The 72,089-nt window shown below is 45.8% G+C and overlaps 1 protein-coding gene across 1 annotated transcript; it reads right to left on the bottom strand.

The window, feature by feature from the left end:
• Positions 1-11,946: 11,946 nt before the first annotated feature.
• Positions 11,947-27,282, bottom strand: CIMIP1 (ciliary microtubule inner protein 1). Its single transcript, XM_077335701.1, has 4 exons — positions 27,114-27,282; positions 22,289-22,370; positions 19,475-19,573; positions 11,947-12,281 (listed from the first exon to the last, which is right to left on the bottom strand). The coding sequence occupies exons 1-4, from the start codon at positions 27,158-27,160 to the stop codon at positions 12,126-12,128; spliced, it is 384 nt and encodes a 127-aa protein (XP_077191816.1). The 5' UTR covers positions 27,161-27,282; the 3' UTR covers positions 11,947-12,125.
• Between the last annotated feature and the right edge of the window lie 44,807 nt (positions 27,283-72,089).

The raw sequence follows: 72,089 nt of genomic DNA, 5'->3' as shown, positions 1-72,089 counted from the left end.
GGTAAAGGTATCCCCTGTGCAAGCACCAAATCATGTCTGACCCTTGGGGTGACACCCTCTAGCGTTTTCATGGCAGACTCAATACGGGGTGGTTTGCCAGTGCCTTCCCCAGTCATTACCGTTTACCCCCAGCAAGCTGGGTACTCATTTTACCGACCTCGGAAGGATGGAAGGCTGAGTCAACCTTGAGCCGGCTGCTGGGCTTGAACTTCCAGCCTCATGGGCAAAGCTTTCAGACGGCTGCCTTACCACTCTGCGCCACAAGAGGCTCCACTTTGTCTACTTACAGGAAATTCTTATCATAGAGTTCCTGGGGGTTCCTAGAGGTACCTGGAAGTGACAAATGGGAGCTCTAGGAATTGCTGGAAACTCTATAGTAATCTCTTGGGGGGGGGGCTTGGCAACCCTACATAAACACAAGGCTTTGTGCATCCAAGCCCTAGGCGAGAGTGTTTTTTCTGCTTTGTCATTGCTCCCTAGACACCAGAGAAGGAGCATTTCTCATCTATGTTTGCAATGGCATAGTAAAGAGACCTTGTACAAGCCTTGCATGAAATAAAATCGCACATGACTACGTTCAGATAATCGCTAATAATCAATTCTGGAGAGATGTGGGGGGATTGGGGGAGGAAAGGAGATTTAGGAATTGCACAATTTAGGAGCGATCCCTTCTGGCCATCCTTTGCCTGCCTGAGGGCCTCTCTTTCAGCCTGAGAGCAATGGGAGAATAATGGCTGTCTAATTTCTTCAGACAGAAGCGTTCCACTTTCTGACCTTATTTATTTCCAAGCCAGCTTTTCTCGAGCTGCAAATGCACCGACGGTGTCTGACTAGTGCCAGCGAGGGAGGCACAGAGATTCGGCTGGCACAGTTGAATTCCTCCCGCTCCCCGGCGAGGAGCTGAGAGCATTAGCTGTCTCTCACTTTGGCGAGGGAAGGGGAGGGGGGTGTTTGCAGACACAGGGAAGCAGAAGGCATGGTCGGGTTTAGGTCAGGCAGAGGTGGGAGGCTGCCCGGCTCTCCCTGCTAGGCAGATGAGTTGGTTGTCAGACAGCATCCCGGAGTCATGGGGGAAGGGAGGGTACGGAAGGGGGCTCCGTGTAGGGGGCAGTCGCCAAGTCTGGAAAAATGGTGCCGGCAGACAATGACCTTTCAGGGAAGCAGAGGGAAATCTTTGCTGCTTATTTTCTCCTCACCAGGGAAAGTCTGAATGAGAAACCCCCTTTCAAAACAAAAACAAACAAAAAAAAGTCAAGTACGCCCTGAACAACCACATAAACGCACCCAAATGTTAGGGTTTCTGGGTCTTCTCTCTGGCCAATGGCCAGGTAGACAGGCAAGGAGAGACTTTCCAGACTCAAAAGAGGAGTTGTTTTTTATACCCCATTTTTCACTGCCCAAAGGATTCTCAAAGCAGCTTACAAATCGCCTTCCCTTCCTCTCTCCGCAACAGACACCCTGTGAGGGAGGTGAGGCAGAGAGAGCCCTGATATTACTGAAGAAGAAGAAGAGTTGGTTCTTAGATGCTAGTAATCAGCACTGAGAGAAGGCCTCAGCCTGTATGCCCCCTTGTTGGCTGTCTGAAGGAGCTGGTTGGCCACTGTGTGAGACAGGATGCTGGACTATTTAGGCCACTGATCTGATCCAGCAGGGCTGTTCTCATGTTTTTATGTTCCTAACCAGTTTAGTCTACAGGTTTAGCGGGTTTTAACTTACTGACAGTATCACTATTGAGGTGTATGAGGGGGACCTGAAGCAGAAAATGTCAGGTATCACTTTGGCCACTTCTTAATTGCCACAAATTTAGCCAGAAATGTAGGAGGCAGTTATTGGACTTGACAAAGCAGATCATAACAGGCATCACAGTTGAACATGCAAAAAAAAAAAAAAAGAAGAAGAAGAAAGAAGAACAGAACAGCTTTGGAGAAGAGGCAATAAAAAAGAAACAATACAATTAAATGGTTTTGTGAAGATCAGAAACTGCCAAACTGGCTTGGGTTTTTAATCCTATCGATGTGAGCTGCCCTGAGAACCCTGGAGAGGGGTGGCATGTGTCAAACTTAATAAATAAATCTAAGGGACCACCTCTCCTAGTACGTTCCCCAACTCAAACTTGCTAGTAATACATGGCCCCAAAGAGGTCCACCTGTCCTCAACCAGAGTCAGGGTCTTTTTGGCCTTGGCTCCAGCCTGGTGGAAAGAGCTGCCAGTTGAAATCCGGAGCCTGACTTAGCTGCCAAAGTTATTCAGGGCCGGTAAAACGGCACTCTTCCACCAGGGCCTAGTCTGCACACAATAGATAATGCACTTTCAATGCACTTTAGAAGTAGACTTTCCTGTTCTGCACAGGAAAATTCACCTGCCAAAGCACACTGAAAGTGCTATATCCTATGTGTGCAGAATGGGCCCAGGCCTATGGTCGAAGCCCTGAATCATGCGGGCCTCCTTCCTCTCATCTCCTATGCTTTACATGTCTATCAGGCTGTCTTAAAGACATCTTCCTGCTCTCGACCTGCTCTCGACCTACCTGGCCAATGGCCAGGTAGACAGGCAAGGAGAGACTTTCCAGACTCAAAAGAGGAGTTGTTTTTTATACCCCATTTTTCACTGCCCAATTTTTCACTTCCTCTCTCCGCAACAGACACCCTGTGAGGGAGGTGTGGCTGAGAGAGCCCTGAGATTACTGAAGAAGAATTGGTTCTTATATGCCGCTTTTCTCTACCCGGAGGAGTCTCAAAGCAGCTTACAAATCGCCTTCCCTTCCTCTCTCCACAACAGACACCCTGTGAGGGAGGTGAGGCTGAGAGAGCCCTGAGATTACTGAAGAAGAATTGGTTCTTATATGCCGCTTTTCTCTACCTGGAGGAGTCTCAAAGCAGCTTACAAATCGCCTTCCCTTCCTCTCTCCACAACAGACACCCTGTGAGGGAGGTGGAGTTCTGACACAACTGCCCTGTGGGAACAGCTCTGACAGGACAAGGTCACCCAGCTGGCTGCATGTGGAGGAGCAGGGAATCAAACCTGGCTCTCCAGATTAGAGGCGGCTGTTCTTAGCCGCTACACCACATTGGCTGTCCAAGCTAGGAAACCACTGGAGATTTGGGGAAGGAGACAAGGGAGGACAGGGACCTGGCAGGTCTAATGCCGTAGAGTCTACCCTCCGAAGCATCCGTTTTCTCCAGGGGAACTAATTTCCGTAGTCTGGAGATGAACTGTAATTCCACAAGGTCTCAAGGCCCCAGCTGGAGGCTGACATTGCTACTGAGAGCGTACATAAAACTTGCACGCATCCTGGCAGTTTCCCTGGTGCTTGGAAACATGCCGGCTCAGAGTACTGTGAAGGGGAGTATTTGCAATTTGCATCCTCGATCTCTGGCAGGAGGCAGCTAAGCAAACGCAGAGAGCTCAAGCCAGCAAGTTCAGCCATATTTACTGAGGCGGGCAAGCCCTCCCCGCTTCAACTTGGCCCTCAGACAATCTGACCCTGGGGAAATTCCTTCCTGCCCCGCATTTCTCAACCTGTTACGCGGCAGCCGTGAGACTGAAAAGCTGCATAATCTATCTTGTCTGATGCAGAGGCAAATGCCAGTCCTCAGTGGCCAGCCGGCAGCCGGAACGGCAAAGCAAGCTCCCCTGCTTATGACCCAGATAATTCCTTTCCCTTTCACAGAGTTTTTATCTTACTGCTGTAAGCAGAACTCGGTCCTTACTGTTCCCTTTGTTACCATGGAAAGCTTTCTAGTTTTGTTTACCGTCTATAATATAGTTCTCCCCTTGTGACCCCCCCCCCTCCTCCTCCACCTCTTGCAGTGCAGTTTCTGGGGGAAACGAAAAAAAGGAAGAGTCCAAAGCAGAGCAGTTTCTAAGCTCAGCAGAGTGTCAAATCTCCAACATGGAGGAGTTTAAGAAAGGAAGGGACTGAGAGGGGGGGGACAACCAAGCACTCAAATGCAGGGAGAAATCACATGCAGGGGATGGTTCTAGTGGGCAGCCTTGGTCTGGAGCAGCTGAACAAAGTTTGAGTCCGGTGTTCCCTTGGGTAAAAGTCATACCTTGAATAAGGGATTGGTCGTTAAGCAGAGAATAGCTACTATAGGTAACAGTTGTGAATTTCCTGCATTCTGAAGGGGGTTGGACTAGATGACCTTGGAAGTCCCTTCCAACTCTATGACTACGATTCTGCTGCTGGAAAAGGCAATGTCTGGTGTACAAAGAAGAAGAGAAGGGGGCAACGAGGAGACAATTAGATAAGATAGTGAGGTCAGCTCCTTCTCTCCTGCCATTCTTTGTAAGTCTCCTGAGCCTTCGGGGAGGGCGGTATATAAATCTAATAACTAAATAAATAAATAAATTGCTACTCTTAGGGCAATTTTCCCCTTCTTCTTGGAAGTGCCATGCTCAGTCTTGCCTAGAGATGTAGTTAGGAACTTCTCTCCGTGTCTCCCGTTTCCTATCAAGGTGGAATAACAAAGGGAGAACCTGATAGAGCTGTCCTGACCAAGCAGAGCTCTCTCAGCCCCACTCATCTCACTGGTATCTGTTGTGCGGGGAGGAAAGGAAGGTTGAGAGGGGACATGATAATCCTCTTTAAATATTTGAAAGGTTGTCACTTGGAGGAGGGCAGGATGCTGTTTCTGTTGGCTGCAGGGGAGAGGACACACAGTAATGGGTTTAAACTACAAGTACAACGATATAGGCCAGAGATCAGGAAAAATTTTGCACAGTCAGAGTAGTTCAGCAGTGGAATAGGCTGCCTAAGGAGGTGGTGAGCGTCCCCTCACTGGCAGTCTTCAAGCAAAGGTTGGATACACACTTTTCTTGGATGCTTTAGGATGCTTAGGGCTGATCCTGCGTGGAGCAGGGGGTTGGACTAGATGGCCTGTGTGGCCCCTTCCAACTCTATGATTCTGTGATTCTGCAATTGTAAGCTGCTTTGAATCATCTTCTGGTGGAGAAAAGCGAGGTGTAAAAACCAACTCTTCTGCTTCTTCTTCATTCCTAAAGGTGATGCATGAAAATGGGGAGAGAGAGACAGAGAGTTCCAGGCAGTGAAGCTGATGAAGTTGAAGAACTCCCAAAAGCCTTTGCAGAAACAGAAACATTTCTCCAATTAGGGACTTAGCAAGTAACTGCCAGATTTTGGTAAGAGCCTCTACTGAAGAATGGGCTCTCTAGAACCTGGACTTTGTTTTTAATATTGAAAAGATTTTCTCACCAATTAAAAGTCGCAAACCAGAGGATTTTCTCTCAGTAGGACTCTTTTAATGTTTATAGAACCCAGGGAGGAGATGAAATCAGCTGGAGGGCTATTGGTCTGATTGCATTAATGGTGCTGCAGCACTATATTAGAGCAGTTTCTAGGCTGAATAAGGATGCTAGAATAATTGCAGGGCAGCCTTAGGGACAGCTGCACCCTTCTAAACGCAGTGACTTCCTTGGGCTTAGATGGGTGTAACCCTGTTTGGGATGCCACTCGGGTTGACAGCTCCAGGTTGGGAAATACCTGGGGTCATTCCGCACAGCGCTAATGTTGCTGAAGTCTAACTGTTGTGTAACGCTATTTTTAAAACATTTTAACGTCGTACACAATCCGCAACACTCCTGAAGCACTCACGCAAAAATCGCTTCAATGTACCGCTTTTCGGGGAATCATAAAAAGTGGGTTCCCCCTAAAAAAAACCCGCTTGACTCATGAGAACAACCTGCAACCACATCTGAAAAAGACATGTGCGTCCTTCACTTCCACCCCCAAGCTTCCAGGAGACGGGGAAACATTATTTTTTTCTTCAAGCCGCTGATAGCAACGAACACAGGAGCACGTGGCTTCTTTAACCGAAGTTCCTGGACAACTAATGCAGCAGTGCCAAGTAGAAAGCACCCTTATTCAGATGTATTAAAACTTTCCAAGTGCCGTCACCAACAGTCATTGCTCAAAAAAAAAAAAAAAGATTATTTTAATGAAAAAATGAGCTGCATTTTTACAGTTCTTGTGGTTCATGGGCAAACCATGTAAAGGTAAAGGTGTGCAGGCACCGGGTCATGTCTGACCCTTGGGGTGACGCCCTCTAGCGTTTTCATGGCAGACTCAATACGGGGTGGTTTGCCAGTGCCTTCCACAGTCATTACCGTTTACCTCCCCAGCAAGCTGGGTACTCATTTTACCGACCTTGGAAGGATGGAAATCAACCTTGAGCCGGCTGCTGGGATTGAACTCCCAACCTCATGGGCAGACAGCTTCAGACAGCATGTCACTGCCTTACCACTCTGTGCCACAAGAGGCTCCTACAAACCATGTACCAAACCACAAACTGATAGGAACTGGGAGGTTGGTTCATCATCGGAATCAGTTTGTACCAGTTTGTGTTCTCTGCTTTCTGCTCCCTGCTACTTTTTGCAGGGAGCAGAAAGCAGGGGGTTATATGGCTCAGAGCCATTTAAATCCCTGCTTTCTGTTCTTCATGAACCATTCAGAAACTGCCTTAAAATTCATGGAGGTTTGTGGCAGCTCTTCAGTTTGTGAATCACGAACTGGTCCACTTCCATCATGAATTTTCGTTCATGAGCTGGCTTGTGCTCATCCCTACTAGATCTCACCTGTCAGATCTCACCTGTTCTGTGGTTTGTGGCACCAAGTGAGTCTGAAGAAGAGGAGCATTCCAGAGGTGAGGTGCTGAATTCTGCCTCCCCCAGGCTCTGCCCCCAAATTTCTAGGAATTCAACATCTTGGAGTTGGCAGTCCCATTTGAAAAGGATGTGTAATTTCCGGAATACCTACTTTGATAAATGGAGCCATTCCTGAAGATAGTTCTGAAACTTTAATGGTGTATATTTTCCAAGAACTTTCTCAGTAGCTCCACTTTAGTTACAGAACTCCCTGATCTGTGGGATTTGCCCTTGTTCATTTCTGTATGTGTGGTTGTTTATGCGCAGTTGAGAGATGCTTTGCAAATGACTGGATTTAAAAAAATAACTGACACATGTACAAAATCCATGCATGTGTCAACAAAATTAAAACAACGGCTTCTGCTTCTAAGTTCTGAACAGAGTCTGCTTTATCCCTAAGGTATACATCAGATTTACTTATTTGGTGGTGACCTTGGCAACAGTATGGCATTTTAAAGGACCCGTGACATTTATGTACCCAGTTGGATTCCAATAAGGAGGTTAATTTCCATAGATTAAATGCCAGGTTTCATACAGTGTTGGAGTGATTTAAGACCTTGATGTTGCCTGTTTGCCATTCATTGGCTAGCCCTTTTTATGACTAATTTGTAATTGCATCTGAGGCTTTTTGTTTTGTTTTTTAAAAAATAACTCAGGAAGGTCATGTTAAAAGTGCTGCTTAGCGATCAGAGACATCTATTGGGACAAATTCCCCACTCCCCCCCACAAACACTCAAAACGAATAACAAAAATGAAATGAAAGAGAATCCCCACCTGGATGTTTTATTTTAAAGTTACCATTCACAAAATTCCACCGTAGCTTAAGGCAGCCTTTCTCAACTTTTTCACCACTGAGAAACCCCTGAAACATTCTTCAGGCTTTGAGAAACTCCAGAAGGCCTATTATGCATGGCCGCTGAAACGGCAGCATGGAGAACTCGGAGGAGGAAGAAGCGAAGCAAACTGGTTATGCACGGGACACAACGCAACGGCGGCAAAACCCAGAGTATCCAATTATGCACAGGGCTACTCCGGAGCCGCTTCTGGTTGCGCCCTGGTCCCGGGAAGCTCCACTTTCTTCTGCATCTTGCTAACGTGGCTTTTTCGGCGGCATACTTTGACTCTGTGCCTGGTTGTCGCCTGCAGCGTGCATGATTGGTGATTTTAGCCGCAGCCATTCCACCCCGAATGTGGACCTTCCACTCCGTGCATAATGGGCCGAAGTGGCACGATTATGAAGAATAAGGTAGGGAAGCAGAGCTCTGTATATTCCGCCTCACCTTCCCACCCCTCCAGGCCCATCATTGGCCATTGTGGGGGGAGGGGGTAGGTTGACATGACTGATAAATGCTTAACAAATTTTAAAAGTATATAAAAATTAATTCACTCCTCCCCATCCATTTGGGACCCCTTCCAGGGCTGTCAGGAAACCCTAGGGTTTCACAAAACCCTGGTTGAGAAAGCCTGGCTTAAGGTTACTTTAGGCAGGGGTCCCCAATCTTTTCATGTCTGTGGGGACATTTTGGAATTCTGACAAAGGGTCGTGGGCACAATCACAATATGACTGCTTCAGAAGGTGGGGCTAACCACAAAATTTCTCTTCCTCCCTCCCAGTGGGGTCCAAAGAAGCCTCAATATAGGTTGTGCATGTAAAGTGCCATCCAGTTGCAGCCTATATATGGCAACTTCTGAGGTTTTCAAGGCAAGTGATTATACTGAGATGGGTTGCCACTGTCTTCCATTGCAGAGCCTTCCTTGGTGGTCTACCAGCCAGGTTCCAGCTCTGTTTACAGATCTGATGAGATCAGGCTACATTATACCATTCCACATCCTGAAATGTAAGTTACACCAGCCTTTCACAACTTGGCCAAGGGACCAAGCCCTATGAAGATAGATTGAGGGACTTGGGAATGTTCAGCCTGGAGAAAAGGAGGTTGAGAGGGGACATGATAGCCCTCTTTAAGTATTTGAAAGGTTGTCACTTGGAGGAGGGCAGGATGCTGTTTCTGTTGGCTGCAGAGGAGAGGACACGCAGTAATGGGTTTAAACTTCAAGTACAACGATATAGGCTAGATATCAGGAAAAAAATTTTCACAGTCAGAGTAGTTCAGCAGTGGAATAGGCTGCCTAAGGAGGTGGTGAGCTCCCCTTCACTGGCAGTCTTCAAGCAAAGGTTGGATACACACTTTTCTTGGATGCTTTAGGATGCTTAGGGCTAATGCTGCATTGAGCAGGGGGTTGGACTAGATGGCCTGTATGGCCCCTTCCAACTCTATGATTCTATGATTCTAACTTTTTACTGTTGAGAAACCTTCTTCAGGCTTTGAGAAAACCACGAAGTGGTGTGAATGTGCAGAATATGTTTGGGAAGCATAGCTGTGTACATGCCTACCTAGGGTCCCTCTTCTTCCCACCCCCTCCAGGCCCATCATGGGACATTTGGGGGGTTGACATGACCATATATAGTCATATCACCCTATAAATGTTTAGCAAATTAAAAAAATATATATTAAAAATTAATTCACTCGCACCCATTCAGGAAACCCTGAATGACAAAACCCTGGTTGAGAAAGCCTGAGTTACACACACAAAAATAAACATACATTTCCAAACCCTTGGATGACCCTGGTTGTAGTGGACCAACTTATGCAGTGCCACGGACTGTGAGCAATATACAAAGGACCCATTGGCTCCCCTCAGAAAAGCCCCTTTGGTCGTGCTCAGCCTTGCTCAGGAAGAGAAACGAAATCTTCGCTCAGATTTCGTGTGGCTGGCAGGCAGGCGTGTTCCTGATATTCTTTTTCCCCGGCTCCAATCACAGCAAAGACACTGTCATTTCCAGTTCCAAAAAAATCAGACAAACCCTAATTAGAGGGTTAAGGACTCAAAAAAAGTGATGAAGAATCTGTGCTTATTTATAAATGCAGCAACTGCTATTTCTGCTTTCTTCGGCTCGCCAAGAGACGTGCTTTCCCGCTCTGTTAAAGTTCTCTTGAGCAGTTCTGACAACCAGGATTTAACCTCAGGAACTTTAGTGTCTTTCCAAAGTTCCACCACTCAAATGCTGCAATTTACACACAGTCTGATTTTAATAGAATCCTTTTTCCCCCCTGAGCTAAACACATAGATTAAAGCGTCTTCCATCAATATCTGTGTTCTTTGCAGGAACTTTCCCAAGACCCTGAATCATATCTCTGTCATTTGGAAAGCATGCGGGGAAGGCCAGTGGCGGTTCTGAGGGTAGGTGGAGAAAGATACACACGCACACACACACACACACACTTTCACTCTGAGTTTTAAAAGTTTTTCCCTCTCTGGGCAGAGAACAGGAAAGGACCGAGGCAAAGGTGTGTGAGTTTGATTGCTTTCCAGATTTACCTCAGACCTCCTGACAAATGCTAATAGGTCTAGACCTGCCTTTTTCAAACTCTTGACCCTAGAGGAGCTCCTGAAATAATTTTTCAGGCTTCAAGGAGCCCAGGAAGTGATGTCAGCTGGTCTCCCTGCTACACACCTCCCTTCTACTTGTCACCAAAGTGACCAGGCAAGCTCTAGGAGGTGGTTTAAGATGGCAGTAGGCATGCTCCCCTAGCACAGACACCACCAGAGAGCTCACTCGTGCTCTTTCGGGTGCTTTTAAACCTCACCTAACTATACTTTCCTTCTTGCCGTTGCCCCAGGAATTTCAGCCTTCGTGTCTTTTCCTCTCTTGCAGTGGCTTTTGTTCTCCCAGTTTCATGTTCCACTCTATGTTTTACACGATCAATATTATGGATTCGGTTTCCTCGTATTGTACTGTTTTTTAAAAGATGTTTTAATTTGTTGACCCCCCTCAGAAATCTTGTTTGGAAGCAGAATAAAAGTACATCAAGTGAGTAAATAAATGGCAGGCAAGTGCTCCTGGGAATTTTCGGTAACGTTGAGTGCATGATTCCACACACATTGGATAATGTGCTCTTTTTTTGCACAGGGAAATCCAGCTGCAAAAGCTCACTGGAAGTGCATATTCCAATGTGCACAGAATAGTAGCACAAGCATCTTTTGAGACTGTATACAGAGACGGCAGTTCAGCTCTTAGGCTGGAGTTTCATGAAACTCTGGGTTTTCTTGATGGCCCTGCAAGGGTTCCCTGAATGGCTGATAGTTAATGTTTTATATATTTCTAAAATTTGTCCTGTCCTTCTTCCTTTCCTAATAATTGTGTCCTCAGTGCCACTTGAGGCTAAAAGCCTGCCTCAGGAAGGGGAACTCGTGAACTATCAAAAACACATATTTTGGCTCTCAGGTATTTTACAAAATGAGAACACCAGGCATAGGGTTACCAACCTCCATGTGGTGGTAGTGGCAGGATCTCCTTAGATTACAACTGATCTTCAGGTAACAGTGATCTGTTCATCTAGAGAAATGGCTACTTTGGAAGGTAGACTCTATGTCAAGGGTGGCCAATCTGTGACTCTCCAGATGTTCATGGACTACAATTCCCATGAGCCCCTGCCAGCACTGCATGGACATCTGGAGAGCCAGAGTTTGACCACTGCTATTCTATGGTATGCCCCACTAAAGTCAAACCCTGCCCTCCTCAGGGTCCACCTCTCAAATCTTCAAGTATTTCCCAGTCCAGTAAACATGCAAAGACCTGAACAAAGGCTAAATTGAGTACAATCAATATATACAATTTTTTCTTTTTGTTCTTTTTTAAAGATTTACTGTAAACTTCACCAAAGCGCTGTCTGGATAACAACCGCTTTCAAATGTATTTTCATCAGTGGTAAAGACACCAAAAGAGCCTGAGGTATGCTTTAAAAAGAATCAATTAATTCTCAAAAGTGATGGCAGAAAAAAAAAACATCTACTAAACCACTCCTTACACTTTTCATGAATCTGTCCCCCAGGGGGACCTGCTGTTTTTGCCACACTGAAAACAGGGAATGGATTCACAAAAAGTGTCACAAGTGATTTAGTAGGTGTTGTTTTTTCTGTCAATGGACATTTTTTGGTCTCTTTGCTACTGATGAAAATACATTTGAAAGTAGTTGTTACCCGGATAGCACTATGGTGAAGACTACAATAAATCTGAAAAAAAGAACAAAGAGAAAAACAGATTAGAATCACCATTTTATTTTGATTACATTGTTTATATTGATCATGCTATTTAGCCTTTGTTCTGGTCTATGTGTGTTTACTGCACCTTGACTGAACAAACTGCTTTTTTTTTTTTAATTTCCCAATCCAGAGCTGGCAACCCTAAATTGGGGTGGAAAGAAAGTAGCAAAAGCATATTGATTTATTCAATGCTCAAAATTGTAATAAGGTAGTAGTAAGACCTGATAAACTTTAAGCAAAGGCACTGCAGAAATGAGGCACAAGCACGCTTTCATGCTGTTGTTTCTGTACCAAATAGGGGAGGTACTTAAGTTAACAAACAAAGGGGGAGAGAGAACACTAGACATTACTTCTCAAGGTTAATCAGTGGGTTCATTGGGCCACTTCAGGTCCTTGTAAAAGGCACCTTTACAGCTTCTGATCTGATAATATCGTTCGAGTTCCAGCCCTGGCACAGTTGATCTCCAGCCGATAAACCCCTGAGTTGTCTGAGGAACAGGAGGAGATGGCTCGATCTGAAATGGAGAAGTCCATAACATATTCAGGTCCTTGTTCATTTGTTTCATCTCTCAGTATTTGCTCCCAAGGTGTCCTTGAACTGCATCCACATGCAGGATCATTATTATTCTCAAAAGTATCTCTACACTAGGCCCTCTGATTCAAATTACTTGAGGACTAGTCCAGAAAAGCGTCCAATGCCATGATAAAACTGAGAAACAATCAACACCAAGGGTTTAGTTCCCCTAAATATCTGAAACCCTCGGTGGCTTAAAGTTGCCTATTTCCAGGTGCAGCCTGGAGTTCTCCCAGCATTACAATTGACTTCCAGACTGTAGAGCCAGAGGAGCTGGAGGAAATGACTGCTTTGGATAGTGAACTCTATGGAATCAAAACCCTACCGAGATCTCTTTCCCCAAAACTCTGCATCCATCACCAAGAATTTCCCAAACTAAGGTTGGCAATCCTATGGGATGAATGCCCCTTAAGGTTCATATCCTAAGAATACTTTCATGGGAGTAATCCTATTTGAATAAATTGGGTACTCATTTCAGTATATTATCTTAGGAACCATAAACAACCCCCAGGCCTTAACAGAGATAGTGATTTCTTATCTCAAAACACATGCTAATGTCATTCAGTTCTACATGCAAATGATCATTATGCTGTATGCTAATCTGCTCTGTTCAAAGGTTTTACCAATTGCCTTAATCCAATCAGAGCTCTAATTGACCATTTTTGGAAACATCCTTTTTACCCACTACCTATATCGTAATGGTTGGTGACTTCTGTTTCAAAGTATCTGAAGAAGTGTGTCTGCACACACAAACTTATACTCAGAATAAAACTTTGTTGGTCTTAAAGGTGCCACTGGACTCAAACTTTATCCATTATTGTTGTTATTCAAAAGAGACTGTTTCGTGTCAAGAAAGAAAGTGCTGCTGTAGGTATTTGTGCAGGTCTTTTCTAGGCTTAAATCTATGTCCCTGAAGTGGCTGAGGAGATTTCTGGCCACAATAGGATTTAATTCTAAAAAGTGCTGAATTAATTGGAGTGTTTCATTTCTGAGATCACTTTCACAAGAGACACTTAAATCGATACTTCAGTTTCTCTTGAATGCATAATGCATATGGCCACCATTAAAAAAAGAAAGAAAAGAATTTGCACTTCTTGAAACGCCAAGTTGCCATCTTCAGCTGCAAGGCGGAGGTTGCAAAGACAGGAACTGGGCAACTCCCAAATCTAAATTAAGAGTGCTGTTAAGTATAATCACAAACTCAAACAGCACCTGGGAGAGAAGCAAGGAAGTCTCCCGTGCTGCCCCTTGTGAGAATCGTCTACTCTTGGAATCTTGGTGGAGAGTCCCAGATTTGCTTATGAGTCAATCACATGGAGGATTGCAGTGGTTTCTCAAGAGCATGATTGTAGACCAGCCTTGCTCAACTTTTTTACCATTGAGGAACACCCTGAAATATTCTCCAGGCTTTGAGAAACCCCAAAAGTGGTACCCCTCCTCTTCCCACCCACCATCATTGACCATTTTGGGAGGGGGGGGGCAGGTCAATCTGACCATATATGGTCATACAATCCAATAAAACATGTAACAAATGTAAAAAGATATAAAAATGAATCAACTCCAACCCATTTGGGAAATCAGTCCAGGGCTGATACTGCATGAGCGGAAAAGGTCGAGGGGGCCCCATGTCCATATGACACTGCCAGGCCGGTGCCCTACCAGGCCTGGAGTGGATCGGGCCCTCAGTAGTCCCGTGCTGGAGGCAGAAGAAGAAGAAGAAGAGTTGGTTCTTATATGCCGCTTTTCCCTACCCAAAGGAGGCTCAAAGCGGCATACAGTCACCATCCCTTTCCTCTCCCCACAACAGAAACCCTGTGAGGTGGGTGAGGCTGAGAGAGCCCTGATATCACTGCCCAGTCAGAACAGCTTTATCAGTGCTGTGGGGAGCCCAAGGTCACCCAGCTGGCTGCATGTGGGGGAGTGCAGAATCGAACCCGGCATGCCAGATTAGAAGTCCGCACTCCTAACCACTACACCAAACTGGCACCCTCAGAGCCTGTCCCGTGGCAGGCCAGTGTGGATGGGAAGGGCCAGACCTGGAAGGCCCAGATCCTCCCTGCCATATTGAAGCCATGAGGGGGCAAAAAGTGCCCTGGTCAGTTTCGTGATGCCATGTGACAATCAGGGGCTTTTAAAAACATTTTTGCAGGAAGGTGGGATTGTGTCCTTGCACAATCCCACCCTGCAAAATAACAAAACCTTGTGTCCCCCCATGTGGTGGAACCTGTCTGTTGTGGATGTGAGGGGAGGAGCACATTTCAGCAGCAGACCGAGTGCCCTGCTGAAATGTGTCCTCTTTGGGGACCCAGAAAGGTGTGGAGCACACAGCGCCACAACACTGCACTATCAAGAGCCCTGGAGTGGCGCCACCGTTGCAGAATCGGCCCAGGGCTGTCAAGATTTCCCAGGGTTTTACAAAACCCTGGGTGAGAAAGCTCATTGTAAAAAAATTTCTTCTGTTAAAATGTCATGTTGAAAAGGGATCCCAAATCCAGAGATCTGGAAACATGGCTATACAGCACTGCTGCTTTTCTCACATCTCCCAAGATTTGGGCCAAGACCTGCTCACCCAAATGGTGGTCAGTGCCTACGGGGGAGTCACCTCTCCCCACTAGTTCTCTGTGGATGCATCAGGTGCCACGGACCAAGTAGAAAAGTCCTTGTGCGGGTACTGACATGGGTAGCACAATAACTGGATACAAAGCTAAGAAGAAAAGACACAATAATAAGGCAAGTCCCCCCTCCCAGTGATCGATCCTCTTGCCAGATCTTCAGAACAGACTCCAGTTATATGAAATTAGAAAGATAATATGGTTTACTCTGGAGTGGTCTCCATGGGTGGGGCCCAGACTATTGCTTTGTGAGGATTTCCACCTGCGGAAAACAATTTCCCCGCCTTTCCCCTCCTGCAGCAGCCAAAAATGCTCCCCAGATTCCTATTCCTGGGAGACAGGGAGAGGAAGAAAAGCTGAGTTTGGGGAAGACGGAGAACTCAGTGGGTTTTTTAATTCCATAGTTCACTGTCCAAAACTGTCATTTCCTCTAGCTCTGTAGTCCAGAATTAAGTTGAAACGCTGACTTTTTGCATGCCACTTTACTACCCAAAAGAGTCTCAAAGCAGCTGACATTCGCCTTCCCTTCCTTTCCCCACAACAGGCTCCCTATGAGATAGATGGGGCTGAGAGAACTCTGAGAGAACTGTTAGTGGCTCACCCAGCTGCCTGCATGTCGAGGAGGAGTGGCGACTCGAACCCGGTTCTCCTTATTAGAGGCTACTGCTCTTAACCACTACACCAAGCTGGCTTTCTGGAGAACCCCAGGAATAAAATTGGGGGGTACACTGGGCTATTGCAAAGAAAGGGAAGGCTGGAAAAATCATGGTCTGCAGGTAGAAGTCCTTGCACCTATTGAAATATTAGCCTGGAACCATGCCTATGAATCTGTTCCTATACTGATGTGTAAACAAGGTTAGAATTTTTCTGTTAAAATACTTCATTTGTATTGAGGGACACATGAATACGATGTCTAGAGTCAGAGCACTGGTCTATCAAAGGTGACCTCAGGCAGAGGTCCTTCCCATGTTCCCTGATCATCTCAACTGGAAATGAGACCAAGACGTATGAGGAAAGGTTGGGGGAGCTTGGTCTGTTTAGCCTGAAGAGGAGATGACTGAGAGGGGATCTGATAACCATTTTCAAGTATTTAAAAGGGTGCCATATGGAGGATGGAGCAGAGTTGTTCTCTCTTGCCCCGGAGGGACGGACCAGAATGAAGGGGATGAAATTAATTCAAAAGAAACTCCGTCTAAACACCCGGAAGAAGTTTCTGACAGCCAGAGCAGTTCCTCAGTGGAGCAGGCTTCCTCGGGAGGTGGTGGGTTCTTCATCTTTGGAAATTTTTAACCAGAGGCTGGATAAGCCATCTGACAAAGAGGCTGATTCTGTGAAGGATCAAGGGGTGGCAGGTTATAGTGGATGAGCGATAGGGTTATGAGTGTCCTGCATAGAGCAGGGGGTAGGACTAGATGATCCACCGTGGATGAGCGATAGGGTTGTGAGTGTCCTGCATAGAGCAGGGGGTTGGACTAGATGACCCATGAGGTCCCTTCCAACTCTATTATTCTATGATTCTATGATTCTGTGAAACCTAGGATCCGCTGTACGTCAAACAATTGATTTACTACTGAGCCAGGGCTTCATCTATGGCAGGCTTTCTCAACCAGGGTTTTGTGGAACCCTGGTGTTCTTGGCAGCCTTGGAACGGTTTTCTGAATAGGTAGGAGTTAATTTTTAATACATTTTTTAACTGTGTTAAATATTTATTGGGTGTCATGACCATATTTGGCCTTGTTGACCTGCCTCCCCTCCCAAAATGGCCAATGATGGGCCTGGAGGGCGGTGGGAAGGGGTAGGGCCCCGGGTAGGCATGTCCACGGCTAGCTTCCCAATTTTAGTATATGTGCTGCCGAAGTGAGCACTCACAGCTAGCTTCCCAACCTTATTTTGCCACTTCTGGGGTTTCTCGAAACCTTTCAGGGCTTTCTCAATGGTAAAAAATTGAGAAAGGCTGATGAGTGGAATGGCAACGAGAAGAATTCTAAATACAAGGTCTTGCCCAAAGTTGGCACAAGGCACCGCTAATCCCTTTGGAAGCCAAGTCACACATAAATGAAAGTGGCCAGCCAAGTTAGCTAGGGGGGAAAGTCCCCAAGGTCTGGAGCTCCCTCTTCACCTTGACTTCTGCGTTTGCTTTGGCCGGGCCCTCTCCGCCAAGCAGGCCGAAATTGCTCCCTGGTGCCTCGCTTTAACATCTGGGGGGCTTATTCAGCAGAGAAACACGCAGTGAGAAAGCGATACTTCTAGTTTGTTCTGCTGCCAGAGCCCTTGCGCTTTGTTCCTCGGCCAAGACTGGAAAATGTGTGCGATATCTAGGCGGAGGACTTCCTTTGGAATAAGCTTCTCTTCTTTCTTTTCCTTTTTCTTTCCCCCTTGGTGGTGCACATGCCACCCACGGAGCTGAACAATGAAGAATATGACGCTCTCCTGGTTCCAGGCCATGGAAAACAAAGGCGCCATGGATTCCTTTGCCTGACTCTTCCAGGGGAATGGGGTACGTTTCATTCCCATGAGAGCACACAGAAGGGTGTAATCTCAAACCTCAGGTGTTGAAATGCCTTGGGAGGGTTCTTTGTGCAGTTCCAAAACTAACGCTTGTTCTTGTGTCTCTTGATAGGGAAGGCATGAGTCAAAGGCCGCAGGCTTCCGCCCGGATTTCCATAGTTCAATGACTAACAATCTAGCTGGAGAAGGAGAATTTTGTGTGTGTGGTGAAAGGGGGCATGTCGGAGACACGGGCTTCTTCGTTATGGCGCTTCTCCAGTTGTGCAATTCTTTTTTTAAGAATTCTGATCTTAAAATCTGATCTGAAATCTTAAAAAGACAAAAGTTGCCAATTCCAGCTGGCATTTTTGCCCTGGAGCATGGATGGCTGACATCTGTATTCTCAAGGGCCGTTCTATATGCCCGGAATACACCTTGCCATGCAAAACCAGTCCTTTTTCAATAATGTTAGCCTGATCTTGACTCATCCTGTACATATTGGATCATGCACTTTCCATGCACTTTAAAAGCAGATTTCCCTGTTCTGCACAGGAAGATCCAGGGCTCATCCCACACATATTGGATCATGCACTTTCAACGTGCTTTCGCAGCTGGATTTTCCTGAAAAGTTGCTTTTAAAGGGCATTGAAGGTGCATGGTCCAGCATCTGCGGAATGAGCCCAGCTGCAAAAGTACATTAAAAACACATTATTCAATGTATGCAGGAAGATCTCTGACAGGGTTGATCCTGGTCAGTATTTGGATGGAAGACTACCAGGGAATGCCCGGGTGTGAGCAGGATAACAATGGGAGTCGCCACTGTGTCTGATCTAGCAGGGCTCTTCTTCATTTTTTAAATGCGTTTAATGCTGGCTGTGGTGACAGTTTGCTGTAGAAGCAGGACATTCCAATTTAATTTCATAAAAATGTAGGGGTGAAATAAGGGGGTGTGGGCTGGTGCAGAATGTAATAGCCAAAAGTGTTACCTCCCACCTTCTGTTTCAGGTTCAGAGAGAGAGAGAAAGAGAGACAGACAGAGACACAGAGAGAGATAGAAAGAGAAAGAGAGACAGAGACAGAGAGAGAGAGACAGAGAGAGATACACACAGAGAGAAAGAGACAGAGAGACACAGAGAGAGACAGAGGGAGAGAGACAGAGACAGAGAATGAGACAGAGACAGACAGACAGACAGACACACACACACACACACAGAGAGAGAGAGAGAGAGAGAGAGAGAGAGAGAGAGAGTAACACAAGCAACTTTTACCCCTGGGATATGCTCTTGAAACTTAATGATAATTCTGAATTTTTGAGCGTTTCCCCCCTGCAACTGCAGAAATGAGATCACTAGCCAGATAATCTATAACCCCTGTGTCCTACAGCTAGACTCAGCAGAACTTCTAGAACAGTGGTCCCCAACCTTTCCGAGGCTGGGGACCGGCAGGGCATCGGGCCGCGCCCCCGCGGACCGCGCCCGTGCGGGCCACGCCCGCGGATCGGGCCGCGCCCCCGCGGGCCACGCCCGTGCGGGCCACGCCCGCGGATCGGGCCGCGCCCGCGGGCCGCGCCCACGCCGCGCCCGCGGATCGGGCCGCACCCGAGCCACGCCCGCGAGCCGCGCCCACGGGCCGCGCCTGCGGATCGGGCCGAGCGGGCGTGGCCCGCACAGGCGCGGCCCGGCCCTGATTCCCTCTCCCCGCCTCCCGCAGTAAGAAGCTTCCCGGGCCGCAAGCTTGCGGCCTGGGAAGTTTTTTACTGCGGGGGCGGGGCGGGGAGAGGGAGCCGCGGCCCGGTGCCATGGCCTTTGCGGCCCGGCACCGGGCCGCGGCCCGCAGGTTGGGGACCACTGTTCTAGAAGACATTTCCAGACTCAGACAAGCCTTTTAAAGTAGTACTAACGATTTTGGTACCATTTACTTTCACCTTTACTTAAAGACCTGAAAATCAACCCATTGGGAATCTTTACGGGGCTTACCAAAGGTACATATTTCTTTAATTCCACTGCCATTTTAGACCACCTTGCTATTGCCTAACCTTTATATATTTCTCCACCGGTGTCACGGGTCGGATTTGCAAGTGTTCCGGCAGCGGGATCTTTGGTTTAGGAGGCAGCTTCTTTTCATCTTTTAACAACTAAAAATAGAAGATCAACACAATAAAATAAATTGGCACTTCAGGCTGAACAGTGTATTTGTGATAACATTGCAGGATCTCGTATCTGTCTAGATATTTATACTGTTCCCAGCGCAGCTGTACCTGATGACCTTGTGCTTGTCATCTGATATGAAGCTATTTATCATACAGCTTTGGATGCTTTTGTAATTTGCCATTCACACAGGGAATTAATTTTCATTTTAAGACTAAGAACAGTGGGGAGGACAGATAAGTGCTCTCAATTAAAGGGCTGAGAAGTTGACTCACTTAACTCCAGACTAATGTCTGAGCATAAGTACCTTCTAAATAGATGTATGACCAGAACACTGCATAACAAGAATTTCAAATGCAGCAGATTTCTATGAAGCAAATAAATCACTGTCCAGATTCTATCAGGTCGGAACACACTTACCAGCCTATGGTGAGCAAGACTCTACCCGTCACCTGAATCTCCTATCCTCAAGGAATTGAAGAGCAGGAATGGCCCCCAACGATTTCTGGGTAACACTCTAGGAATGTCATCAATCTCTATGGTAAAGACCATAGAGATGGGTAAAGACCGTATTGATTGGTGAAATTCCAAGAATGTCATCCCAAGGGTGGATGGTGCCATTTGGGGAGCTTTTGATGTGATTTCTGGGTGACACACTAGGAATTTCTCTGATCTCCATGTTTACCATAAAGATTAATGATCACCCTGGAGAGACATTATAGCATCTCCAAATGCCATCCTTCACAGGCACTGCTCCCAAATCTCTTGGCATTTGCTGAGACAGTGCTGGTAACCCTGGGGCATATGTAGGTTTGCCAGCATAAGACTACAAACATGTCAGAGTCTAATGTAGGTCGGGGGGCTAACTGGTGACATAATCATGGGTAGCCATGTTAATCTGTCTGTAGCAGTAGAAAAGAACAAGAGTCCAGTAGCAATTTGGTGACATAATGACATCTATGAGGACCAAGTGATGCCATTTTTGGTGTGACCAAATGTGATGCCACCATGTTTCAGACAATGCTCCAGTATTTGGCCAAATCTAAGAGTGTTGCCAACTGAGCATTGCTACCACGTCAGGGACATCACTTCTGGTCATGCTGGAAGTGACATCATCACACTAGGACACTTGGTAACCCCCCATTTTTCGCTGTTGCCATTCAGAGCAGTGGTGGGAACAGCAGGTGAGAGTGAGTCTAAGAGATTCTAGCAGAAACAATGTGACCTTCATCCAGATTCCTTCTGTGTTTTTCTAAAGGACTCTTTCTTTCTTCCTTCCTTCCTTCCTTCCTTCCTTCCTTCCTTCCTTCCTTCCTTCCTTCCTTCCTTCCTTCCTTCCTTCCTTCCTTCCTTTCTCTCCCTCCCTCCCTCCCTCCCTCCCTCCCTCCCTCCCTCCTTCCTTCCTTCCTTCCTTCCTTCCTTCCTTCCTTCCTTCCTTCCTTCCTTCCTTCCTTCCTTCCTTCCTTCCTTCCTTCCTTCCTTCCTTTTTCCTCAGTCACTCACTGAAATCCTTCACACCATACCTTTCTTCCCAAGAGGACTCTGATAGGAGCCTACAAATCCTTAAACTGGCTCTGGTGTTACGGAGACCCGCAAATCCTCAAACCACATCTGCCCATGCCACAAATGTGATTAGACTTTAAGGGGCTATTGGGCCCCTGCTCTTTTCTCCTGCTGACATCCCTTGCATTTTCAGGGCTAGGCTTTGGTTTTAAAAAACAAACGCACACCTTTTTAAACAGGCAGGTAGGCTGGGCAGGGAACTGCCCATCCAGGAGTGCTCCGCTACGATGCATCTGGGCAAAACTCTGAGCACTTTCGGCTTCAAATAGCAGATGAGGGGCCATCCTTCCTCCCCACCCTCCGTTTTCTTGCTTTTGCACTTCCAGTCCCTCTCGCAACCTACTTTCCGCCCTGTTCAGGATGCTAAGCACATTTCTGCATCATGTATCTATCAAGGTCAGTATGACTGGCAGGGATTCTCTCTAGGGCCTGGGAGAGAAGTCTTTCACATCACCCGATCTTTTTAACTGGAGATGCTGGGGATCGATGCGGGGACTTTCTGAATGCAGAGTGGATGATCTAGCACTGAGCCACAGCCTGTCTTCAGCTGTTGTGCATGCAGCATAATCTGTCAGTGTATATAAACGTTGCCATCTTAGCCATCTATTAAAATTGGTTTGTGATGATAATTTTTTTTATTTATTTATATTTATATACCGCCACTCTCAAATGGCTCGCAGCGGTATATAAGTAATAAGACAAGAGCTGGGATTTTTTATCCCATTTTTTTACTACCCAAAGCAGTTTCAAAGCAGTTTACAACCATCTTCTCTTCTCCCCTAAGCAGACACCTTATGAGGTAGGGAAGGCTGAGAGCTCGGGGAGGAACTGTGACTGGCCCAGGGTCACCTGGCAGGTTTCATTTGTTTCGAAGGGCCTTACAATCGCCTTCCCTTCCTCTCCCCGCAGCAGACACCTTGTGAGATAGGCAAGGCTGGGAGAACTCTGAGAGGAACTGTGACTGGTCCAAGGTCACCCCAAAAGGAAAGCTTACAAAGAAAAAAGAGATACAAACATTAAAACACAATAAAATAACTTAATTCAGTCGTTAGTGCAGGGGGTTGGACTAGATGACCCAAGAGGTCCCTTCCAACTCTATTATTCTATGTTTCTATGATTCCTCTGGGCACCAGTGTTACCTCTTCAATGGGCGTGGTGAGAAACCCCCAGCGTTTGGGCCATTTTCGCGCAGCTTCCTGTTCTGTCTGAAGGTGATCCTTCCTGAGACAAACAGGGGGCGAAGGGGGAAAAACAGAATTTTAAAAAATCTTCCCGATTCCTACTTTAAAAGATCTACTGGCACAGCTCCCAGGAAGCCATCAGATGCTTGGGCAAGCAAGAGTGTTTTAAGGATTCCAGTCTCTGGAAAGGCACCAGATTTACACCACTGCAACATGGAAGATTTGTTTTAAATTATAGTGAAGGACACTCTTTGCAAATGCTGAACACAGAACTTGCCCTATGCAAAACTAAGTGCCTGTAAATCAGACTTTCTCAGCATATTCATGGTTGAGAAACCCCTGAAACATTCTTCAGGCTTCAAGAAACCCCAGAAGTGGTGCAATAATCCATGTTTGGGAAGCAGAGCTACATACATGCCCACCCGAGGCCCCTCCCCCTCCCACTCCCACCCTCTCCAGGCACATCATTGGCCATTTTGGGAGGGGGGGCAGGTCGACATGACGATATATGGTGACATCCACCAATAAATGTTTAACAGATTTGTTTTAATATATGAAAAATTAAATAACTCCCACCCAATTGGAGAAACCCTTTCAGGGCCATCACGAAATCCCAGGAGAAAGCCTGTTCTAAATGAATGGCTCAAGGTACTGCACTTGGGGACAGATGGGATGTGAGCCTCAGGATGCCAACCCAAAGGCTGACTTTTTGAGTCATTAATTTACTCAGTGGCCAACCAGTTCCTCTGGACGGCCAGCCACAGGGCACAGAGGCTGATGGCGTTATAAGAACATTGGAAGAGCTCTGCTGGATCATGCCAGTGGTCCATCTAGTCCTGTCTTACACAGTGGACAGCTAGTTTGTCTGGAGGGCCAACCACAGGGCATAGAGGCTGAGGCCTTCCTAAGAACATCAGAAGAGACTTTCTGGATCAAACCAGAGGTCCATCGAGTCCAGCATCCTGTCTCACACAGTGGCTGGCAAGTTCTTCTGGAGGGCCAACAACAACAGCAACTAGAGGCTGAGGTCATCCCTTAATGCTGCCTCCCAGCACTCGGATTCAGAAGCTATGAACATGGAAATTCCTTTCAGTCACTCTGGCTAGTAGCCCCTGATGGACCTATAGAGTTTCCAGTGATTCCTAGAGCTACCCTACACTATTTGACATCACCAGGTGACGTTGCAGAGTATGTGACATCATGGTCCCTCCTTGCCCCATCCTTGAACCTTCATGTATCATCCCCCCCACACACACACACACACACAATGGTTACAACATATTCCCTCTCACAATGACACTTTTTGCTTACTGAAGGAATTACGAGTAAATTGATTTCATTTACTGAGTCCTTTTCAAGGACTTTGGGGAGGGGGGAAAAGTAAAAGCCCGGCGGCAATTTACAACATATTTACTCTAAAGTAATTATATTAAGCCATTGTTTTGCAGTAAATGATTGTACGGATCGTAACCTTGCTCCCCTCAGTTGTTAACAGCGTGACCTGCAAACCAGCTAAGATGAAGTACCCACAGCGAGGCTGGAGACTTTAATGTACTCTGATTTTCACTCAGCTGTGGATAGTGTGCCGCCCAAGGAGCTTAGATTGCAGTTTTAACGGTAACATTATGAAGTAATTCTGGTATCAATGGATTGTGACGCCCTGCTTCTTTAATTCTTTAGTCTACCTGAGGAAAAAAAGCCATTTCCCCCGCTGCCTTTCACACTTGAGGGAGTGCAAAGGATACCGAACAAATAGAACAGAGCCATCACTTAAATGGTTACTGCTCATCATCAAACCCATCATATAAACAGAGTCATTTGTTCTGGGGGAAACTATCCCTTCCTTTTATTATTTATTTTGTTAATTTAAGCCGTGAACACGGTCACGAAATGGGGATAACCTTGGCCCAGTCATTGCCTCATCTGTCTCACAGGGGGCCCTGAACTCTTGGGATGACAATGAGAATAAAACAAAGGAAATTAGAGAGAGAGGGAATTGGCTGGGAATTTTGCCCACATATGGTTGGCGTTTCTGGGGTGGGGAATCCCTGGAGTTTTTGGAGGATGGAGCCTAATGATGGAGGGGTTTGGGAGGATTCAGCGGGTTACAGTGCCATAGGGTCCGTTTCTCAAAGCGACCATTTTCTCTAGCTGAACGAGAACTTCCTGATGATTTTCAAATCGTCTCCTTCAGTGTCCCGGCTTCCCCCCAGAACAGTGGCTAAACAGTGACTGCAGACAACAGCTAGAACAGTTAGTCAGAGCTCTCTTTCTCTCTTCCTGTACATAGTTGTTTCTCCTCATAAATAAAAACTCTTTATTCTTTAAGCATCCTGGTGCTGCACCATCTCTGCATACTGAAACTCTGCCAACAAGAAAAAACATCAGGCAAATGAGAGCTGCCCTTGGAAAACTCTTGCAAAGCCCTGTGAAGATTTTTTAATCGGCATAATAACAGAAAAGGGGGGAAACTGCAAAGACCCGAGAGTGTTCCAGTATGGTGGTGAATACCTGAATTCAGTACAAATCCCCACTCAGTCATGAAGCTCCCAGGGTAGGGTTGCCACGTCTGGGCTGATAACTACCTGAAGATTTTTTGGGGGGGGGCAGAGCTTGGGGTGCATGGGCTTTTTGGAGGGGAGTCACCTTAGCAAGGTATACTGACATACAGTCTGTTATATCCGTGGGTTCATAGGAAGAGTCCAGGCTACTGGGCAAACAAACAGATCTGTATTGGTGATCTCAGTGGTAAGCACATGTTGTTGCAGGCAACAACAAGACCAAAGAACCCCCCTGAAAACCCCAACAATATATACAATGTGGCAGATAAAAGAACTTCCGCCGGTGCACACAATAGGCTAGATCTAACCGATTCAAATTGATTGGATCCAGCAGACGAGATCCTTGCTGCACATTGCAGCAAGGTTGCCAATTGCTGCCTGGATCCGGTTCAAGGTTTTGGTTTTAACCTTCAAGGCTTTACGCGAGTTGGGACCCACATACCTGAGGGACCGCTTATCGCCCTATGCCCCCCGTAGAGCTTTACGTTCTGCGGGAGAAAATCTATTGGTCGTCCCCGGCCCTAGGGAAGCACGCCTGGCCTCGACCAGGGCCAGGGCCTTCTCGGTCCTGGCCCCTGCCTGGTGGAATGAGCTCCCGGGAGAGCTGCGGGCCCTGTGGGACCTTCCATCGTTCCGCAGGGCCTGCAAGACGGAGCTCTTCCGCCAGGTTTACGGTTGAGACCAGGCTTAACATTTACGCCCCCCCGGGACCTGAGGATTGGGATTAGAGACGGGTACCACCAGTATCCCCTCTCCACTTGCTAGGGGGGGAATGGGTAGTTGATTAGCCGCTCTTGCCAGGTAGTCATTAAATATTGACATGTTAATTGGTTTTAATGTATTTTATGGGGTTTTTATACTGTTGTAACCCGCCACGAGCTGCAAGGGAGTGGCGGGAAATAAATTCAATAATAATAATAATAATAATAATTGGTTCTGTGTCTATCTGGATCCTGCCTCAGACCTCAAGTTTGGTCCTTAGCAGATCCACACGCACAACGCAGCCCACCCTGCAGAGCAGCCCCCCCCTGCAGAGCTGAGTTGAAAATCTGCAAAATCGCCAGGCCAGACCTGGAGGTTGGCAACCCTACCCCTGGCTCACTGCAGGTCACCTGCAGCACTAGATTGCTTAGAATTTCCTTATAAAGCCATTGAAATCAGTGATCCTGTGGCGTAGCTCTGCATAGTGTTGTACTTTCAGTTATTCTTCCTCAACTGAGCCAACCACGCAAGGTTGTTGTGAGGAGGATAAAATAAACGGATGGGAAGCCGTGTTTGCTGCCCTGTAATAGTTGAGGGAACAGTTGGATGAATCGATAAATTTGTGGAAATGGATTTCAAAATCAAATGCAGGTGGGTAGAGGTCCGTGTGATTGTTGCACAAGACTTTAGGCAGTGGTACCAAATTTGGGAAGGAGTCTATGAGATTAAGAGCTGTGATTAAGAGACTACTGAAAATGATTTTTGGCATCACAAATATTAAGGCATTTTCTGCTCGAGTGCAGATTTGCTAGTCTTGTCACAAAAACTGTTTACTTTGGCTGCAACTGACCTGGAGCGCAAACTGGATTTACACATAAATAAAACGGCATAGATTTAGATAATCACCTGGACAAATTACAGTATCCAGGCACATTTAATTCAGTGCCTTTGGTGTTGCCATACTTTGGATGGGACCTCCAGACGAAAGAGATCATCTCCGATAAAATGGCAGCTTCCGAAGGTGGTCTCTAGCTTACGCCACAGTTTCTGGGTGAAATCCCTCCTTAAATTGCCCTTTCTGCAAGCACTGCCTTCAGATCTCCAAAAATTCCCCAGGCTGCATTTGGCAATCCTAATTTAGGTGGGTATAACTGTTTAGGATTGCAGTGTCTGAGGAAACTCAAGCCCCCTTGTACCAGACACTCGATAGGGATGCCAATCCCCAGGTGGGACCTGGGGATCCTCTGGAATTATAGCTCATCTCCAGACTAAAAAGAACAGTTCCCCCAGAAAAGGTGGACTCCGTAGCATTATACTGCACCGAGGTCCCTCCCCACCCCAATCCCGCCCACTCCCGGCTCCACCCCCAAATTCTCTAGGTATTTCCCAGTCCAGAGCAGCCTACCTTAAGAATACAACAGCAGAGTCGGTAAACAGAAAGAGGTGAAATTGGATTTTTTGGGGGAAGGGGCGATAATGAAAGGCAAAAGGTTAACCGGGAGAGTGGGTGATCCATTTACCATATCTGGGCCTCAGCCACAAAGTTGAGCTGGTTTTTCTGCGACATCCTAGTCCTTGCTTCTGACTAGCTCCCCCTGAGAACAAGGTGGAGAAAGAGTTGGGCTCCGGCTGCCGCCAGGTGAGCAAAAGGTAAACTGGTGAGCAGACTGTTGCTCCTACTTTGCCGTTGCTAGGAGACAGTTGGGGACTGTGGCGGAAGGAGGCCTGGTTTCTGCCTAGGCCTGCCTGGACACAGATGGACGGCCTGTGTACTTGGCCACCCGAGTGAACTCCTCTGATTCCAGTGCAAACATGACACAGAAAACCAAACTCCCTTTGGTATTTCAAGGATGGAAACAGGATGTCTGCTTCTGTAAAGCCCAGGCTCATCCTCTAACCAGTTTTTGAAGATGGCATCCACCAAAGTGTTGGGCAAATGAAGAAGAAGAGTTGATTCTTATATGCCGCTTTTCTCTACCAGAAGGAGTCTCAAAGCGGTTTACAATTGCCTTCCCTTTCCTCTCCCCACAACAGACACCCTGTGAGGGAGGTGAGGCTGAGAGAGCCCTGATATTCCTGCTCAGTCAGAACAGCTTGATCAGTGCTGTGGCAAGCCCAAGGTCTCCCAGCTGGCTGCATGTGGGGGAGTGTAGAATTGAACCCGGCTCGCCAGATTAGAAGTCCTCACTCCTAACCACTACACCAAAAGGCAAAACAGTTCCACAGTTCATTAAGGACACTTAGACTTGAGTCCATTAGCACCTTAAGAGGTCAACAAGATTTAGGGGGTGTAAGTGTTTCAGAGTCAAAGCTCTCCCTTGACTCTTGAAATATTGTTGTTGGCTCTAAGTAAGGTTGCCAGCTCTGGGTGGGAAAATAACTGGAGACTTTGGGAATGTAGCTGAGAGTGGGTGGGTGAGATTTGGGGCACGCAGAGACCTCAGTGGAGTTTAATACTGGGGAGTCCACTCTCCAAGCAGCCATTTTCTCTGGGGGAATTGATCTCTTTCATCTGGAGATAATTCCAGGGATCCCCAGGCCTCTGGAATTGTTAAATCCGTGGGTTCAGAGGTAGACACAGGCACTGGAAGTGCTTTGAGCTCTGTATCAGGATTCTCTCATGGTACAAAGAGAACTGAACTGATTCCTGCCCAGAAAGCCCCAATTTATTTACCCAAACAAACAATGGTGTACCAATGCATGCTATTGGTCAGCTTCAATTTCAACCGACTGGATCCATTTACACATCGGTCAATTACATTGTAAGCTACGATCCTTCCTTGGACCTTAAGCTCGGTCCTCTGCAGGTCTACAGGCACAACAGGCATTGCCATCTCTAAGGCGCTACTGGATTCTGGCTCTTTAATTAAGGCCAATGTGGCCACCATCTAAAACGTGACTCATGAGTGGGGAGAAAAATGGGATGTACATTACCATTCCACTCAGCAAAATTGGGAGCCTTCCTTCAACTTCAGAACTTCAGCCTTTCCTCTCCCCCGTAGAGCTCTTTGCTCTATGAATTCCAACATCCTGGTAATCCCCGGACCCAGAGATTTGTGTCTGGCCTTGACCTTTTCGGCCCTGGTTCAGGCCTGGTGGAATGAGCTGCCAATAGAGAAATTTAGGGAATTTTCATAATTCTGGAGGGCTTGCAGAATGGTCCTCTTCCAGCAGACAATTGGTTGAGACTCTTACCCTCCAATAGGACCTAACCCCTTGCCCAGGCTTCTTCCTGAGCCATTCCTCTCTCAGACCATTTCTGCATTAGGAGACATACCTTGGTATAGCCTCACTTTGGCTTTCCTTTGGATGCTGTGAGTCCTCTCGCATTTCCGCATTCGAGCTTTCCTCCTCATATTTCCCAGGCTGAAATTTGCTATGTGTGGAAACTGTCTGAGAGAGCTCTGATAGAACTGCCTGGCAAGAACAGTCACAAAAGCCCTGTGAATGACCCAACGGTTCCCAGCTGGCTGCATGTGGAGGAGCGGGGAATCAAACATTCAGATTACAGGCCGCTGCTCTTAACCACACTGGCCAGTGGGAAGACCACTTTCAAAATCAATGGTATTTTCATACCAGTTCAGAAATGTATTACAGAACGTGGAAATCCAGAAAGCTTGTGTGGAAGGACCCCTGAGGCTTGAAGTTTCAAATCTCCTCGGGGAGAGCCAGTTTGGTGTTGTGGTTAGTAGTGTGGACTTCTAATCTGGCATGCCGGGTTTGATTCCCCACTCCCCCACATGCAGCCAGCTGGGTGACCTTGGGCTCATTACGACACTGATAAAGCTGTTCCAACAGAGCAGTGATATCAGGGCTCTCTCATCCTCACCCACCTCTCAGGGTGCCTGTTGTGGGGAGAGGAAAGGGAAAGCGACTGTAAGCACCTTTGAGATGCCTTCGGGTAGAGAAAAGCGGCATATACGAACCAATGTTTCTTCTTAAAAATCTTCCACATTTGCATTCTGAAATAGATGGTGCATAGCAACACAATCCCAAACATAGTCATACACTTTGCAACCCAATGGATTTAGACAGGGAGTAACACTATTTATGCAGAATGCAGAATTCCAGAGAATGCAGAATTCCAGAGAATGCAGAATTCCAGAGAAAAGCTAGAAGAGATAAGAATGCCTTCTTAAATGAACAGTGCAAACAAATAGAAGAAAACAATAGAATGGGGAGGACCAGAGATCTTTTCAAGAAAATTGGAGATATGAAGAGAACGTTTCATGCAAAGATGGGTATGATAAGGGACCAAAATGGTAGGGACCTCACAGAAGCAGAAGAGATCAAACAAAGGTGGCAAAATTATACAGAAGAACTATACAAGAGCGAGCTTAACATCCCTGATGACCACAATGGGGTAGTTACTGACCTGGAGCCAGACATCCTGGAATGTGAAGTCAAATGGGCCTTAGGAAGTCTGAGCAACAATAAAGCTAGTGGTAGTGACAGCATTCCAGTTGAACTATTAAAAATCTTAAAGGACGATGCAGTAAAAGTGCTACACTCAATATGCCAGCAAATTTGGAAAACTCAACAATGGCCACAGGATTGGAAAAGGTCAGTTTACATTCCAATCCCAAAGAAGGGCTATGCCAAAGAATGTTCAAACTACCGCACTATCGCACTAATTTCTCATGCTAGCAAAGTTATGCTCAAAATCCTACAAGCTAGGCTCCAGCAATATGTGGACCGAGAACTTCCAGAAGTACAGGCAGAATTTCGAAGAGGCAGAGGAACTAGAGATCAAATTGCCAACATACGCTGGATCATGGAGAAAGCTAGGGAGTACCAGAAGAACGTCTACTTCTGCTTCATTGACTATGCTAAAGCCTTTGATTGTGTGGAGCACAAAAAATTGTGGCAAGTTCTTAAAGAGATGGGAATACCAGAGCATCTTATTTGTCTCTTGAGAAATTTATATGCAGGTCAAGAAGCAACAGTGAGAACTGAACATGGAATCACTGACTGGTTCAAAATTGAGAAAGGAGTTCGGCAAGGCTGTATACTGTCGCCTTGCCTATTTAACTTGTATGCAGAGCACATCATGAGAAATGCGGGATTAGAGGAGTCACAAATTGGGATCAAGATTGCAGGGAGAAATATCAACAACCTCAGATATGCAGATGATACCACTCTAATGGCAGAAAGTGAAGAGGAACTAAAGAGCCTGTTGATGCGGGTGAAGGAGGAGAGTGCCAAAGTTGGCTTGAAACTCAACATCAAGAAAACAAAGATCATGGCATCCGGCCCTCTCAATTCCTGGCAAATAGAAGGGGAAGAAATGGAGATAGTGACAGATTTTATTTTCCTGGGCTCCATGATCACTGCAGATGGGGACTGCAGCAAAGAAATTAAAAGACGCTTGCTCCTGGGGAGGAAAGCTATGGCAAATCTAGACAGCATCCTAAAAAGCAGAGACATCACCCTGCCAACAAAAGTGCGTTTAGTCAAGGCTATGGTCTTCCCAGTTGCAATGTATGGCTGCGAAAGTTGGACCATAAGGAAGGCCGAGCGTCAAAGAATTGAGGCTTTTGAACTCTGGTGCTGGAGAAGACTCTTGCGAGTCCCTTGGACTGCAAGGCGAACAAACCATTCAGTCCTAGAGGAGATCAGTCCTGACTGCTCCTTAGAAGGCCAGATCCTGAAGATGAAACTCAAATATTTTGGCCACCTCATGAGAAGGAAGGACTCCCTGGAGAAGAGCCTAATGCTGGGAGCGATTGAGGGCAAAAGAAGAAGGGGACGACAGAGAATGAGGTGGCTGGATGGAGTCACTGAAGCAGTAGGTGCAAACTTAAATGGACTCCGGGGAATGGTAGAGGACAGGAAGGCCTGGAGGATCATTGTCCATGGGGTCGCGATGGGTCGGACACGACTTCACACCTAACAACAACAACAAACACTATTTAGGGTTCCACTGCAGGTGAATAGTACAGGGGTCAAGATGCTGGGCTTGGTGATGGGGCAACCCAAATTCAACCCCCCTTCGTCAGCAACCAAGCTAAGCAGACATGAGCCTGTGCAAACAACTGTTTCTTAACCCACTTTCCTTTACAGGATCGTTATTCTGCGAAGCTCTTAGAAACAGGACAGCAGACAAAATAACAATAGTTTACAGAATGGCTTGTGCTATTCGCTTGTTCTGGGTGATTTAGCAGAGAAAGAGCCGAACACAATTCCTGGCTATATTTGAGAATCTGGGAAAATATTTACAGCTTGCAAAAAGTTCGCTGTGTTCTGGTATATTAATATTTTTGGCCGCCTGTCAACTTTCCAGTACATTTTTTCCCCCTTCTAGCGGCGGCTTTATAAAACATTTCCACACCAAACAACACCAACTGTCTCTGTTCACTTAACTTCTCTTCTTCCCTTTCATCTTTTCAAGCAGGGGTGTGTTGTAAACTAGGGCTGCCAATTTCCAGGTGGGGCCTGGAGACCTCTCAGAATTACAAAGGATCTCCAGAACTCCAGGGTTCAGTTGCCCTGGAGGAAATAGATGCTTTGGAGAGCAGACTCTATGGCAGGGATGCCAAACTGTGGATAGCCAGATGCCTATGGACTACAATTCCCATGAGCCCCTACTAGCACATTCTGCTGGGGGCTCATGGGAATTGTAGTCCATGGACATCTTGAGAGCCACCGTTTGGACTTCCCTGCTCTATGGTCCTATACTCTCACTGAGGCTGCTCCCCTACTGTACCCCCCAGGCTCTACCCCCAACATCTCCAGGAATTTCTCACCCTAACCCAGAAAACCAATAATACAAAAAAAATGTAATTGTGGAGGCCTTTGTAGTGCAGTGATGCTAATATCAGACCAGGCTTTCTAAACCTGGGTTTTGTCAAACCCTGGGGTTTCATGGTGGTCCCAGAAGGGTGGGAGTGACCTAATTTTTTATATATATTTTATAATTTTTTAAAATTATCAGATGATATGGTCATGCTGATCTACCCAGCTCCTCCAAAAATGGCCAGTGATGGGCCTGGTGGGAAGGGGAGTTACGCCGGCCATACAACTCCTTACTGGCCAAGGCTCGTAGCACATGGTAGTGACTGGAGTTCAGAGAGGTAAGATCTCTCACCTTTAACAACTGTGGGGGGTTTGGGGAGATGGAATCAGCCCAGGCCTCCTACGGTCCTGTTTGCAGTGCGGTGCGGGAGGTAGAAGCATTGGGGCAGCCTGCCCTTGCCCTGTTTCTGGTGTGAGGGGTGATGGAACAGCATAGGCCTGCCCTGCCCCTGTTTCTGCAGGCTCCCACTGCAGGCTCCCTTTGTTGAAGAAGAGCAAACTGGTAGCCAGCCCAGGGTACAGGTATGGTTCTGGTCATAAATCATCTCAAAATATTCCTGTGCTGTCACTTCCTGTGCTGTGGGAGTGGCCTGGTGATGTCACATCCAATGGTAGTGCCTGGACAATGGTGCTGTAGGTGACACGTGATTCCGGGGGCATGGCAGGAAGGCGTGCGGCTGGGTGACATCACGTCCGGGGCTTCTCAAAGCCTGTAGAATGTTACTGAAGTTTCCCAGTGGTAAAAAGATTGAGAAGGACCGTATCAGAATATGGCCAGGAAGCTAAATTACTTACTCTGTCATAGAAGCTTGCGGAATGGCCTTGGAGGATTTATTGGCTTTTGGCCTGGCCTACCTTGCAGGGTTGTTGTGAGAAAACGGAGGACTGAAGAATGATGTTGTAATCTACTTTGGGTCTCTGTTTGAGATAATCATAGAATCATAGAGTTGGAAGGGACCTCCAGGGCCATCTAGTCCAACCCCATGCATATTGCAGGAAATTCACAACTACCTGCCCACTCACAGTGTCCCCAATTCCATAGCCAGATGATTCCCCTCCCCCAAACCAGAATCACTAGCCAGTCTGACCTGGAGGAAATTCACCTCTCAGTCCCAAAGTGGTGGTTGGCATTTCCCTGGGCATGCAAGAAAGAGCCATAAAAGATTCCCTTCTACCCACCCCCTCACAATCTGCCTAAATTAACAGAATCAGCATTTTTGCCAGATGGCTATCTATCCCCCTGCTCAAAAACTTCTGAAGAAAGAGAACCCATCACCTCCCAAGGAAACCTGTTCCACTGAGGAACTGCTCTAACTGTCAGGAACTTCTTCCGGATGTTTAGCTAAAAGTTCTTTTGAATTATTTCAACCCATTGGTTCTCCTTTGGGGAAACAGAAAACAACAAACTGGATATGAATAAATAAACATCTAAGAAGAAGAAGAAGAGTTGGTTCTTATATGCCGCTTTTCTCTACCCAAAGGAGTCTCAAAGCGGCTTATATTCACCTTCCCTTTCCTCTCTCCACAGCAGACACCCTGTGAGGGAGGGGAGGCTGAGAGAGCCCTGATATCACTGCTTGATTAGAACAGCTTTATCGGTATTGTGGTGATCCCAAGGTCATCCAGTTGGCTGCATGTGGGGATCGCGGAATCAAACCCAGTTCGCCAGTTTAGAAGTCCACATTCCTAACCGCTACACCAAGCTGGCTACATAGCTACAGCCTTCTGGATCTAGTACCACATCCTTTTCACACAGTGGCAACCCTGTTGCCCTGGAGGGCCAACCAAACAGGGCATAGAGGCCAAGGCCTTCCCTTGACATGGCCTCTTGGCTCTGGGAGTCAGTGGTCTGTTGCCCCTGTAGATGGAAATTCCCATCTCTCACCTTGGCTTGTATCCACTGCTGGACCTATTTTCCATGAAGTTGGCTAAACCCCTGCCACGAATCCCAGTTTAATTAATAAAAGATGTATTTCTTTTGGGATTTTTTCCACACTCTTAATTTTCTTTGCTTATGAGTCCCTATTGCATCTCCCCCCCTGTTTTCCACACATATTTTGCTCCCTGCAGTGGTCAATTCAATATTACATGCTGCCTGACCAACATAAAAACCTGCAGATTTAAACTGCAGGTTTTTTACACCAGACATACCACAATTGGTCACTAGACGGAGGAAAACATATGTGTAAAAGAGTCCCCTCCTGAAGCAATCCGGCTGCCTATCTCAACCTTTTAAACCTTGGAACATTCTTCAGGCTTTGAGAAACCCCAGAGGGGGCTTCATCATGCAGAATATGGTTGGGAAGCAGAGCTGTGGACATGCCTACCTAGGGCCCCTCCCCTTCCCATCCCCTCCAGGTTCATCATTGGCCATTGTGGACAAAGACGGGTCAACATGACCATATATGGTCATATCACCCGATAAATGTTTAACAAACCTTTAAAATATATTAAAGATCAGTTCACTCCCACCCATTTGGGAAACCCTCCCAGGACTGTTAAGAAACCCCAGGGTTTCATGAAATCCTGGTTGAGAGAGCCTGTAATAGGGACACACGATCAAGTAAAAGGACAACCTGGAAGCTCCTTATGTCTCTCCACAACCTATTTTCCCACAATATCATTGATTGCCCTTGAGTTCTAGTATTGGAGAAAAAGCTCCCCTTACCTACTCTCCAACTCCAGGCTCAATAATATATTCCCCTAGAACAGGGGTCCCCAACCTTTTGGCACATTGGGGGGGGGGGGGCTGCATTAGTGTTTCCAGTGCATGAAGAGGGCCACATCTTAAACCAAAATATAACAAAATTCTTAGCCTACTTATTTAGATCAAAAAGGTAAATGAAATGTTAACTTTAATGCAATCCATTTTGGAACAATGGAACCCCTTTATTTAGATAGACATGCTTAGATATTCAGTGTGATTTTTGTGGCTGTTTTCTGTTAGCCAAGGCATTGATGTCCGTCATGATTTGTGACACTCTTAAAATGTCATGTAAAAGTTCATCTGTAAGCCCTGACCTACACTTTGATTTTACAATTTTCATCTTGGAAAAGGTTTGTCCACATATGTATGTGATGCCAAAGACTGTGAACATGCCTGCAGCAAATTTCTTTATGTTGATAAATATATCAGGTAGAACAGAATAGAAATCTAACAAACTATTTCCTTTGTAAATGCCTGTGAGATGATCACTGGCTTTTAAATCAATAGTTCCATCTGGAAAAAGTTACTTGCATGTTCTGGTGCTACTTCAAATGGATTCTGAAACATTTTTTCCTTTCCAAGCTTATGGCAATCAGTGAATCTGTTCTGAAATTCAGTGCTTTGAGGGGTCTTTCAACATTAAATTCCTATCCTTCTCAAATTTTAGTCCATTGCAGAAGTTTGAAAAATTACCTTCACTACCATGCTTCGCAAAAATGTTTAGTTTTGCTTCAAAAGCTTTCAATTCAGTATTTGTGTCACACACAAGCTTTCCTTTTCCTGAAACCTTAGATTCAATGTGTTCAGATGCTCTATGATATCCATTAAGAAAGCCAAATCAAAAATCCATTCAGGGTCAGAAAGTGCTTCCTGACCTCTTCCTTTCAACTTAAGAAAGACATCATTTTCATGATGAAGATTGAAATAAATGCTTGAGGACTTTGCCTCTGCTAAGCCACCTGACTGCTGCATGGTAGAATACATTCCCATATTCTGCATCTATCTCTGAGATAAAATTTTGAAACTGACAATAAGCAAGGCCATGATGCCTGATGTAATTAATGCTGAATACAACAGTACGCATCATGCTTTCCCACTGAAGAGTCTTACTACACAAGACTTGCTAATGGATGATGCAGTAAAATTGCATGGGAAGTGTACTGTTTAATTTCAATATCTCTTCACTGATTTTTGCAACTGTATCAGTTTTACTTCCCACCATATTTCTTGTATCAGTTGTGATGCTTTTCAATTTATCCCAACTCAGACCAAGATTTTCTACTGAATTACATACCTTCAAGAATATGTTTACTGCAGTTGTGGTGCCTTTCAAACTCTGCAGTGCACACAACTCTTCTGTAATTCTGAAGCAGGAATCTATCCCTCTGATAAAAATTAGTAGTTGAGAAGTGTCTATGATATCATTGCTATCATCTAATGCCAAAGGGGGGGGGGAATCAAAACTTTTTGCCTTGACAACCAATGACATATGCAGCTCTTCTCCTAGTTCTTCAACACATCAGGTGATTGTAGATGCAGATAAACTGATACAACTAACCCAAGATACCTTCTCAGGACACGTTTCCTCCATTAACCATGCACTTTTTAACAAATTGTCTACCACTCTCAACAATACATTTAGCAACATGACAGCTGGACCTCACAGTAGACAAGTTCTCTTTAACATGCTTTTTAAAACTATTTTGCTGTAAAAACTTTTTTTTTAAAGAGAGTTTATCTTGTTCACTTGCACCTCTCGATACATTGAGTAGCTCTTGTGATAGCATTCAAAGTGCCTTTTAATATTGTACTCCTTTAATACTGAGACAGTTTCAAGACATATCAGGCAAACTGCTTTATCCTTGTTTAAAACAAAGTACTCAGTAGACCATTTGTCATTAAAGACATGGTGCTCCTCTGCAATTTTTCATTTCTTTGAAACAGAACTTCCTTTTGCAGACATCTTACAGAGTTTTAGCAGAGCAGCAGTTGCAGAGTTTCAATGTTATCCTTGAATAAATAAAAATGTGAGTAGTATACTTTCAGGGGCCTAACACCTCCCTTCCCCTAAATCCTCTCCACTCTAGCTGCTATTAGCTGTGGATTTTCAATTCAACCATGACCTGCCCCGTCCATCCACTACAGTTCTCAGAAGCACTGGGCTCCCAGAAGCACTGGGTGAGCCAGTTTGGTGTAGTGGTTAGGAGTGCGGACTTCTAATCTGGCATGCCAGGTTCGATTCTGCATTCCCCCACATGCAGCCAGCTGGTTGACCTTGGGCTCGCCATGGCACTGATAAAACTGTTCTGACCGGGCAGTGATATCAGGCTCTCTCAGCCTCACCCACCCCACAGGGTTTCTGTTGTGGGGAGAGGAATGGGAAGGCGACTGTAAGCCGCTTTGAGCCTCCTTCGGGTAGGGAAAAGCGGCATATAAGAACCAACTCTTCTTCTTCTTCTTCTTCTTCTTCTTCTTCTTCTTCTATACACTGGCTAGGAATAATTTAAAAAAATAGATTGTGAATCTGGCATACCAGATGGTAGAGTTGCAATCCTAAGTACATTGAATACTATAAGATTTATTTCTTAATAAACACAGTTCCTTAAAGTTTAAATATACACCTGCTAATACGTTTTAATTTTAATACATTAAAAATTGGGGGCCCTCCAAAACAGGGCAAGTAGACAGAAAGAGTGAATGAGGACAGCCTTCCACCTGGAACCAAGGGCATGCCAGTAATTTGGCTTCAAATTATATGCAAGGTGCACATACACATCACTGCTTGCCAACCAAGCCTCAAACATGAGAAGTAAAATGGCATTCAGAGGCAGGGGAAATTGGCTGGAGGAAGATATGAGAAGAGAAATGCCATAAGCTTCCCTGCTAAGAGAGTACTCCAGGGGCCACACACTGGCTCCTGCAATCACAGATGTATAAGAAGACTCCTAGCTGGAGTGAGGAATGGAGGAGGGGCAGAGGCAAACAAGGGCAGAGGTCAGAGCAACCAGCTCTTGTTGTGGAAGGAAGAATGCTTTTGTTTGCAGCAGCAATCTCACCAGTAACCTTAGAAGCTGCTTGTTTTGTTGGGTGGAGCCTCTAGAAATGTTCAGTAGGCAAAACACTCTGTATCCATTTTTGGGGGAAAATACCAGGCCTTTTCCCGCCTTGTTTTGCAAAAGCAGACCCGACATCTCCTGAACCTATTCACACAGCAATTTTACCTTCCTTACATACATACATAGCTTCAACATGGTAAATCATGGAGAGGGGGAGTTAAAAAGCTGAGTGGTCTGGGTGCCTGAGCTTTGCTGGCTAGCGAAGCACCTAGACTGGCCAAAATGCTATTATGGAGGATAAGAACAAGAGGGGGCTGACAGAAGGAACCATGGCAAAGCTCAGATTCCTATGCCTTTCATGAAAAACCATCTAGGGCTTGGGATATGTGCAACATGCTTTTCTTTCACCTCTGAAAAAGGAACTTTCGAATGCTTTTAACTTACTTTCAGGTTCAAACCTCTGAACATCTCAGTTTGCAGAATTCACTTGGAGATCATCTTACTTTTTTGCTGAGGTTGATGGGCAGTCCTTCGTTTCCCCCTGCGTTTATTTTGCTCCGTGTCACTTTCAAAGACAGCATGGTGCAGCGATTAAAGTGTTGGACTAGGAACTGGAAAATGCAGGTTCGAATCCCCACATGCCACGAAAGCTCACCGGATGATCTGGAGCCAGTTACAGACTCTCAGCCTGGCTTACCTCACAGGGTTGTTGTGATGATAAAATGAAGGTGCATAGAATGACGTAAGCTGTTTGGGACCTCCATTGGGGAGAAAGAGGGGATAAAAATAAATTCTAAAAAGAATCAATAAATACAATAAGGTATGTTATATTTTATCCTGCCCTCCCAAAAACTCTGTTATATTTTTCAAGGCCATTTATTGTAACAGCGAACCTGTAAACTAGGCCATGAATGTCAAAGGCTTGCGGAAGAGTCTTATCCCAACTTTGGAAAGAAAGGAAGATGAGGATTGCTATCCTCTCTTGGTTAGGTGCCTTTTAGTAAGCACTTGGGGGAATCTCCCACCCGCCACCATATGCTCCAGCTCCTCAGCAAAACAGCATGAATTAAAGATGATTTCAGAAAACTTAACTTCAGATTCAATGGGTTGGAGTCGACCCCTTAATGCTATTCCAAAGTAGTTTTCCGTGTCTCGGTACAGCATGCATTTCAAATCAGGAGAGAGCCGTCCCTCCCCCTTCCTCTTTTTGATGAAAAGCAGGAGGTCTAAGACATTTTAATAGCTTTCATACTTTACTCTTCCAAATATATTAGTGCGGCACAATAGTTTCTTTTGCATGGAAATTGCTTAAATGATTCAAAGTGGGATCGGGGAGAAAAATATTTCTAGTTTTAATTTTATGCACAGAACATTAATGAGCGATGGCCCTTAGAGGCTTTCTGTCAGTTTAACGTATCCACCATAATTGCAACCCAGATGTTATTCTATCTAAATCCTTTTAGAGGGAGAGGAATGGCAATTCCCTCCCCCCCCCCCCGGAAGATGTCAGAAAATATCGTATTGTTGAAATTTCATTTTGACTCCGCAACGCTATCTAAATATTTCTTGCAAGGCTGTAGTAACGTGTTTTCAAACTAGGCCGAGTCCTTGTAAATGTAACATCTAATGACGGTGTGGAGTTTCACTTTTTACAGCAGTGGGTCTTCATCTTCCTAATGCCACGACCCTTTAATACAGTTCCTCATGTGGTGGTGACCCCCAGCCATAAAATTATGCAAGGTTTTTTTCACAGAAATTAAACCAAAACTGACCAATGGTGCAAAGATCATGATTGTATATAAATTGGCTTTTTCATGATTGTATATAAATTGGCTTTTTTTCTGGGGTTTCTCAGTTCAGTTCTGCCTCTTGTCCCACCATGCCGATTTCACTCTTTTCTGCTGCTCCAGACAGACGGACGTTCTATCTTTATCTACCCCGTAAGGCTGTTGTGTGGATGGCACCCACCTGGCCAATCTGCTTGCCCTGCCGCGACCCCTGTGAAAGGATCGTTCGACCCCCCCAAAGGGGTCCCAACCTCCCATGTTGAGAACCACTGTTTTAAAATTTTGTGTTAGGTTATGTATCATGGTTTGGGTCCAGTGCAGGATTTCTGCACACATAAAGACTTTCGGTCGCATAACATGACATTTTTTTTCCGGTGACTGGATCTCATCATGCATTGGTCAATTATATTGTAATCTACTATCCTGTGGTGGTCTGACAGCTCCTCCAGCGATTCAGTTCTGGAGGGTGGGGTTGTCAGCCTATAGGTAGCACCTGGAGATCTCCTGCTGTTAAAATTGATCTCCAGATGGTCAAGATCCATTCTCCTGGGAAAAAATGGCTGTTTGGAAGGTGGACTCGATGCTTGGCTCTTGTGGCCCTTTCTTGTATGCCCAGGGAAATGCTGATTGCCACTTTGTGATGAATTTCCTCCAGGCCAGACTGGCCAGGAATTCTGGCTGGAGGGGAGGCACCATCTGGGCATGGAATTGGGGTCAGTGTGGATGGGTAGTTGTGAATTTCCTGCATTCTGCAGGGGGTTGGACTAGATGACTCTGGAGGTCACTTCCAGCTCTATGACCCTATAGCATTATATACTCCTTTTGAGGTCCCTCCCCTCTCCAAATGTCACCTTCCCCAGGCTCCACCTACAAAATCTCCAGCTATCTGCCAAGCCAGAGCTCCCAACCCTGGGATCTGTGTGGGCTTCATCAATATTAAATTAGTTCCCTGGGGGCAGGATTGAGGGAGGGCATTTGGAGCTGCCTCAGGAGGGTGGCAGCCCATGTTCTATAGCAGGGGTAGTCAACCTGTGGTCCTCCAGATGTTTATGGACTACAATTCCCATGAGCCCCTGCCAGCAAACGCTGGCAGGGGCTCGTGGGAATTGTAGTCCATGAACATCTGGGGGACCACAGGTTGACTACCCCTGTTCTATAGGAAAGAAGCCCTTGCAACTGCAGAAACACCAAGCAGGGCTCTATTTATGGTCTTTATGTTTTGATTTTTATTCTGCCCTTTCTCAAAAAGGCTCAGGGTGGATTATAACATCAATAAAATACATAAATTCTAAGAATATACCAAAATAAAATTTAACATTAGTTAAATACAGTTAAAACATTTTTAAATTACGCTTCCAGGGGCTTTTTAAACTATTTTATTGTATCTTATGGAGGTTTTATTGTAAACCATCATGAGTTGGCTTGGTCTCGGAGTGACAGTCAATTATATAAATACATAAATAAGTACATGGCTAATATTGCATTTAAAAGTGTTCTTATATGGAAGGGGGTGTCCATTTAATGTAGCCCTCACCAAGGAGTATAGCCTGGTAAAAGGTATCTCCCTATGCAAGCACCAAGTCATGTCTGACCCTTGGGGTGACGCCCTCTAGCGTTTTCATGGCAGACTCAATACGGGGTGGTTTGCCAGTGCCTTCCCCAGTCATTACTGTTTACCCTCCAGCAAGCTGGGTACTCATTTCACCGACCTCAAAAGGATGGAAGGCTGAGTCAACCTTGAGCTGGCTGCTGGGATTGAACTCCCAGCCTCATGGGCAGACAGCTTTCAGACAGCCTTTCAGCTGCTTACCACACTGCGCCACAAGAGGTTCTTATAGCCTGGTAGCTGCAGACAAAGTAGTCAGTGGCTAGATTTTCCTGTAGGCCTCAAACACAGGCCAACAGGCCAGCTGTTTACAGGCCCTGTGGAACTGTCCAAGGTACTGCCAGACCCTAATCTCTTGTGGGAGAGCATTCTGCCAGGCTGGAGCAGGGCCAGGGCCAAGAAAGCCCTGGCTCTGGTTGAGGACAATTTGATTTCCCTAGTACTGGGGAACCTAGGTAGATTCTGATCACTAGATCTCAACCCCCTCTGGGGGACAGATTTATTTATTTATTCTTTGGTTTCTATACCAACCCTCTCAGATTAGCCGTCTCAAGAGGTGGTTCAATCCGACCAGCAGAACTGCCGCTGTAGAAGGACATGGTTGGGCTTTAAAAGGCAACTCCAGCCTTGTCGCATGCTTTGAACATCAGATTCTTAAATCAGAGAGCAAGTGAAGTGTGAAGAAGTTGTTATCTTTGCCCATGTTTCAATACCAAACCGGGAGAGGAGAAATATTTGACAGAGATGTTACAAATGTTGACTTCTTCTGGAACCAATGAATCAGACCTTAGTCCAGCAAGGCCCGTGTTGTATATGCAGACTGGCAGTAATTCCATCCAGGGGCTCAGGCAGGGGTCTTTCATATCGCCTGCTGACGGGTCCTTTTAACTGGAGATGCCAGGGATCAAACCTGGGACTTTGTTTATGCAAAGTGGAGGCTCTTCCATTGAGCCATGGACCCATTACAATACAGAGAAGTAGTCCCTAGTGGAAGCTCTTTGACTGATATCGAACATCCGTCAGTCCTATGAAGCAGGGGTAGTCAGCCTGTGGTCCTCCAGATGTTAATGGACTACAATTTCCATGAGCCCCTGCCAGCGTTTTCTGGCAGGGGATCATGGGAATTGTAGTCCATGGACATCTGGAGCACCACAGGTTGACTACCCCTGCTATAAAGTAATAATAATTTGTTATTGTTAGGTGCAAACTCGTGTCCGACCCATGGGTAATGATCCTCCAGGCCTTCCTGTCCTCTACCATTCCCCGGAGTCCATTTAAGTTTGCACCGACTGCTTCAGGGACTCCATCCAGCCACCTCATTCTCTGTTGTCCCCTTCTTCTTTTGCCCTCAGTCGCTCCCAGCATTAGGCTCTTCTCCAGGGAGTCCTTCGTTCTCATGAGGTGGCCAAAGTATTTGAGTTTTGTAATTATAATACATATTTTAAAATGATGAACTGATCCAAAGTAGAGCTTGCTCTACATCATAAACTTTTACAAGACAGTTTTCTGCTATTGTATTGGTTCTTCTAAATTAGAGTTACCAGAGGTCCTCTCTTTAGAGGATGCCCTCTTGATTTCGTGTCGGTTCTCTTAGGTGCTGTTTTTTTTTTTTAATGGATGAAAATTTCTCTTTTTGGGGTTGGAAGGTTAGGAATATTCCTAGTTGGTAAGAATTATCAGAACTTAAATAGTGGGGCTATTTAAAATGAGATTTTTCATAGTGATCACTTGTTTAAAGTATGTCCCCTTTAGATAGTGGTTTCACTATCTAAACCTATTGTACGCAGTGATGGATTTAAACTACAAGTACAACGATATAGGCTAGATATCAGGAAAAAATTTTTCACAGTCAGAGTAGTTCAGCAGTGGAATAGGCTGCCTAAGGAGGTGGTGAGCTCCCCCTCACTGGCAGTCTTCAAGCAAAGGTTGGATGCACACTTTTCTTGGATGCTTTAGGATGCTTGGTCTGATCCTGCATTGAGCAGGGGGTCGGACTAGATGGCCTGCATGGCCCCTTCCAACTCTATGGTTCTATGATTCTATGATTCTATGCTTTAGGCTGATCCTGCATTGAGCAGGGGGTTGGACTAGATGGCCTGCATGGCCCCTTCCAACTCTATGGTTCTATGATTCTATGATTCTATGCTTTAGGCTGATCCTGCATTGAGCAGGGGGTTGGACTAGATGGCCTGCATGGCCCCTTCCAACTCTATGGTTCTATGATTCTATGATTCTATGCTTTAAGCTGATCCTGCATTGAGCAGGGGGTTGGACTAGATGGCCTGCATGGCCCCTTCCAACTCTATGGTTCTATGATTCTATGATTCTACTTTGACTAGCATGAGGGGTCTTATTTAAGCAAAATTATACGGGAGTCCAGGGAAGGACTGCTTACTCCCTTTCCTGTTGGACCACTACAGTTATCATCGGAGGCCCTGTTTTGACTGGCTCTACCTTCTCCCCCAGCAACCCAGGAGAAGGCCTTCTCGGTCATGGCCCCAAAGCACAGGAAGTCTCTCCCCAGGGAGGTTCATCTGCCCCCTTATGTGGGTCAAGACTTTTTTGTTCTGTTTGGCATTCCCTCAATGATCCTTCCTTCCTAACTTGTGCTTAAATTGCTGTGTACGTATTTTAACTTTTTTTAAATTAAAAAAAAACAAACAGTTTGAATGGTGTGTGTGTGTGTGTTTTTGAGGGATGATTTTAATGTCTTTAAAATGTGATTTTTATCACGTATGTATTAAATTGAGAGCCGCCCTGGTGGCCCTTGTAAGGGCAAAAAGGTGGGTTGCAAATTTATCCATCAATCAAAGAGTATTGTCCCGAGGAAGTAACTTGTCTAGGTCTATTTAGTGAGTACGTAGCCGAGGAATATGCTTATGACTTCATGGGTTATCACTCTAAAGCTGCAATGCTTTATCAGCTCCTCCTCTGGCTGAACAGGTTTGGGATCCTTGCGGACTTTGTACACTAGAGAGAAGGGGTGTGGGACAGGCAATTTCTGGTGTACAAGGAAGAAGAGCCTGAAGGGGACAGCAAATAGCCAATTAGGTAGGCTAGTGAAGTCAGCACCTTCTCTCCTTTTAAATGTAATTCCTTGTCTGTCTCCAGATACCTGCTCTTAAGGCAATATGTTGTTTCTTCTTAGGAGTTCCGCATTCAGCACCTTTCTCTCTAACCGATTATGCACGGCGGCAGCTGCACTGAGCCGTTGCTTCCTGTGTCCCCACGGGACTTTTTACTGTGGCAGACTCGGTCCTCCCTGGATTGCTCTATCCCCACGGATGCATCCGGGGAGGAAAGTATCTGCCATGCAGTGGGGTGATGGGGTTTTTGTTCTTTGCATGAAAGTGGGATTGCGTGCCACCACAATCCCTCCTTCCTACAAAGAAAAAAATGCCCTATTCAAAGTGCTGTGGAGCCAACTGGGGCATTTTTCATCCTTTCCGGGACACTGTAGACGGGGGAAGAGCCGGGCCCTCCCATGGCTCACCAGTTCCCACATAGGACCAATTATCCCATTCCATTATTTGACCTTGAAGATAATAAGAGGCTTGTGGGCTGTGAGGGTCCAATTAGTAACACCTGCAAGATGGAACCAGTTCAACATGATGCACATTCATACTCAAGAGGAGGTATTAGGATTGCTTTGCCTGACGGGGCTCTACTTTGTCTCTCCTCTTTCCTATTGTAAGTTAGTTCCTATATAAACCTTTTTTTACAATTTAATCAGGTTGTATAACATTAGTGACTCTGCCAAAACTTTCCTCTACCAAGAACATTGTAGCTGTACTTGTAGCCGGTGAGCCGTAATTCAAATCTGGACCTCATTTACCAAATGAACAAACAGGGAATGAGGTGCACAGGGTCATTTCTTTTAATCATCTGGGATACTCTATTTTAATTAGAGTACCTTAGAAAGAAAGTGAAACAGAGGGATGCTTTCAATTGGCACACCACCTGTTTGCACGTATAACTTTTAGTGTAAAATCTGACCTGCTAAGTACACAGTTGAATCCAGATGCAAGCAGTACCTTTGAATAATAATACATTTCCTTCAATATTAAGGTGTTTCTGAGTTCTCTTCCAATTTGTGTAATCCTGCCGCTGAATTTTTCAAACCTCTGATAAATCTTTTATTATTTGAACTTGTAAATGTAATATTTTGACACGTGGTTAAATATTTAAAGAAATTCTTTTCCTAGATACTCAAATATAAAATATTCCCTTGCATTTTAGATCAGGGGCGTGGGGAAGCATAGAATAATTTGCAGGTGTTGGCAGAGGTTGCTTTAAAGAATGCGCCATTGACCCTCAGGAAAGAGAAGCATCTAGGAAACTTAATTCTCTCAGATTTATTAGGGAAGCTGCTTGGTGTAACTTTTCATATCCTCTGATCATGCTGTTTATGTGGATTTTCCTGCCTGTCGTTAGAAAGATTTGTAGTGCTTAAAGAAAATCAGGCATGAATTGTGAATGTCTGACAGAAAATAAACTTCACAACCTCTGAACATTCTTTTTCCATAAAAAAAAGTATATCACAAAGGCAGGGTTTATGTTATCCTTTCTTAATCAGCTCTCTGTCTTCCCTCTCACTCTGTATCTGCTTAATGGCTTGTAATGGTTATTGACATCAGAAATGTTTATTAGGTAATAATTCAGTGTTTTTGTAAGTTATTGGTTAGTCTACAGAGAAAGGGTGGGTAATAAATACACTGAATAATAATGATAATAATATTCCTAAAATCAGAGTCCTAGATGTAAGAAAAATAAGGGGGTGGGGAAGAAGAGGGGGGGGCTGGCAAAGTCTGTGCTGATTGGCTTGGAGAGGGAGGGGGGAGAGGGGGGAGAGAGGGAGATTGAGAGGAAGATAGAGATATTGAGAAAGAGAGAGGGAGGGAGGGAGGGAGGGAGAGTGTATGCTGCTTGGATTACAAATGAGTGGCAAGAGTGTGAAAAGACCATTTGAGAGGGTTTCTGTGAAAGGGGGAGTGAGAAATATTTTTGGGAAGAAAGTCTAAGGAAGGTTCAAAAATGTATGAGTAAAGAGTATAGTAGAACAGGTGGGAAGTAGTAGAAAATGAACAGAATATAGTAGACAAGACTTTCTCAACCAGGGTTTCATGATGGCCCTGGAAGGGTTTCCTGAATGGGTGGGAGGTAATTATTGTTATTTATCTTTTAAATTTGGTAAACATTTAGAAGAAGAAGAAGAAGAAGAAGAAGAAGAAGAAGAAGAAGAAGAAGAAGAGATGGTTCTTATATGCTGCTTTTATCTACCCGAAGGAGTCTCAGAATGGCTTACATTCGCCTTCCCTTTCCTCTCCCTGCAGCAGACACCCTGTGAGGGAGGTGAGGCTGAGAGAGCCTTGATGTTACTGCTTGGTCATAACAGTTTTATCAGGGCTGTGGCAAGCCCAAGGTCACCCAGCTGGTTGCATGTGGGAGAGCGGGGAATCAAACCCGGTTTACCAGATTAGAAGTCTGCACTCTAACCACCACACCAATCTGGCTTTCCCACCAAGCTGTTTTATTGGGTGTTATGACCATATGACAGAGCCTCTTGTGGCGCAGAGTGGTAAGGCAGCCGTCTGAAAGCTTTGCCCATGAGGCTGGGAGTTCAGTCCCAGCAGCCGGCTCAAGGTTGACTCAGCCTTCCATCCTTCCGTGGTAGGTAAAATGAGTACCCAGCTTGCTGGGGGGTAAACGGTAATGACTGGGGAAGGCACTGGCAAACCATCCCGTATTGAGTCTGCCATGAAAACGCTAGAGGGCGTCACCCCAAGGGTCAGACATGACTCGATGCTTGCACAGGGGATACCTTTACCTTTACTTTATGACCATATGTGATCAGGTCATCCTGCCCTGCTTCCCTAAACGGCCAATGATGGCTCTGGAGGGGGTGGAAAGGGGTGGGTCTGCGGGTGGCCATGTACACAGCTATGTTTCCCAACCGTACTCTGACCAATTGCACCACTTCTGGGGTTTCTCAAAGCCTGAGGAATATTTCAGGGGTTTCTCAATGGTAAAAAAAAGTTGAGAAAGGCTGTAGTAGAGGACCTACAGCTCCCTCATTGAGGGGCTCATACAAGAAACAAAAAGGAAAGATAAAGCATTCATTTTATTTAGTTCAAAACCATCTCTTTAATTTTAGAAAATAATTTTTTAAACAGAGGCTGGATAGCCATCTGACGGAGAGGCTGATTCTATGAAGGTTCAAGGAAGTGGCAGGTTATATAGTGCATGAGTGATAGGGATGAGTGTCCTACATAGTGCAGGGGGTTGACCCAGGAGGTCCCTTCCAACTCTATGATTCTGTGATTCCATGATTCTATTCGATGATACCTCACATAATTGTTGCTAGGATAACATCGAAACTGGAGAGCCGCATATGTTGCCCTGAGGTATGTTGTCAGGAACATATCTGTCAGGAACTTCTTCCAGATGTTTAGACGGAATTTCTTTTGCATTAATTTCATCCCACTGGATGTTGTCCATCCCTCTGGGGCAAGAGAGAACAACTCTGCTCCATCTTCTATATGGCACCCTTTTAAATACTTGAAGCTGGTTATCAAATCCCCTCTCAGGCTAAACAGACCAAGCTCCCCTAACCTTTCTTCATACGTCTTGGTCTCCAAACCCCTCACCATCTTTGTTGCCCTCCTCTGGACATGCTCCAGTTTGTCTACATCCCTCTTCAACTGGGGTGCCCAAAACTGAGCACAGTATTCCAAATGAGGCCGAACTAGAGCAGAGTAAAGCAGTATCATCACTTCGCATGGTCTGCACACGATACTCTGGATGGCTTTTCAGCATCTGACCGGATTAGTACACAAATCGGACTTTGAGGACACTTTGAGGACACTGAACCTCCTGTTGCTCTGACCGTACCCTGACAGCCATTGTGAACCATCTTCTCAGTCGATGCCAGATTTTATGCTGGGAGAATTTGTGGCAAAGCTGCATCCCGACCTGTTCCTTCTTTTATCAGCAAAGAGTGGAAGAAGGCCGCTTTATTTGGTTGCAATGGAAAGGGGGAGGAAATAACACCGTCGGGTTATTTTTTGGGAGGAAAGAAATGAAAGCACGAGTGCAAAACGGCAGGCCAATCAGAACAGCATTCTCATCCCCCCAAAGCGATGTTTCCCTTTTGAGAAACCCCGTTGAAAAAGCTTCAAGAGAAATTATTATACAACATCTAATAAGAATACAGAACAAACTGTGCATGGACAGAAAATGAGCTGACAGGCTGCTAGACGCTCCGTGTGTCCCTCCCCCCCCCCCCCCCGAGTACAAAACAGAAGAGCTCGCCATTTCTCTACATATATTAAAACAAAACAAGCCACAAAAGAACCCCTTCCTTTGAATTGATGCCAAGAGACACATATTCCTCCAGGTGAATGCGGGTAGAATGCCAGCCAAAGTCATCGATTTGTTCATTAAAAAAGGCAGGAGCCCTCCTTTCCCAGCTAATGCCAATTTACCTACAAGGACATAGTTGCTATCTGACAAGTCAACCAAACCAACAGGTTACCAGGCAACCAAGAGGCCCTGACTTTGATCTCACCATTGGATATCTGCGGGGTCATGCTACAAGAATGTCAGAAGTCAGTTTTAAAAGCTTTAAAAAAAATATGCTTGAGATGGAAGTCTGTTGTACGTAGAAGATGAGTGGCAAATTGGTCAGACAATATGGGTGATCTACAAAAGCTGAGAGAGTCCAAGGAGAAACCAAGGGAATGGAGAACATTGTGAGGACTTAAGAAAACAGGGGCAATTGGATGGCGAGGAAAAGGAGTGGGGGAAGGCCGTGATCTGAGAGAAGGAGGCGGAACATTATGCAAAGAGGAAGAAGAGACTAAGAGCTGGGAGAACCAGGGTCACGAGAACACAAGGACATAAGAGAAGCCAAGTTAGATCAGGCCAATGGCCCATCCAGACTAGTAATATGTGTCACATAGTGTACAAAAAACTGAAGTGAAACCAAGAGGTCTACCAGATGGACCAGAACTCCAGAAGCCCTCCCACTGTTGCCCTCCAGGCAGCAAGAATCCAGAGCATCACTGCCCCAGAGAGAGTATTTCATCTATATCTTGTGATGGATAGCCACTGATACATCCAAGGGTTCTAAAAGAACATGCAAATGTAATTTTTGAGCCTCTGGCCATTATTTTTGACAATTCTTGGAGAATAAAGGTAAAGGTATCACCTATGCAATCACCGAGTCATGACTGACCCTTGGGGTGATGCCCTCCAGCGTTTTCTTGGCAGACTCAATACGGGGTGGTTTGCCAGTGCCTTCCCCATCTTGGAGAATAGGAGCGGGCAAATGTTGTAACCATCTTGAAGAAGGGGGATCCGGGTAACTACCAACCCATTAGCTTGACGTCTACAGCTGGCAAAATATAGAACAAATCATCAAACACTCGGTCCTTGAGCAGCTAGAGCTGTGATTTCTAAAACTCAGCATCATTTTCTCAAGAACAAGTCCTGTCAGAATTTTCGGCTAAACATCCGGAAGAAGTTCCTGACAGTCAGAGCGGTTCCTCAATGGGACAGGCTTACTCAGGAGGTGGTGGGTTCTCCTTCATTGGAAGTTTTTAAGCAGAGGCTGGATAGTCATCTGACGGAGAGGCTGATTCTGAGAAAGTTCAAGGGGGTGGCAGGTTTCAGTGCCAGCTCAATCTCCCTCACAGGAGTGTTGTGAGATTATGTTCTTAAGTTCTTATGCCCCCTTGGACAAGCTTCTCCATGGAGCCAACCATATTTAAACTGGATTGCAGGTAATGCTTCTGGGTCAAGGTGAGATTTGCTTATAGAAAAGAGCTTCACCTCATTTGGCAGGTGAAGCCAACTCCATCTTCCTTTCCTCATTTCCCCCCCCCCGTCTCCTTTCCCCCCCCTTTCTTTTGTACACAGCACTGCCCAGATTTTCTGATGAAGGTTGCATGCAGTGTTCTGTAGGGGGGGGGGGATCAAATGCCACGCTTACATAATGATAGCACATTGCATTCTCTGTTTGCCCGTCCGCAGTGAGAAAATGTCAAGACTTTACATTCATGCTGTCAGGTCTGTGTTCCAGCATCTGAATGTATTCTGCACTGTGCCTCGCATGAGTGTCATTAAGAGTATTGTGTCGCTGTTGGGGGTCAAGGAGCCATGCCACACAGGAACAGCACTCTGGTTATACAACTATATTTACTGGGGGATGCTTTTGTAAACCCCCCCCCCCACAAACCCTAATGTAATAAAATCAACTCTGTTTAAAGTATTTGGGAAGGTAAACATCTAGCAAAGAGAGTCTTTCTTGAATTGAAGCAATGCAACCTGTTTTAATCAATGCTCCATGTATCGTCCTCCTGATAATTTCTGAGGAAGCATTGCAGAGTTTGGTGCGCCTGGTCTGAGGAAAGATAACCTTTGGATATTAGTGCAACATAGTGGGCTCTTGCCAGTTCACTCCAGGACCGTTTCCGCATTAGGAGACATACCTTGTTTTAGCCTCACTTTGGATTTCTTTTGGATGCTGGAAGTCAACTCTAGCCTTTTCATATTTGGACTTTCCTCTTCTCGTTTCCCAGGCTGAAATCTGTGCCATGCTTTCTGCACTGAGTCCTGTGGGGGCAGCCTCCCATCATGCTTTGCTCCCTTTCCCTTTTCAAAAACAATGTATTTTGCAAAATGGTGCCTGCTTGCATCTTTGTTTGCATTGTGCCCCTTAATTCCACCATCCTGAGCCCATGATTGCCTCCCCCCTCCTCCCAAAATGACCTGAATGTAATTTTTTTAAAAAACCCTGGGTTATAATGTTATAACGCTACTGTGTTGGACAGCTTTTTAAAACTTAGAAACAGCGTTGTAACACGATCACATTTTTTTAAGGCAAATCTTTTTGGAACAGAGGGAGGGAGGGAGGTGGAAGGAGGATGGCAATGAATAAAGGGACATGGCCAAATGACTCAGAATGGCGGGTGTGACAAAAACCCTGAATGCACACATTTCCACACTGAACAGCCCCAAATTACACCCTGTTAGACCCCGCTTGAAAAGTTGACATTGGGATTTCTGGGGATTCCGGGCAAGTGAGGGGGCAATTCAGGTCTGTGCCTGAAAAAGCGGATTTCAGTGTGGAAATGGACTAAAAAGTCAACCCTTTAAGAATGCAAATCCTAATGATATCGCTAGTGTGGAAAACAGTCCATGGCACAGTCATCATGTTTGAAGCCCAACTCCCCATGAAGACATCAGTCCCCGCCACTCAGTTGTGCAGCAAAGTTAACTTAATATGTGTTAGCTTTTCCTTATTATTCTGATGAGGCCCACCTGCTTTCCTTTATAGGGCATATTCACACATTATGCAGCAAGAAATCTGGGGTTCAGAGCGTGCATGACAAGGATCTGAAGTGAGCCGTCATATGTTGCTCATTAAATTTAACAGCAGTGACTAAGAAAGAAACCAGGATGTTAAAGATGTCATATATTAGCATGCTATTAAGCAGTCAAAAGGGAGTGATTAATCTTCATTATCTTACAGAAATATCTTTGCAAGTAAACAAAGACAGGATTCTTTTTTTTAGCAACTCATTTATAAGCCTCATTTTGCTTTGTGGAAGGCACCAACGTAGTTCTCATTTCCTCTTGCTTATGCAGAAGACAATTTGTTGCATATATAATTTAGAAGACTATCTGGTCTCAGATCATGTATCATGGAAATAAACGGGCTGCCTTTCATTAGGGCCCATTAGACTGCGATCAGAATTTTAACGACTGTACGGCAATGCACGACAATCTGAAGAACGTGAGCCAAAATGACTTGTTGCTCAAACTATCTGCCCTGTGTGGATTGGCCAACAGTATTTGGGGTCTGTGTTTTTGGACTGAGCATCCTCTTTTCCAATGGATTGAGCAGCTTGCAACAGGCACATTGAGAGTTAGATGGCGCTGGATTTATATGCCACATTTTAACAACTTATCAATAAGAATATCATGCCAAACCTTATCAAAAGCCTTAATAAAATCAAGGTAAACAATGTCCACAGCATTTCCCTCATCCAGCAAGCTAGTAATTTTTTCAAAAAAAATGATGTTCATCTGACATGACTAAGCAGCTTACAACAGGCACATTGAGAGGTAGAAGAAGCTGGATTTATATGCCGCTTTTCTCTACCCGAAGGAGTCTCATAGACGGTTTATGCACTGGAGGTTTCATGCCAGGCTGCAGGCTGGAGTTTTAGTCGTGGCAGGTTGTTCCACCTCTTCCTGCACCCACATGGGGGAGCACTTGGCCTGGTGCACATCGTCCGCCCCTGATTTGTGCACCTGCACAATACCTGGGGCAGTGAAGTTCCCAGTGCATAAACGGTCATATGGAAGCCCTGCTTCCACTCAAGGACTGCATCAGACTTCTGTCCAAATGAGAAGACCGAGCACCAAAGAATTGAGTGGGCAGGCATTAGACCTGTGCGTTTCTTTCAGCATTAATTACACTAATTACGAAAGAAAGAGTGTTTCATAATTATTTTAAGATTGTAATGAATTATTATAATTATAATATGAAAAGGAAACAACTTCCCCATCTACACGGCCAGCCATCATCGTCATCTTTCATGTTGTGTAGGTTCATTTTATTGATTTTGTTCAATTTTCTCTTTTTATGGCAGTCTCACTATTGGTTTCACTATTACAAGACAGGTGACAGTTTCCTTATCAGCCAACAGAGTCTTCCTGGAGAAATTGGGAGACAGGCCCTGAGCTTTCTTGACTGAGTGCAAGTAGTATGTTGGGTCACCAACTCTTGCCTTGAAAATTCCTGGAGATTTAGGGGTTTTGGGAGGGAAGAAGGAGAGCAATGTTTTTGTACCCTGCTTTTTACTACCAGAAGGAATCTCAAAGCGACTTACAATTGCCTTCCTTTCCCCTCCTTACAACAGACACATTGAGAGGTAGAAGAAGAAGAGCTGGGTCATATCTGCCACTTTTCTCTACCTGAAGAAATCTCAAAGCGGCTTCCCTTTCCTCTCCCCACAACAGACACCCTGTGAGGGAAGGAAGGCTGAGAGAGCCCTGATATTACTGAAGAAGAAGAAGAGTTGGTTCTTATATACTGCTTTTCTCTACCCAAAGGAGTATCAAAACAGCTTACAGTCGCCTTCCCTTTCCTCTCCCCAAAACAGACACCCTGTGAGGGAGGTGGGGCTGAGAGAGCCCGGATATTACTGAAGAAGAAGAACAAGTGTTGGTTCTTATATGCCACTTTTCTCTACCCGAAGGAGGCTCAAAGCGGCTTACAGTCGCCTTCCCTTTCCTCTCCCCACAACAGACACCCTGTGAGGTGGGTGAGGCTGAGAGAGCCCTGATATCACTGCTCGGTCAGAACAGTTTTATAAGTGCCGTGGCGAGCTCAAGGTCACCCAGCTGGCTGCATGTGGGGGAGCGCAGAATCAAACCTGGCTCACCAGATTAGAAGTCCGCACTCCTAACCACTACACCAAGCTGGTTCTCAAGGGAAGGGCACTTAGCAGGGATGTGAACCTGCCATTCTTTTCCAGCCCACTTGTTTCCCCCAGAGGCACTGATTGTTGTAATTCTGGGAAATCCATGACCTAGCTAGAGCTTGGCAACCCATCTCTATGTTTCTTTATACATAAGTCAGCTGTTAGCAGCACTGAGAGGTCAGAAGAGACAAGCATAACTGAGTGTGTCTGGGGACATTCAGAGACTATGAGTTCAGGGACAGAGAGTGAGATCATAAGTCCGTGTCTAGGATTCGTCAGTTCCCAGCTGGCAGCCAATCAGTGAGTAGACTCAAAGTCCAATCATGGGCCTCCATTAGCAGCCAATCACGGTGGGAGTTGTGAATGTGTTTATGAATGAATGAACCCCGATTTATGCCTGTCTTCTTTCCTGTGGCCTGGCAAGGCCAGATCTCATAAAACTATAAATCTGTCCACTGGCTCCATGACTCCTTTCCCAGAGGAGCACCGCTATTTGTTTGCCTTATCAGAATTCTTCCCCGACCTTGTAGAGACAGCAGAGACCCAACAGGAGTGTTACTGTTGGGATCAAAGCCGAGCCAGATGGCCAGGCTGAGAACTCTTGCCCCTTAAGTGCCCCGTACTCTTCCGCCTAAACGCCTAAGGCCCCTCCCCTATTGATTGTGCCCTATATAGCCTTGAGGTGTTCATTGTTTCTTTGTAACTGCCAAGATCTTTTGCTTAGGAGATCTTGGCGCTTTCTAGCAACTCTGTAGTTTCTGTTTAATAAAGTTCTTCCTTGGATTCTCAACTGCCTGTTGGACCTCGGATGTGTCTTTATCACGGACTCTACTGGCTGGGCTCAGCCTGATTCCTGTCAATACGTTCCTCATTTCTGGTTATCGGTGTCCAGTGTTTCTGGTTTCAGTAAAGATGTTTGGTTGTTGGAACGGAGTGGCCAGGTCTTACTGAACCCTAAACAGCAACACAAAGTCATCAGCGTAGGAAGGGGCCAAGGGACCAATCTGGGGCCAAGGGACCAAGCCCTATGAAGATAGGTTGAGGGACTTGGGAATGTTCAGCCTGGAGAAAAGGAGGTTGAGAGGGGACATGATAGCCCTCTTTAAGTATTTGAAAGGTTGTCACTTGGAGGAGGGCAGGATGCTGTTTCTGTTGGCTGCAGAGGAGAGGACACGCAGTAATGGGTTTAAACTTCAAGTACAACGATATAGGCTAGATATCAGGAAAAAATTTTTCACAGTCAGAGTAGTTCAGCAGTGGAATAGGCTGCCTAAGGAGGTGGTGAGCTCCCCCTCACTGGCAGTCTTCAAGCAAAGGTTGGATACACACTTTTCTTGGATGCTTTAGGATGCTTAGGGCTGATCCTGCGTTGAGCAGGGGGTTGGACTAGATGGCCTGTATGGCCCCTTCCAACTCTATGATTCTATGATTCTATGAAGAACCTAACTTGGGGAAGGCGGAATTAAAGCTTCCAAGTCCTCATTTCATTGGCCTTTTCCTCACCCCAGGCTCTTCTCACTTTTTCTCTCTCTTAGAAGACATTATGCGTTAGAAGAGCAAAGCTGCCTGGGGAGGAGGTGATATTTTACCATCCTCTGTTCTATTAATGCAGCTAAAAACCCTCAGACTGGGGGGAAAGAATCAGACAGATGCATCTTCCAGGTTCACATGTGCCAACTCCATCTGTTAAATCATTAAAACACAGGCTTGGCAGATTCAGGAGAAAAACACATTTGTTTTCATTCTAAAGAGGAAGAGTCAACTTCCCTCCCCTCCCCTCCATGCTCAGACGTCCTCGCCCTTCTGGTTTTTAAGTCAGTTCGATGGGGAACCCTGACAACATGAAGGGAACATCGAAAGGGCCTCGGAGGTGAAGCGAAACCGGTCATTAAACCAGACCAAATTTAAATCCACATTATCTAAGTCTGATGAGTTTGAAAGTGCTACACTTAACCCTGATAGGAATCAGATTCAGAAGCATAACGTTTAGCATAACCTGTGGGTCTGATGAAAGGTGATTTGCCATGTGCTGTTCTAGTAGCAGTAAAATTGTGCTTGAAATATCTACAGATCTGTGCGTTTGTCCTGGTTCTCTGTCACTGAGATGAAATGCATGGGCAGGATTGGATCCATGTGGGTTTTAGTCACTGTACCCAAATTAAATAATCTAATACTCAAGTGCTGAGCTCAATTCATATAGATTGGATAATGTACTTTTAATGCACTTTAGAAGTAGCTTTTCCTGTTCCGCACAGGAAAAGCAAGCTGCAAAAGAACACTGAAAGTGCATTATCCAACGTGTGTAGAAAGGACCCTGGTCTCCCTGCGGATAGGCACATCTGTACAGTGGGGACAATAGCATTACCCGTTTGAGCTGGTAACAAACAAACAAACACCTTACTCCCCCCCAAAAAAAGAGAAGGGGTAAAAGGTAAAGGTAAAGGTATCCCCTGTGCAAGCACCAAGTCATGTCTGACCCTTGGGGTGACGCCGTCTAGCGTTTTCATGGCAGACTCAATACGGGGTGGTTTGCCAGTGCCTTCCCCAGTCATTACCGTTTACCCCCCAGCAAGCTGGGTACTCATTTTACCGACCTCGGAAGGATGGAAGGCTGAGTCAACCTTGAGCCGGCTGCTGGGATTGAACTCCCAGCCTCATGGGCAAAGCTTTCAGATGGCTGCCTTACCACTCTGCGCCACAAGAGGCTCTAGAAGGGGGGTAGGGGAGCTAATTTGTGAGTCACCACCAAATTAATAACATGCATACATCACTGCAACCCCTCCCCCCCACTGCAGTTTAAGAGGCATTTTGAAACCCTAAACCATACTGCTCCCATCTGGTTTAGAGACTCTTCCTCTATCAGCAAAAATTAAACTCCACTGTTGCTAATATAAGCGGTATGTTAACATGACCCCTGTGTTCTTTTGGTGCCAGAGTATAATTCCCCCTGCCTTTGTACCATCTTTCTCTTCCCTGGACTGGGCGAAACGCCAGTGCCTGCCTTGGACTAGACTGGGGTTGCCAACCTCCTGGTGGGACCTGGAGATCTCCCATAATTACAATGGATTTTCAGACTACAGAGATCAGTTCCTCTAGGCAGAAAAATGCTTTGGAGGGTGGAGTCTATGGCATTACGTCCAACATTGGCCCCTCCCCTCCCTAAGCCATGTATTCCTTAGGCTCCACTGCAGATCTCCAGATATTTTCCATCCCAGAGACGGCAATCTTAGTTCTAGACCAGGGGTGGTCAAACTGCGGCCCTCCAGATGTCCATGGATTACAATTCCCATGAGCCCCTGCCAGCATTCGCTGGCAGGGGCTCATGGGAACTGTAGTCCATGGACATCTGGAGGGCAGCAGTTTGACCACCCCTGTTCTAGATATTACTCCTCCTTCTTTGGCTCTTTGGTCAGAAAATGAATGTGAGTTCTTAGTGGACAACAAACAGTGCACTAATGAGGTTTGAGTGGAAATTAGTTTGTTTATGCATGCACTGCAATGAGTCTCGCATAGACAAAGTATTAATGCATGCACACTAAATATGAGTAACACACATTTTGTGCATGGGAAATCATCACAGGAACAGAGAAGACAGTGCAACTCAAACAAAGGGAAAGCATACAAATAACAGATAGACTTATGCTATAACTAAGAGGAAACGGTATAGAAGACAGCCTGCTCTTGGCTAAATAGCAAAAAAAACAACAACCCCACACCAGTAAAAACAACAGATCGATCCCATTCTCAATGAGAGCCATCATACCATAGGTATGCAATTTTCAAGGCATCAAGTCCTGTGAATACTGACGGCAGGACCAGAATAGGCAAAGTCTTGTTAAGTGCTGCTGCTTGCATAGAATCAAACATGCTCTTCCCAAACATGCAGTACTGGTGGAGAGAAAGATTCATCAGGGAAAATACCTTTACTTTACTATGATGATTGGAAAGGTCTCTTCTCAGTTTTATCATTTCTTGACGCCAACTTTGGACTTCAAACTCTCTAAACCAGAGGAGCAGGCACTGAAATAATGAATTAAATGTTGCTTTCCTGTTTTAAATGGGACATCATTTGTATTTTTTTTTTTTTAGTTAAATAAAAGCATGCCCTTTCTGACTCATCAGAACTAGGGCTGAAGCTAACTTGGAGCTATGTTTCTAGTGGTTAGGAGTGCGGACTTCTAATCTGGCATGCTGGGTTCGATTCTGCACACCCCCACATTCAACCAGCTGGGTGACCTTGGGCTCGCCACAGCACTGATAAAACTGTTCTGACTGAGCAGTGATATCAGGGCTCTCTCAGCCTCACCCACCTTCTTGAAGAATAAGAAGAAGAGTTGGTTCTTATATGCCACTTTTCTCTACCCGAAGGAATCTCAAAGCAGCTCATACTCACCTTCCCTTTCCTCTCCCCACAACAGACACCCTGTGAGGTGGGTGAGACTGAGAGAGCCCTGATATTACTGAAGAAAAAGAGTTGGTTCTTATATGCCGCTTTTCTCTACCTGAAGGAGGCTCAAAGCGGCTTACAGTCACCTTCCCTTTCCTCTCCCCACAACAGACACCCTGTGAGGTGGGTGAGGCTGAGAGAGTCCTGGGATTACTGCTTGGCCAGAACAGTTTTATCAGTGCTGTGGCAAGGCCAAGGTCACCCAGCTAGCTGCATGTGGGGGAGTGCAGAATCAAACCTGACTCGCCAGATTAGTAGTCTGCACTCCTAACCACTCCATCAAACTGGCTCGGCCATGGACATGGGCACCTTTTTTTGCATTCAAACATTGAAAGCATCATATTCTCTTCTTGCCTTGCCACTGTGGATATGAAGCTCATAGGCTATAACACTGGCTGATTGCTAGAGCCAACACTCATTGATTGCTATGGCCAAAGAGAACCATTTGAATAGAATAATGGTACCTGCGTAGCAGGAAACTGGGACTGGGAACAATACCGAATAAAGCTTATAAAGTCTAAATGCTGGTATGTGGGAGGCAGTAGTTTGGGGGACATTTACATTTACAGAAAGTCATTTTTACAGCCAGGCATTCAGCTCAGCCCTAATCATAACCCGCTGATCTTTGCCACCAACTTCCCTGGGAAGCGGAATGACCCTCTCTGTTGTATACCTTCATGAAAAGGTCATTGCATGGCTGCAAAATGTCACCGAAAGAACAAAAACCCCAAAGCAGAAGGTGAAACGGCTAATTTTCCCAGGCAGTGCACTTTTTAATACCCAGTTCCAAAGATTTGTTCATGCAAACTACTCTAGCTGCATCCGGGTATGATTGTGAGCGGAAACTTTTTAGAGCATTTGAAGACCCAAATGGCTCTTAGTGTTTATTTCAGGTGGGACTTTGACTGCTATTGAATAGGACTTGTTTACATAGAAACATGCACAGGATTGTGATCTATGTTGTGAACCAGGGAGTAATGACTCATATTTCTATGCTACTGGGAGCTTCCAGAATGACCTGCTTAGCTCCTTCCCCCATCTATCTTGGGGAAGGAATTAATCTCACTTTGAGCTTTTTTTGATGAGATAAGGTTGGACCCAACCAAACCTTTTGCTGGTGAAAAAAGGAGGAGGGATACTCTTTGACATACCAAATCATACCATGCTTTTCTCTACCAGAGTCTGAAAGCCAGTTTGGTGTAGTGGTTAGGAGTGTGGACTTCTAATCTGGCAAGCTGGGTTTGATTCTGTGCTCCCCCACATGCAGCCAACTGGGTGACCTTGGGCTCCCCATGGCGCTGATAAATCTTTTCTGACTGAGCAGGAATATCAGGGCTCTCTCAGCCTCACCCACCCCACAGGGTGCCTGTTGTGGGGAGAGGAAAGGGAAGGCGACTGTAAGCACCTTTGAGATCCCTTTGGATAGAGAAAAGCAGCATATAAGAACCAACTCTTCTTCTTCTTCTTCTTCTTCTAAAAGCCATATGGGATGGAGGCTGTTGTGTGAAAGGAAATTGGGTGAGGCTGAGCAAAAAGCCTAGCTGGATCCAACCTTGAGTACTTTCAAGCTCAGGAGTGCAATGTATATATTAAGCATTATTATTTGTCTTTGAGCCTGACTTAGGTTTCCCCCTGCAACCTACACAGAAGCCCTATCATAATGAGCACCTTCCAACTGGATTTGAAACCATTTAAAGGAAAGTATTGCAGACAATGGAGAGAAATAAAGGTAGCTGGGAAGGGATGGGGGTTGGGGGAACGGTTCATTATTATCGAAGGATCCTGCAAATTAAAATGTCAGCACCAGCTGATAGGTTTTTAATGGGGAAATCATAATAACAAAGGTACGTTTCCAAGTCCCGATGTTCAGGGGAGGCGGGAACGTAATTTCCACCTCTGCTTTGCACGCCGAAAAATCACCGGCCAAGGTTTAATCTAGTGCTGAAAGAAAACAGTTGGCATTGTGGCAGCCCCAACACTGTGTGAGCCTGCAAGAGGAATTTCTTACATAATGACAAGCCCCCAGACTGGGAACCGTGCTAAGAAAAGGAACCAGATGCGTGCTGTTCTCTGTTTCGAGGTACATTTCAGATACAAAGAGAAAGGTTCTGCTGTTTGCAAGAACAGCCCGAGTTCAGTCAAGCTACATCTGTGACAAACGCATTTTCTTTTCTGGCTGTCTTTGTAGCGAATAAAATGCCATTGTGATATCACTGTTATGTTATAGAGAATGCTAAAAGGAAAGCCCTGGAATGGCTACAGGAATGTACTGGCCCCTTCCCAATGGCAAGAAGAAGAAGAAGAAGAAGAAGAAGAAGAAGAAGAAGAAGAAGAAGACGAAGAAGAAGAAGAAGAAGAAGAAGAAGACGAAGACGAAGACGAAGACGAAGACGAAGACGAAGACGAAGAGTCAGCTTTTATACCCTGCTTTTCTCTACCAGAAGGAGTCTCAAAGCAGCTTACAATGAATGGATGGATAGATGGATGGATGGAATCATAGAATCATAGAGTTGGAAGGGATCTCCTGGGTCATCTAGTCCAACCCCCTGTAATTTCCTTTATAGGAATATATGTAAATGTGTATGTAAAGTGCCCTCCAGTCACAGCCAATGTATGGTGACCCCAGCAAGGGGCTTTCAAGGCAAGTGAGAAGCAGAGGTGGTTGGCCATTGACTTCCTCTGCCTTCTTGCTTGGAAGCCTCCATCCAAGGACTAGACTCTACTTAGCTCCCGAGATCAGTTTATACCCAGCTGCCTTCCTTCCCTTCTGTCATCATTAAAGAGGAGGATAATAAGCACTGAAAATCCATGCAAGCTCACCGTCGATGCCTAGCCTTTGCATATGGAGAAGCAGGTAAATGCTGAGATTGCAGGAGGCTCTTTACAGTTGTCCTATTAACATTCTACTCGGCATCTCATCCCAGGTGTAAACTACAAGGACTTCTCCGTATTTAATTATTAAATACCAATAATTTGAACATCCATATTTTATGCCTTAATTCTGAAGTCTCATAATTGAGTTTAGAGTGTGCACGAGCGTGCAGATGACGCGGGTTTAGAAGATGCAAAAGCTTCTTTTCCCTGGTCCTGATTGTGAGGGAAAGTGTTCATGCAAATCACGGACCAGAAAGCTTTGTGCTGAAAATCCCTCCAGAGACACATCTGCATCTACACTAATAAATCACATCTGCCTTCTAGTCAAAGATTTTCATAGAAGTGCATTTCCCCCCCCTTAAAGTCTTCTCCAATTTTGCTTTCGTCTCAGCATTGGATTTATTTTTGTTGTAAAGTCAGTATCCATTGAGCATCTTGAAATGTACCGGGGTTAAATAATTTAGATTTCCCTCCCGTTATATAGATGTTTTAAAATTTCTTGTACAATTGCCACCATTCTACTAGATTCAGCTCTGAGTAACCCTGCATATGGATGTTGCAACAAACCTTTCAAGTTACTTCTGGGACTTCTGTATCTCTGGGATCACTTTTTCCACTGTGTTCCCTAAAGATTATAGGATCAAAATGAACTCAGGGTCCCTGGCCCTGAGGAAATCAAACTGGATTTTCCAGCCCTTGTCCTGTTAGGGTGACCAAAACATATACAAAATGGCTGTGCTTAAACTTTATAGTGGTACTAAAGACAAAGCCCGTTGCATTCAAGAATACAACGGGTGTTCGATTGGGGGAGTGGGGTGGAAGAACTCTGCAGATGGCCTCTCCCGCATCTGTTTCACTATATATTTCTGGTAATGCCTTGGAGGAGGAGCTGGTCTCACGGCTTAAATGCCACTCAGCACTTAACACCCACTCAGAGCAGGTGTCCCGCCCCGGAGTGCCTCCTCCTCCAACCGGCTTGCCTCTGTGTCCAGCAGCCAGCCAATTGCCTTCCGGCCTCCCCAACCACTCCCTCCTCCTTCCACTTCCCTCTGATGCTTGGAGGCTACAGATCCCTGCTGTGTGAGAGCTGCCTCTGCAACCTGTAGCCTTTCCAGGTCTGGGCGGGGAGGGGGGAGGAGGGAGAGGCCATTTGGACAGTTCTTCCACCTCACCCCCCCCCCGCCCCCAAATTCAGCACCCATTGTATTCTTGAATGCAACAGGCTTTGCCCTTAGTTTTTATCATAAATATGTACTAATACAGCCCCACCAAGTGTGCATAGTTCTCTTTTCTGCACAACAGTCCTGCAGGGTAAGTTAAGGTTAGAGATCATGCCTCATCCAAGATCACCCACTGAGCTTCTGCAGCTGTGTGTGGAATGGGACGCAGGTCTGAAATATTTGCGAAGCGGCATTTAAAGGACATGATGGTAGATACTGTACCTCTCTGACGACCTCCACAGGCTCAGATTTCCCCCTTATCTCCCGCATGTGTTCAGATGGTGGCAGGAACCGAATCCGAGCGAGGCTTTGATCTGGCTCGTGAGGTTCTTGTGCTTTTTGAAACAGTCTGTCAGAAATATTCCCCATCAAGTAGAACAATTCATACTGCTCGTGGAAAAGAAGGGGAGGGAAATGAAAAGGTTATTCAATGAACAATGTGCACAAGCAGATCATGAGCCGGCGAGAAATGGGATAGCCACTTTCTGTTGTTTGACAAATCTCTTGCATGCATTTATTTCAAGGGTAGTCAAGCGAATGCTGGCAGGGGCTCCTGGGAATTGTAGTCCATGGACATCTGGAGGGCCGCAGTTTGCCTACCCCTGATTTATTTTCTCAGCCAAAGGAAGCCAAAGTCTGTGCTGCAGTTGACAAAATCTAGCTTCGAAAGGGAGAGGAAGAGGAGTCAGAGAGGGCTCTCCATGTGTTCTGGATCTCTCCCTTCCCAATGCCTTTTCCTTTTCCTTTCCTAAAGATGTCACATACTGTAAGTGGGAAGGGACAATTACAGATAATGCATGAGCTTGCATGTGGCTTTGAAGTTGATGGGTATTCCTTCCCTCTAACTGTGATGTTTTCCTGGACTGGGAGGTGAAAGTACTCCTAGAGCAGGTTGACCCAAGCAGCCCCTGTGGCTTTCACTGCGGGAACCTCATGGCTCACCAAGGTCTCATGTGCCAATAATCCCATGGAAACGTTCCTAGTCAGTTACAGAGACATTCAACCCCAAAGGCCAATTTCGATAAGATGGAGTTGACAGAGAAGGGACTACAGACCCAAATGATAGTCATAGTCATATATGATTTACTTGTTGTTCTCCTTTATTCTTTGGCATGGTGTTCCTGCGGTGGAACATGCATGCAGGAGGAGTTCAGCTAGGGTTGCCATCCCACAGAGACTGGGTGATGGTAGTGGTGGTGGCAGAGATTTACCTGAAAAGCGTCCTATAATGCAATAACATATCTTATGACTGTGTGAGCAGAAGTGAGGTCACTGTGTTGTGGGACTTTCTAGGATTCCCCTGCAACTCTATGGTAAAACTCCTAGAACTTCCTGCTACACAACGATGTCACTTCCTTATAAGGAAAAAAAGGAGCAATCTTAGTGGCCAGAAGGCCTGGCTCTGCCTGCCTCTGGAACTGAAATCCAGGCTGCGGCAGCTGGCAGGATTATGTGTAACCCTGGTTGGGAAAAGCTGTTTTAGGGAAACAAGAAACTCCTGGGGGAAAAACAGACCAAGGGAGGGCAGAGCAGTAAGTCTATTAATCTTTAGTCAACTTGCTATATTAAACCCCGGTTGAATTGCCAACTCTGGGTTGGGGAATTCCTGGAGATTACGGGTGGAACCTGAGGATGGACCTCAGCAGGGAACAATGCTATGGAGTCGAAAGCAGCCATTTTAAATGGCATTTCACGGGGTTTTCCTGTTTTTACTATGTTGCGAGCCTCCACAAGCCAGCTTGTCCGGCAGTGGCGGAATAAAAATTTAATTATAAATAAATATAAACAAATATAAATAAAATCTCATCCCCTCCCAGCTCTTCCTCCAAAGACTCTAGGTAGTTCTCAACCGAGACCTGGCAAGCCTAGTGTCTCCCATCCAAATATCAATCAGGGCTTAGCTTCTGAGCCACATTGCAATTATAGGAAAGGCAGGACTCAGAAGCCACCTTCTCTTAATACAGAGCACTGTCCGGATACATTAAATCAGGGATAGTCAAACTGCGGCCCTCCAGATGTCCATGGACTACAATTCCCATGAGGGGTAGTCAAACTGCGGCCCTCCAGATGTCCATGGACTACAATTCCCATGATCCCCTGCCAGCGAACGCTGGCAGGGGCTCATGGGAGTTGTAGTTCATGGACATCTGGAGGTCCACAGTTTGACTACCCCTTCATTAAATGAATCATTTTCCTGACAGTTTCGGCTGCTCCTCTCGTGCTGAGGTCAGAGGGGAGACAAACATCCTTTCTGGGGACAAGGATCTGACAATTCCTATAAGTCCTGAGAGAGTATTCACTGACCTTTGATCATTCTGAACACTTAGGGAAATTTTAATGAAGGTCATAAGACTAGAATCATATCGCTGGTGACAGCAAAGGTGGGTGGTGCATCCCCAACTGTTCCGCACTTTTGCGTGGAGCAAAGTTCCTGAAATGTTCTTTATGGTCAGTGGCGTCTTCCTTTTATCGTCCAGGTTTACCTCCAACGCGGCGGCCTCAGCATCAGTGGTGTCTGTGCGGACCGGTAGATGTCAAACGATCAAGAGTGGGGTTTCCTTTTCATGTTCACCCTGAGGAAAGGACATAATTTCCCAGCTTACACGACCTAGGCCCGATGAATCACGGCCTTACAACCACAATTAGTACATCAGGAATAAGCAGCTGTCAGATTGACTAACGCTTTTAAAGGTTGTTCCTGTCGTTCAGAAGGAATGCAGTTGAAAGGCAGCAAATTTCTGAAGTGCCAGAAGGTTGTGGCTTTTATGCAAAGGTCAGCTCTTGACGCCTGTGGATGGAATGGCCTTTTGTGTGCATGAGGTCATCTCGTTACAGATCTCACGCTGGGGTGAGAGACCCTTTTCCAAAACTGGGTCTGTACATTCAAGTAGGCCCTGTTTACCGGGAACAATCTTTGCCGCCACATATTAAGCTTAAGGTTCTGGTAATCACCTTGAAGGCCATACATGGTTTGGGCCTAGCGTATTTGAGTGACCGGCTCCCTGCCTATACCCCCAGAAGAGCCTTACGCTCCACCACCTCCAACTGCCTTCGGATCCCTGGCCCCAAGGAAGCACGTCAGACCTCAACAAGGGCCAGAGCCTTCTCGGTCCTGGCCCCCACCTGGTGGAACGAGCTCCCAGAGGAGAACAGAAGAACCCTGCCTGAACTTCCACAGTTCCGCAGGTCCTGCAAGAGGGAGCTCTTCCACCAGGCATTCGCTTGAGGCCGACCGACTCAGAACACCTGCTGGTTTTGTAATCTTTTGATGCTTTATTGAAAGTTGTTTTGATGTTATCGTCTGTATGATGTTCCATGTAAGTTATATAATGTTCAGTGTAAACCGCCCAGAGCTGCAAAAAAAAAAAAAAAAAAAATGGGCGGTATAGAAATCTAAACAAACAAACAAATAAATAAATAAAATATCTATCCTTGGTAAACCACTGTGCCTATTTTTGCTTAAGGGGCAAGGTTACCAGCGCCTGCTAGGAAAAGATGAAAGCAACAGGAAAACAGGAGGACCTAAAGTGTGATGGACTGACCTGATTAAGCAGCCATGGCCCTCCCTTTGCAAGACCTGAGTGAGGATCTTCACAAGAGGACATTCTGGAGGACATTCATTCATAGGGTTTCCATAAGTTGGAAGTGATTTGATGGCGTACACAGACGGGGGAATTCCCTGTTCCTTTCCTAGAGTGGAAACGAGAAGGTTGGAACTTCCCGCAGCAGGAAGTGAAATTGTTTGAAGACCAAACCCAGGGCCAAACTAAACATGACTGCAAAATTGTGGCCATCAGGAGTTTGCTGTCACAATTTTGAAGTGCTGTGAGGGCCTGCTTGGTACAGTGGTTGGGAGCAGCGGCTTCTGATCTGGAGATCTGGGTTTGATTCCCCGCTCCTCCATGATGCAACCAGTTGGGTGACCTTGGGCTAGTCACAGTCCTGTTAGAGCTGTTCTGACGGAGCAGTCCTGGCAGGGCTCTCTCAGCCCCAACTATCTTACCGGGTGTCTGTTGTGCAGAGAGGAACGGAAGGCAATTGTAAGCCACTTTGGGACTCCTTCAGGTAGTGAAACATGGGGTAGGAAAACCAATTATTTTTCTCCTTTCTTTCCAAAACCCTTTCTATGCCTCCGATTACGGGTCCCTCCCCCCTTGTTTGCTGTTATTCAGAGGCAATGCGTTGTTTATGTCATATGATGATGCAAGGCAACCAAGTGAGCAGTCTTGAAGGATGAAAATGTGTCTCTGTGGGACCATCGCTCTCCAAAGTGTTCATCTATTAGTTTGCAGCATCCTTTCCCTAGCCAGATCAGAGCTGGGGGAGGGAAGGGGGGGGAAACACTCAACATCTGTGTTGCCTGCTCTTAACTTTTCGCAAATCAAATGCAAACGTAAACAGTGGCAGGTTGGTTCCAAGGAGGAAATATAGAAAAGTCTTCTGAGAGTGGCATTCATATTCTGGGCTTCTTGGTACGCTCTGGCTACTTTTGCCTGGCACTTGGTGATCCTTCTTCCTGGGGGATTCTTCCTAGCATTTCCTTTCCGCTGTTTTTTTGTGTGTGCAGATTTTTGTCCCATCCTGTTCCACTGCTGACAGCCTGAGATGGCGAAGCCACAGTTAAAGGAAAAAAACTTTCTGGGCTGCAGGCAGGTAAATGTTCTCAAAGGTCCATGCTCTGTAGTGACTGGGTGTCAGGAACAAATATATGTATATATGTGCCGGCAAGTTGCCACCGATTTATGGGGACCCCAGCAAGGGTCTTTTAATACAAGTATAAGCCGGAAGGATGAGTCCAGGGCAGAGTCTGCACTTACTTTTTTTATTCCATTGTCAATCCTGTTGAATTCAGATCGCTTTGAACTCGGGTCTTCCTCTTCCCCCCCCTCCCCATTGAAACAGGAAAGTCTTCTGCTCGTGGTTAGGGAGGCTCAGAAGAGGGGGGGGGGAGGCAAATGGAGACTCTTTCTCTGTTTTCTTGAAGGGGGGAGAGCATCCAAGAAGCCAGAGGAGGGAGGAAAAAATCCTTTCTTTTCTTGAAAGGGGGGGGGGACGAAGAAAGCACAAAAAAAAATCCAAGGCCGACAGAAGTTGAGAGAAATTAGGGGCTTCTCCTTTGAGGCAGGCTTGTCACATGACCACCTGTAGCCAATCACGGGTCCTCTACCACGGAGGAGAGCCCAGATTCAAAACAATGCGATTTTCTGAATATATTCAGGATTAGCAGCAGTCTGAGATATCGCACAATAAAGGTGGGGTCACTCTGGATCAATCCTTCTTGCTGCAGAAGGAAAATTAAAATTGCCCAAAATCCAAACGGAAATCGCATTCTGTGTAGAGGGCAGGGACTGAATCGATCTGGGGTTGGAATAAAAGCTCCGTGCAGTTTACACCCAGGCCTGGGAACCCTGCCTCATCAGAAGTATGAGATCAGGGCTCCAGGCTGTCCGTGAGACTTTGGGGGTGAACCTGGAGATGACTCCGAAGGAGTGGCATTATTGCTTTGGTCCAGGACTCTGAATCAACCTTATGAGGTAGACATATGAAATCCTATGCGACCCTCTATTCTGGGCGCAGATTGTGATGAACATGAGTTCCCTGTGACTTTGTTTTTGCTGCAGCTAAAAACAAAAAGGTTTTCTAGTCTGGTGTGTTTTGGGCTAACTTATGCTAGGCAAAGGACTCTGCTTGACCGCAGGCTGACAATACTATACAACCTGTTCCAAATTTAAAGGCTCTTTTCCTGGGAGACAGTGCATACATTGAAGAAATGTTGTTCCAAAGTGACTGGAGCAGTGGTTTCCAAACTTTTCCAGGCTACTCCCCTTGGTTCAATAAACTCATCCCCAGTGCCCCCTACCCCGTCTTTAAAAAAGCATGATTCAGAATCATGGTTTGTATGATCCACTAAGGAAGATATAATAACAATAAAATGAAAAAGAGTGACAATTAATTGCACACTTATTCTACATGCAGTTAAAACCTTTTAACTGAATCTTTTCAATAAAATTGATGGACTTGATCTGATAGCCATTCAGAAAGTTTCTTACTTCACTGTTAAATGAAAAGCAGAGGGGAGCAGAAAGCAGTGGCTTAAATGGCTCGAAGCCATTTAAACCAAACAGCTGTGTGGCAGAGAACAGAAAGCAGAAGTTTACATCACTCAGAGCCATTTAAATCCTTGGTTTTCATGAAGGGCAGAAAGCAGGGGTTTATACCACTCAGAAGTTAAACATTTTCAGGGTATCAAGTATTGTTTTGAAAGTGAGCAGTGTCCATCTCATTTGTTACAAAAATAATGAAAAAGGACCTGGTTGATTACTTCAGGAAAGAAAGAACCCCAGCATGCCAACTAGGACCCCTTCCCATGGTTTAGTAGATCTGCACCCAATCTCCAGTGGGAGAAGACTTGGCCTCCGGCTGAACAAGGTGGGAGGGGACCAATATATTAGAAGTTGTCGCCCCTTGTTTTTTATTGTAAAGTGGGGGGTTTTATGGGGTTTTACTGGTTTTTAACATTTTATTTTGTAAACTGCCATAGGCTCTTAGGAAAGCAGTGGTATATAAATAAAAAACAAACAAACAAACAAAATAAATAATAGGTCCCAGATAGGCATATGCGATTTCTTCCGGATAGTCCAAAACGTACCCGAATCAATGTTGATACAGACACCTTCGGGACAAATCTTGTATGAATTACATTTCCCATTAAGTTAAACTGCCTGAATCAGCCTTGGCTGAATTGCTGAACTGCGATTGGGTCATGATTCTGCCATGCGGAGATTGAGCAGTTTGAAAGGACTGAAATCTCCCTTTTCCGTCTGGGGAGTGGGATAGGGGCTTGAGGTAGGGGCATCAAATTTTCAGCATAGCTGCATGAGCTTCTCTTCAAAAGAACCACCAAGTTTTGTTTTTTTTAATTTTAAAAAAAACTGGACTAAGTGGTCCAATTCTATGGAGGGTGCCCATCCAACCTCCACTGTTTTCAATGGCAAGGAAAAATAAGACCAGAACAGAGAATCTTTTCCTTCTTCCCATTGGAAAGGGAAGTCAAATGGGGACACCCTCTTTGGTTGGCCACAGAATTGCATCCCTTGTTAAAGAGGAACAACCATCAGAATTTCCTCTGCGTAGTTTTGACAGGAAGATAGGCTGCCAAGTCTGCTCAGGTCTCATTGCCTGCTGCCCCTTACAGCAGCGGGAGAAAAAATAAAAATAAGATTCTGTTTACTAACTTTTAGCATTGTTTCCATCGATTCCTAGAGCTACCCTTTGTCACTTTCAGGTAGCTCTAGGAAATACTGAGTACTATATAAGTACTTCCTTTTAGCACAGCATTTCTTGAGAGGCCTGGAAGAGTTTCAAGAATCGGTGAGAGTTAGATGTATGATTGGTTAAATTATCTACTTCTCCATCTTATCAGAATTCTATTCGGTGTCTCCTTGACTTGGAAGGAATAGCCATTCCCTAGCAGGCTTCATGGTGACCTTGCCGGTGACTTGGAGTTTGTATTGTGTAAAAAACACAGAAAAGAAGTAGGCCAGCCTGGTGTAGGAGTTAAGAGGGGCATCTTCTAATCTGATAAGCTGGGTTTGATTCCCCACTCCTCCACATGCAGCCAGCTGGGTGAATCTGGGCTTGTCACAGGCCTGATAGTGCTGTTCTCCCGGAGCAGTCCTGTCAGAGCTCTCTCAGCCTCTCCTACCTCACAGGGGGTGTGTTGTGGAGAGCGACTCCTTCGGGCAGTGAAAAGCGGGGAAGAAAAATAACTCTTCTTCTCCTTCACTGTTTAATTTCCCAACAATCACGCAGAAGGCAGCAGGTCGACTAACATTTGGCATCCTGCGTTCGGTTCTTGGCACAGCGTTTAGCCTCGACGAACTGGAAAGGATTCGGTTTTGCTCAGCGTGTGAATTTTACAATGCGGCTCAGAGACAATTGCAAGTGATTTGCATGCGGCCAATGGCTTTCTGGCAGGGGAAGACGGATTAGCCTGTGGGGAAGGCTGCCATCTGTAATGTAATGAACTTGGCTGCTAACCTGCCTTGTTTGTGCCATTGCTCTGGTGACGCGTAAGAAGAGGAGGGCGCCACAGCACTGGTCAAAAAGTTGAGTGAGTTTGCATAAAAATATGGTTTGCAGAAAGGGGCAACCCTGACCTGAATGGTTAGCCAGATCTCATCAGATTTCAGAAGCTAAGCAGGGTTGGTCATGGGTTAGTCAGGGGTAGTCAAACTGCGGCCCTCCAGATGTCCATGGACTACAATTCCCAGGAGCCCCCTGCCAGCAAATGCTGGCAGGGGGCTCCTGGGAATTGTAGTCCATGGACATCTGGAGGGCCGCAGTTTGACTACCCCTGGGTTAGATTGCTAAGCAGAGACGGGTTATAATTGAGGGACCGCCTCTTGCCCTATGCCCCCGCAGGGTTTTACGCTCTGTGGATCTGCATTTGTTGGTCATACCCAGCCCCTGGGAAGCACGTCTGGCCTCAACTAGAGCCAGGGCCTTTTCGGTCCTGGCCCCTACCAGGTGGAATGAGCTCCCAGAAGGAGCTTTTGACATTCTGCAGGGCCTGCAAGACAGAGCTCTTCCGCCAGGTCTTAGCCGGCACGCTAAGGAAGAGCTGGACCCCCCTGGGTTATTCTTAGATGGGTTAATGGTCAATGACCCCTTGCTCCCCTCCCTCTTGGTGGATATTTGTCCACTGCTTTTGGACATCTTGGGAACAGTTTGTCATTATGGGAGAGTTTAGTTTTTAGGGGAATTTTATTGTGGTATTATGGGTTTTTTTTAAATATATGTTGCAACCCGCCACGAGCCATTGGGAGTGGTGGGCTAGAAATCCCAAAATATAATAATAATAACAACAACAACAGCAACAACAACAACAATAATAATAATGGAAAACCACCTCTGTGTGTCTGTTGCCTTGAAAACCCTACCGGGTCTCCACTAACAGGCTGTGACTTGAGGGTACATTTCTGTTGTGTATGTGGACCTGCCAAGGATCCGAGTGGAGATCCAAGTGGACCTGCCAAGGATCCGAGTGGAGATCCAAGTGGACCTGCCAAGGATCCGAGTGGAGATCCAAGTGGACCTGCCAAGGATCTGAGTGGAGATGTGATTGGCCATTAAGTGGCTGGATCCTGTCTGCTGGATCCAACTGGGTTAAAATGAAACTGACCTATGGTGTACACCGGTGGGAACCTCCTGTTGTTCCAGGTTGTATATAATTGGGTGTTCCGGGGGAGGGAGGGGTGTACCTTAGAGTTGGGATCAATACAGAGCTGACATGCACTCACAGTGTCCATACTTCTGAACCCATGGATTTAATGTTTCCACCACTTTCTACCCCATAAATAGCCATGGCCTGAGTGTTATATATGGAGGCTTAATGGTGCTAATCCTGAACTCTATTCAAATGAGGGACTGTAAATGAACCAATCACAGACTCTTGCACGAAGGACTCATGGACCTACGAGTAGCCTGTGATAAGGGCCAATCAGGTTC

The sequence above is a fragment of the Paroedura picta genome, chromosome 4, assembly GCF_049243985.1.
Source record: "Paroedura picta isolate Pp20150507F chromosome 4, Ppicta_v3.0, whole genome shotgun sequence".
Lineage (NCBI taxonomy): Eukaryota > Metazoa > Chordata > Lepidosauria > Squamata > Gekkonidae > Paroedura > Paroedura picta.
This window is presented reverse-complemented; position numbering and strand designations above follow the sequence as displayed.

Bases quoted from the DNA above. Each gene is read 5' to 3' on its own strand.
- CIMIP1 (XM_077335701.1), bottom strand. From the start codon at position 27,160: ATGTCGCAGAAAAACCAGCTCAACTTTGTGGCTGAGGCCCAGATATG. The intron at 22,371-27,113 runs GTAAATGGATCA...TGTTTGTCTCAG, and splicing joins GTGGCTGAGGCCCAGATATG to GAAGGATCACCTTCAGACAG. The intron at 12,282-19,474 runs GTTAGGCAATAG...TCTCCATTTCAG, and splicing joins CGGTGGAGAAATATATAAAG to ATCGAGCCATCTCCTCCTGT.